The 72,089-nt window shown below is 39.6% G+C and overlaps 1 protein-coding gene and 1 non-coding gene across 4 annotated transcripts; both read right to left on the bottom strand.

The window, feature by feature from the left end:
- Positions 1 to 2,262: 2,262 nt before the first annotated feature.
- Positions 2,263 to 36,744, bottom strand: ASRGL1 (asparaginase and isoaspartyl peptidase 1). 3 transcript variants are annotated; one of them, XM_077115997.1, is made up of 7 exons: positions 36,644 to 36,744; positions 35,831 to 36,120; positions 15,269 to 15,411; positions 14,571 to 14,728; positions 6,879 to 6,997; positions 2,987 to 3,097; positions 2,263 to 2,570 (listed from the first exon to the last, which is right to left on the bottom strand). In XM_077115997.1, exons 2-7 carry the CDS (start codon positions 36,018 to 36,020, stop codon positions 2,365 to 2,367), a joined length of 927 nt encoding a protein of 308 aa, XP_076972112.1. In that variant the 5' UTR covers positions 36,021 to 36,120; positions 36,644 to 36,744; the 3' UTR covers positions 2,263 to 2,364. The 3 variants fall into 3 exon arrangements, with proteins under 3 accessions (XP_076972112.1, XP_076972111.1, XP_076972110.1); XM_077115996.1 differs by lacking the exon at positions 36,644 to 36,744 and adding an exon at positions 36,371 to 36,575; XM_077115995.1 differs by lacking the exon at positions 36,644 to 36,744 and adding an exon at positions 36,367 to 36,575.
- On the bottom strand, positions 28,909 to 29,099 carry LOC143647503 (U2 spliceosomal RNA). The gene has a single exon (XR_013158124.1). It is a non-coding gene; the product is annotated as a U2 spliceosomal RNA (small nuclear RNA).
- Positions 36,745 to 72,089: the final 35,345 nt, after the last annotated feature.

Consider the following 72,089-nt stretch of genomic DNA (forward strand, 5'->3'; position numbering starts at 1 on the left):
TTTTGATTCAGAGTTCAGATAAACACCTCCTTTGGGCTGTTGAACTGCCAGACAATAGTTTATAATTTGCTGCCCTCTTGTGGAACAGAAGTGATAAAAGACCATTCCCTTTCAGAAAATACCTTGTTCATTTGTTCCATAGATAGTTATGAACGAGGCCACTGGACACTCTGAGGGGCTACAGAGACAACTACACATTGTCTTTTTTTTTTTTTTTTTAAACATGGGCAGGCACTGGGAATCGAATCTGGGTCTCCAGCATAGCAGGAAAGAACTCTGCCACTGAGCCACTGCCCCACTGCTGCACTGCCCTGTCTCTTTATGGAATTCCCGGGCTGGCACAACCTGAGCCTCAACAGTCTTTGGTAACTAGAGTCACTTCACTTATGGATGAGATAAGTTTAAAGTCAGATCTGTTAACTGGCACCCCTTGTGGGCCTCCTGCCTCCTTACTTTTTCTTAATCTAGTTCATGATTATCTTCTCCTCCAAAGGGCCTCTTCCTTTCAACCCCTAACATGATTCTGCTCTGCCTCCGCACATAGTACTTATCTCTAAAGGGGGCAGTTATTACATATTAAGGTTTTCAAGGACAAACACAAAGACCCTCTCCTAGGCCTGCCCACAGTTTCTGTATTTGCCATGGGATCCTCAAACAGGGAGCAGTATTTCTATAATCCTATTTAATCTTCACAGTAACCTATTTCATAGATGAAAAAACTTGTAAAAGTTAAGTTGCCCAGGGTCAAACTTGCTTGTCCTCTTTAGCTCAGAGCATGGACGAGACCTAGGGAAGGCTGTGGGATGGGAACTAGACTTGTGAGACTGTATGTGGGGGTGAGTGTTGGAAACTGCAAGAAGACTGATTCATAAACTCGGTGATAACCCAAACGCTGGTTTGGTATCTTCCCTAAGCCATTCTTCTGAAAAACTCCTGAATACACTTCATGAGGCAGGATGCAGTATCATACCCACACACCACCCTTGCCACTGAAGGTCTCTTTGTCTGGGACACCTATCTGAATTGAGAGACCACGGGGAAAGCTTGCGTACATTCTGGTCTTTGTCAATAGTGACTCCTAACCACAGTTATTCTTTCAAGGTATTTTTATTAGTGGCAAATGGAATTTAAAGTTAAGCAATTTCTTTCCAGAGAGAAGGGTAGCCCTGACAGACTGAAAAAAACCAAAAACCAAAAAACAATATTTCTGCGATATGTCACAGTAGAAATAGCAATTCCAGTATAAAGAGAGAATAACAGGAATACTCTCCACCAAGGATATGACCTTCTTTACCATGCTGACCATACTGTACACACAGTAATTCAGCAGGAGGGGGAAATCCCAAGCTAAGAAACAGTATGAAAATGCAGCAAGGCCCAGTGTCATCTCCTCATCCACTGGCCCTTCCCCTGCCTTTAGAGAAGTCGGAGAGTTGGGAGCCTGGTCACTCACTGTATGAGGACTCAGAGGTGCTGAAATAGGCAGAGGTTGGTTCTTCTCAGGCGTGCTGGCCAGTGGGAGGGCTCCGTGTGGTGAAGGCGAGCAGAAAACCCTCGGGAACCTACAGAGCCTGCCAGGCTCCACCAGGACCTCTCTTCCCCAGATCAGGAAGCTCTGCGTTACCAATGAATGTTTTTCAAGCTTCTGGAAACATGTCTACATTAGTTTGAGAAGATTTGAACTTTTTAAGAAAAATCAGTTTATCCTCCCATAAACGGGGAACATCTCCCGTAAAGGATTTTCATTATTTAACCTGATAGTTATGACACTTACTTTACTGAAAATGAACTCTGTGACATTGTGAGGGTCAGCTTGGCTTTTCCCATTAGCTCTTCCGCTGCTGCTCCTGTCTTTCTTTCAAACCCTCTACTGGATCCTTTCCTTCCCACCCAGTCCCTTTCACTGGGTCTTCTTAGAAAGTCTGCAACCAAAAGAGCCCCAGGGAGCATTGGTCTCCCCTGGATCCCCGCACCTTTCAAGCAAGCCCACAGATTCTGTCCCTGCTCCAGGTCTCCCAATGCCAAAAAGCACTTCCTGCATTGAAGCAGTTTCTTCATTCAAGTCAAGATTGTGTCATTTCTTCATTCTGACCTAACACAATGAGGACCGTTAATAAGAAAGGCTCCCGAGTTTATCATCTTCACTGGTCTTATTTTGATATAAATAGAGGCATTTGTCTCACCACTTCAAAACCCACTCCTCAACCAATCATTCAGATAGACACTTACTGATCAAGGCAACAAAATGAGTGACAGACTGCATAATTTTTCCATTTCTAGATCTAATTGATTAAGCTAAGTCTCCACATGAGGAAACTGTACTTTACCTCCAAGCTAGCATCTAAAATACAATGTCCCATGGGCTTAGGGCAGGTCGGTGGTAGTAGTTTCGCCAACATCAATTCCAGAGTGCAGCTTGCCATTCTTTGCAGCTGCCCAGGGCATGGATGTTGAGGACCACTTTACTGCCCAGTCTCCTGTTTTGTTGACCAAGATGACACCACCTAAACCTTTAAGCCTTGATTTCATATAACCCAATGACAGGTCAGCAGCCTCTTCTAATGTCTTTCCTGAAAAAAAGAATAACATACATTATTGAAAGGAAAAAAAATCATTTATGAAAACCAAAACAAGTTAACGAGTTAAAGATTTTGGGAAATAACTTCTACTTGAATGCTTAAAAGGAGGAACCTACTCCAGAAAAGGCCCTTTTTGCACTGAGCCTAAGCAGACTGCCTTCTCTCCCACACCCAGCCTCAGTGTCTCTCTACTTCCTCTTTCCTCCTGAGATAGGAAAGACAAATAGTATTTTATTTTTAAATGCTCTCCTATTTCAGGTCCTAATAGAAAGTGGGAAAGAGTCAACATAAATAGTCTTACCCTGGAAAGCAACATCTGCAGCAAGTAAGAAAGGGTTTCATATGCTTCAAACAGCTTCTATTTACTTGCCTTAGTGAATTATGACCTTGTTCTATGTTCTGTGTACCTTGTTCTATGTGGAAGAGAGTGAGTCTGGCCAGATTTACTTTCAGGATGCTTTCTCCATGCCCCGTGGTTGAAATGGCTCCAATGAGATTGTCAGCATAACCTCCAGATCCTGCTCAAACAAAGAAAGTGATTGGTCCTAACTGAGCAGCAACAGTCAACAAATGCAAACACATATATCATGTCTAATGTTGCATCAATATTAAGTCCCCAAAAGTGCTCGAATGTAGACGAAGGTCAGATTAGCAGCCGGACTTTGTGGATGCGAAGCCGGATAAGCAGGTGCTGTAAGAATGCTTCCACACCAGGAGGGTGAAGGAAGGCTCAGAGGAGGGAGGTTCAAAAAAGCCAACCAGGATGGCTCCTCTGCCCCAAAGCATATTATCGGTCCCCACCTTGCTCAGCGAAGCCCTCCTTCTCCCCCACACCCCACACACCTAACAAAGGAAGGACACTATGACTGTATTGTATAGATCACTAGGAAAAATTACTACAGTAAAATAATTTTGGGAAAATGGATACCCTCAAAATTAAAAAAAAAATTATTTATTAATTAAAAAAATTAAGAACAAACAAAACCATTAACATTAACATATAATTCTGTTCTACATATATACTCAGTAATTCTCAATATCATCACATAGTTGCATATTCATCATTTCTTAGAACATTTGCATCAATTCATTAAAAGAAATAAAAAGACAACAGAAAAAGAAATAAAACAATAACAGAAAAAAAAGATTATACATACCATATCCCTTACCCCTCACTTTCATTTATCATTAGCATTTCAAATTAAATTTATTTTAACATTTGTTTCCCCTATTATTTATTTTTATTCCATATGTTCTACTCATTTCTTGACAAGGCAGATAAAAGGAGCATCAAAGACAAGGTTTTCACAACCACACACTCACACTGTGAAAGCTATATCATTATTCGATCATCCTTGAGAAACATGGCTACTGGAACACAGCTCTACATTTTCAGGCAGTTCCCTCCAGCCTCTCCATTACATCTTGAACAACAAGGTGATATCTACTTAATGCATAAGAATAACCTCCAGGACAACCTCTCAGCTCTGTTTGGAATCTCTCAGCCATTGACACTTTGTCTCATTTCACTCTTTCCCCTTTTGGTCGAAGGTTTTCTCAATTCCTTGATGCTGAATCTCAGCTCATTCTAGGGTTTTTCTCAATCCCTTGATGCTGAGTCTCAGCTCATTCTAGGATTTCTGTCCCACCTTGCCAGGAAGTCACTCCCCTGGGAGTCATGTCCCACGTAGAGAGGGGGAGGGTGGTGAGACTGCTTGTTGTGTTGGCTGGAGAGAGAGGCCACATCTGAGCAACAAAAGAGGCTCTCTTGGGGGTGACTCTTAGGCCTAAATTTTAAGTAGACTTGACCTATCCTTTGTGGGGTTAAGTTTCATATGAACAAACCCCAAGACTGGGGCTCAGCCTATAGCTTTGGTTGTCCACACTGCTTGTGAGAATATCAAGAATTCAACTTGGGGAGGTTGAATTTCTCCCCATTCTCACCACTCCCCGAAGGGGGCTTTGCAAATACTTTTCCACTCACTGATCAAATCACTCTGGGATTCATCGGGGCATCACTCTGGACAAACCAACAAAATCTCATGTCCTACCTGAAATTCCAAGTACTTATGGTGTTCAATCAAACTATCTACATAAGTTATATCAGGAAATGCACTAGTCAAAATATAAATTTTGTAACAAACATTTTTTGCTTTAGTCTCACACATACGGTGACATTTAAAAATATTAATTATCATCTATTTTCAGCACCCTGCAGTAATAACATTCCTTTGTTCTTTCTCATGCAAAAACATTTTTAAAATTTGTGCATTTTAGTCACTATTATACACTCTAGGCATTCCTAGATTATACCATCTCAATCTTTAACACCTATCTTTCTTTCTGATTCCATTTATGTCCCCAGCCCTCCTCCCTCTATCACTGTCACATGCAGCTTCATTCAGTGTTTTAAATTTGGGATACCCTCAAATTTAACAGCCATGCATCTTGTCCAACAATCTGGAGGACAGCACTGTTTGTTGAGGGTGGTTTAACAGGATCTGAGGGAACTATTCTGGGCTCCCTACTTATGTGGGGATCTGGCATTAAAGATACTCAGATAAGATTTCTTCCTTATTTTTGTTCAGGACCAAGCAACCTTATAACTGTCTTGTCATCATTATGTATTCCTGTATCTGTTAGCAGAGAGCTACCAGCCTGAGAGCACTTCAGCCTTGGCAAGTTTTGTCTTCACCCTGCCCTAGTTGACACAGGGTTATCCTATGGTTGACATTTGCCTTATTTATTGATGTTGGACATGGGGAAAGGGCTTATGTACTAAGATTTTGCACTGAATGTCACAAGGTCTCAAGGGTTCACAAACACGGATAACCTCTGGGTTCTGGTTTGGGAGGGAGTGAAACTCGGTTGTGAATGTGAACTATCGCAATGGGAGAAGGTATTTTTTCTTTCTTTTTTTACAAGCTTTTGCTGTGGGAGCAAGCTGAACAGTCCCCCTGCTGTCAATAAAGCTACTAGACCAGTCTTTGTCTTCTTTGCAGTGACCCTCAGACAAAAAAGGCCAAGTTCGCTGAAAGAATGGCCCTGGCAAGGGTGCCAGGATTGGATGGGCATCCACCCATATATATGCAATTCTCAAGATGACAACTGCATCATCTGAAGTGAACGCTGCTTCGTGCCTAGCATCACCACCTCCGGAGTGTCCATGCAGGGGGTTCACCTGCAGCCTGTTGAAGTGTTCCTAGCGAAAGGCTCATTGGAAAGGCCAAGCAGAGAGCTGGGATATGGCAAAGAGGGCTGAGTCCAGGCATTCTCAATGCTCATAATCAAGGACTTCTGAGAATGTAGGTTGTACCTCCTCTCTCTCTTTCAAGACCTCAGCATCTTAACTCAGCAGGTTGGAAATTAGTTTCTAGAATCTCACCCAGCGTGGCCCTGTAGCCTGGATGTAAGCTGGGCTTACAATGACTTGACATATTATGGCAGGATCTGTACTAAGGAGAAAAAAACTAGACTACTTCACATCTCCGAGGTAAGTGAAGTCATCAAAAAATAAGTTTAAATAAGTTTTGACTGTCTCCTCTGAGTTCATGACACAATAAAAGGTATCAAGAGTTGTCAACAATGTAATTAATTATTACTAAAGACTTGAGTAACAAATAATAAAGGGAGGGTAGGGTTAGTTTTCCCCTAAAAGTGTAAGCTGTTCTTTTGGACAGGCACTCTCAAACTTCAATCATCAGCAGGGGTTAGCGGGAATTCTCACAAGGAAAGTCTGTACAGGGTGAAACATATAAAGACATGTTGGCCCCCACCCACTGCCACTCACTCATCCCTGGAAATTACATCATGTGCTCCAATGTTAATATAAGTAAAACTTTAATCTGTAATATTTCAGTGGTAGAAGTATGTCACCTTGGGTATCCATTCATACTACTCAAGTCAACTGCAAATTTATATTCTCAGTTTCCTTAGATTATAAATTCAAATCTGTGCCTGGGAAGAGGTTTCATTTACTTAATCCTCTGGGAACAAGTAAGTCTACAGATCCTGAAAGAAAAGTTAAAGAAAAGCAAGAGGCACTGAGGGTAACCTGGGGGCAATTTTAGTATTGCTCATCTCCGAGTCCCTCAAGTTATCCTCAAAAGACATGCAATCTAGGAAACACAGAGTGTTTTAGCAGAAATGCCCCATTTGAGGCTGCAGCACCCTAAATGACCTGTTCCAACTCAACTGCCTCTCCCAAACTTCCAACTCCATTGCCCATCTGCCTGCGGGGGGGAGAAGCCACAGAGAATGAGAAGGACCCGATGATGGGGAAGGGTTCGCCAGTCCTACCTACACACGGTGAATCGCCAACTCGGCCAGCCATTTTATTAACAATGCCCCCTGTAGAGGTTGCGTAGGCGACATTTCCTTTGCAGTCCAAGGCAACAGCACCCACAGTTCCCAAGTTTCTGACAAAAATAAAAAAGTGACAGGTTTAAGAAGAACACTTATGTGAGTATCCATCCACGCAGCCTAATACCTAATACCCATGTCCCATATGTCATATGTTATGACAAACGGGATACACTTTAATTCTGACATTAAAGACTCGTGGAAAGGGCAAAGGCTTTTTATTCTACATGCTAGTTACACATAGATTGACAGATACTCCTTTTGACCTCACATCTGAGTACCATACATCCCATCTCAGCACCACCGTTTTCTCACTGTTTTAAACTATTTCATTCTTCCCATCTATAACAAGGGGATAAAACAATATACAGTGCATTTCAAACTTTAGTGTACATAAGAACTACCTGAATTCTGATTTGGTAGGTACATGGTAGGACCCAGGAACCTGCATTTTAACACCCTCCCAAGGTGATGATGATGCTTTCAGTCCATTGGTTACACTTTGCCTATTTCATAGAATTATTGGGATGATTGCATTAAACTTTCTCCTAACATTTTATTATGAATTTTCAAATACAAAAGTTGAAAAAAAGTGTACAATAATGCCCATATACCTACCACCTAGATTCTGTAATGAACTATATTTTGGGCACTGTTGCTGGGACACAGCAATAAACAGTAAACCAAATGGACAAAGTCCCTACTTCCACAGAGCTTGCATTTGGGGCAAAGGGTGGTGGTAACAGAGCAATAAATATTTTAGGTGGCAATAAAAACTAAGGAGAACAATGCAACATACAGGCAAAGTGAGTGAGTGATGGTGGGGAGATGCTGTTTTATAAGGGCCTCTCTGCAGGAAGTAAGCAGCAGACCATTGTTTGGCTCCTAGAGGAAAGGAATGAGTGGTAGGAAGGAGGTCAGTGGTAGGAAGGAGGTCAGGGGCCAGATTATGAAGGCTCTGAGCAGAGTGACCACATATCCTGGTTACCAAGGAGACCACATTTGTGCTTGCTGCCTCAGCTTAATTATTTATAGTGCTTTCTCTCTCACTCTCAAAAATATTCCCGTTTGGAGACTAAATCATATGATCACCCTATTTACAGGCCATGGTAAGGGCTTTTATTCCAGGTTCAAAAACAGGCAAAACTAATTTTTAGTGTTTGAAGTCAGGTGAGTGGTTATCAGGGGGAGGCTTGTCAATGGAAGGAAACATGAAGAGAAGCTTCTGGCAATTTCCTTTTTCTTTTCTCGATCTGGGTAGTGATTACATGGGTATGCTTACAATGAAAATTCACCAAGTTGTACATATATGATTTCAAGTATGCTATTCTTCACTAAAAGAATCTTTCTGGCTGTTGTATGCAGTTGACTAAGGGAGACAAGAGTGTGAACAGAGAGCAGTTAGGAGGCTTGAAGAGATGGTGATTTGCGTTAGGGTGGTTCCATTGGTGAGGGTGAGAAGTTGGCCAAAGTTGGAGTATTTTGAAGGTCGATTGGATGGGACTTGAGGATGGACTGGATGTAAGAAAAAGAGAAATCATGACTAAGGCTTTTGGTGTGAGCAACTGAAAGGATGCAGGAACCATCTGCTGAAATGCAGAAGACTATAGGAACAGGCTTTTGTTTTGTTGTTGGTGTGTGTGGCAAGGTGAGGTGGAGTGGGGAAATCAATAGTTCAGTTTTGGACATAAGCTTAGGGTACCTATTAGGCAATCAAATGGAGAGAATGAAGGACAAATGTAGTCTGAGCTTCAGTGGAGGTACCAGCTATACATAGAGAAATACGACATTTTATCCAGAAAAAACTGGCACCTTATTTTCCATCATACACAAAAATCAATTCCAGATGACTTAAATATAAAAACTAAAACAAAAATCCTTCAAGAAAATCTAGGTGAGTATATATTTTCAGATATCTTCTAAATTTCTAGTTTTACTCAAAAACTATAAAACAAAAGGTAAACATATTTAATTACAAGGAAATCAAAAACTTTTATATGGTAGAAATATCATAAACAAAGTAAAAAGCAGAATAAAAACAAGATTTAGGAAAAAATTTTTTTTCAACACAGAGGATAGCCCAAGCACTGAAGATTAAGTGGACAAAACAAGACAAAAAAATGACAAAATAGGCAAAAGAATAGAAAAGAATGATCCCAAACACATGCAAGATGCTCAAACTCAATAATAATCAGGCAATAGTAAAAGTAACAACGTCACCTTCACCTGAAAAATGGTGTATGAGGCACTATTCTCTGTTGCTGCTGGTGGCTGGCCCACCCCTTACATTTGCAAGGGAATGGAGGTCAGAATACAAATACAAATAGAATATGTACAAATACATATCATATATTTAATATTTAAAACTTATAAATATGTGCTATCTTCTTACCATGACAAGTATACTTTGATAGTTATTGTAAAGCTATAATTTGCTTATAATTGAAAGTTGACAAGCTATCAGCTTATTTTTGCTATTGCTGTGCATATCTAGATACTCTGATGATCAGCTAGTGATGGATTAGTAAAAAAAGAGACACACTTACAAATACAATTCATAAAGTAGTATATATTTGTTCATAAAATTAATTTTTCTTGTTTCATTTCAGTTAGAGTATAAATCATGTACTTGTAATCAAGATTTCCATATAATATGCATCCTATTGGCAAAATGCCAAATAATATAACTTTTCTCACGTAATTTTAGATCTTAGTTTTAATAATTTCAATTTGGAGAAGCTTCACTCTCCTGAGGCAGTAGCAACTGGAATGATCAATAAATTTCGTAAAGCAATACTCAGAGTTGGAAAAGAAGCCTGCTTTAAAAATTATCACATACAAACACTAAAATGGGGTTACATATGAATCTGCTATCACAGAAGATATTACAAAATATTTTTATTTGATTATATATATCACCATCACTTCTTGTAGTCATTTTCATAATCTCTTAAGCCGTATCTAGGTTCATGCAGAATATGTGAAGTTCTTTCAAATTTCAAGACTGGTATATTATAAGGAAAAGTGAAAATATAGGTATCCTGTTCAATTTTGTTGAAATCTCTTTTCAAATGATAATATACTTTGATTTATAATGAACAGAAATACAGAAATTAGTCTGGGGGATTATTTGCACATTAATCTTCTTTTTAAAAATCAGGAAAGTATTTTTGTTTACTTGCTCCAATTTCTTTATATTTTACTGGAATGTCATTTTGTTGCGTATATCATATGCAGTTTGTTCTTGTTTCTCAAACTTGAAAAAATATTTTTAAATCACTTTTAAAAGTGAAATAGTGAACGTAGATCTTTTTAAAGCTGTTGTTAAGATCATTAATAGAAATAGTTCATAGTAAATAATTGTGGATAGCATAAATTCAAAATTAATTTCATTTTCTGTTAAAATCCACGATTTGTTTTTTGAAGATCTTCTGTGGTTCTGCTTAACTCTTCTTATCTTAAATAAAATTTAATTACTTTAACAGCAGTTAGTTGGTATTCCATCATGTGTCTGAGAGTTGTTTACAAGATCAAATGTAAGTTTAACCATGATGTTCCAACTTCAGACATTTCTAGAAAATACTTAATCTCTCTGTTGTTCTGAAGCATCCCTATTGGCAGTTGAGATTACATTGCCTAGAAAAAATTCAGACTCTGAGCTATACATGTTACAGAGAATATTTCTGGATCTTCGGTCAAATTTCTTACTTACGTATTTTTTATTTACCAATCATAGTTCCATTACCACAGGCTAAATACCTAAAACTGAAAGTTCTTTTCAACTCTTCATTGTATTTTTGAAAGCAGGTGTGAAGCCAATGACTCACTCATTTATTTAGACTTGTTTTTCTTCTTTAAGTAGTGCAAAGACACATAAAATTTAGTTGTACAACTTTTCTTCTGACCATAGTACATTTTAGTTGGAGTGTTTTATTTTTAAAATTTGATGCATGGTTTCAAAATAACCCATTAAATTAAAATCTATCTAAGCTTGAATTCTTCATTCTAGATGGTGATCATTGTGTTCATTATTTTTTGTCCTAATTATATGTCTGGCATTCATTTTATCATCAGATTTTGAAATCACTTTTACTAAATCTAAAAATTTTCCATTGTTTTCTGTAAACATCGTGCTGATGGTGCCATGAAAAGCATCATCATTCTTGGCTTAAATACTGGACACATTACATTACCCTTTCAAGAACATTACACTTCCAATGTTTAATATTGTTGTCTTTTGCCAGTATTATCAATTATTCGTCATTTATTCAGTCTGTTTGTCCAATTCTAGTAACTGCATGTGTGATTTTTATGTTTCTGATTTTTGTGATCCACATTAAATCTTCCTTTAAAAGTAAAGAATAAAAAATTGAAGGGATTTCACCTGATCTGTTCAAGTTATGGATTTGGAGAGAATAATTTTCATTGTTTTGATAAGAAATTAAAATCTTCATTTCACTCAGAATCTGTAATGTCCTGTTTGTGAATTTTGTGTGGGCCAGCCTAGATAGAGACTGCTTACTTTTACTGTCTCCAGTTTTTAAAAATGCAAGCAGATCACTTCTTTGAAGACTTTTGCTTCTTTATTCTTTTCTGAGCTTCATTTTAGTATTCTTTTTCTATCAAAATCTTGACTTATTTTCATTTTCAGTGGTCTAAAGGATTAAAAAATAAAACGTAATTATATTCAGAGTCAACAAATGAAAATATATTTTCATCAAAAATAAAGATCATATCTTGAAAAATTGAAAAATAAATTTATTTTCAAATATATTTTTAAAGGTTTTTATCTAAAATTATTAACATTAAAAGTCAAAATACAAATTATAATTAATGAATATAAACTTTAAAATAAAAATTTAATTAAAAGCTGAAAATTCTAACATAATTTTGAAATGTAATCAAATCTTTAAAATATTTTAATAAAATCAAAATCATTCATAATTCTAGTATTCAATGCCCATTTAGTTGCCAACATAAAGAGTTGTTTCTTTATGCGTGTTTCTTCTAGATCTGAGCTCTCCAGTAGCTGTGGCTACTGAGCACTGGAAATGTAGGCAGTATGAACTGAGAGAAGCTGTTACTATAAAATACACAACAAACTTTGAAGATTGTTTGAAAAAATAATGTAAAGGCTCTCATAAATAATTTCTTATTATTGACTGCATGTTGAAATGATACTTCGTACATACTGGTTTAAATAAAATATATTATTTAGTATCAGCAGTTTTATTTTTTAAACATGGCTGCTAGAAAATCTGAAATTACATATGTAGCTCGTTTTATTTCTATTGGACAGTGCTGGTCTGGACTTACATATATACAAATTTAAGAGTAATAGGAATTGTTTAATACTGCCACATGCTCCTCAATTCCTACATGCAACTATAGGGGCTTGTATATGCCATGCTAATTATTCATGAACACCTCCAGAACTGAACTGTGTGACAGGCAGAGAAGCAAGAAAAAGGACACGTGGCAGCACTCCTGTGAGACAATACTTCATTATGCAAGAATCTACCTGGTAAGTTTATTAATTTGTCTTTTGCTCTTACCTATGTCTTTTCGCTGCTCAAATCTTCCCCATGCTCCAAAGCAGTAATTTCTGATTACATCTGAGGCACAACCCCCAAGTTTCTGGACTCAGGTGGTCTTCTGCTTCCAAGGTTTACAGCAAGAGATGTGGAGAAGCATTTCCCTGTGAGCCGAATTGTGTTAGTCACAAGTGTGGATGATTAGGGTTATGGGTCATGCTGTGCCAGTGCTGAATGCCAAATTCTGAGTGACACAGGTCTCCCTTTGTGCTCTGTGACAAATTAGTTGCTCCGTATATTTGTGATATAAGGGAACTCTAAAGTGTATGGCCCAAGCCACTCATGTAAGCTGAAAGCATTCACAGGTAGTGGAGATGTGTACTGTTACAGATTTTTTGTGGGAAAGCAAGCTGGCAATATTTATTAAAATTAGTACATGTACCCATTGATAAAGCAGTCCTCTTCCTGTGACTCTGGCTTAGAGATGCAAGGACATTCCAGGTAAGGCTGTCAACAGCCATCAACATTTGGCCAATCTTTGTTTTAAATTGTGAAATAGAATACAAATATTTAAAAAAAGCAATAAATTTCCAAGTACATTTTAACATGTTATAGAACAGATTTTAAAGTTTGGGATGGATTACAGTTCCATGATTTTTCATTTTTTTCTTGTAGCTGCTTGGGTGGATGCATGTTTTATTTCTCTTGGGTATACACCTAGGAGCGAAAGCAGGGCCACATGGCAACTCTAAATGCATTCATCTGTGCAACCGCCAGAAATCACGGTTTTCTGCGATCCTACATTCCCAGCAGCAGGGAACCAGGGCACCAACCTCTCCACAACCTCACCAACGTCATTTACTTTTTATTTACTATTTATTTTTAATTAGAGAATTACGGAGTTTTACAGAACTGAAACTACACTCCCTAATCCCCCATTCTTTTCCTCATTCTCACTGTTGTGGTAATTCTGCTGGAAGCTGCATGACCCCTTAGACATGGCTGTCTCTAGTTGTTACGGTCTGTGGTATATTTACTGCCTTGCACGGGAACTCCACTAGGGCCCCAACATTTGCTGCCTCCGCTCCCCCACCCCCTTTTCTCCTTTAAGGACATCGAACTCAGTGCAGTCCTTCCTACTGCGAAGGTGCTTCCTGGGGGTGCTTAATGGTAGAAACACCTCTTTCCTCTGCCTAAACAATTTCCATTTCTTATAGCGAGCTATTTAACTGTTCCCAAAACCTTCTTTGCAATGTCCTTTTAAATCCCACTGATGTGTCGCAGCGCACACCCCGAGTCTCCTCGCTGCTCAAGGTTGTGGGATCGTGCCTGCGGTGGCTGCGGCAGCACATTTGGCCAGTCTTGTAAAAGATTCTTAATCAGGGTACATATCAGAATTACCTGGGAAACGATTTCACAATACACATGTGTGGCCTCTCCATCTCAGATCTATTAAATTTGATTCTTTAGGGATGAGGCCCAGGCATGTGCATTTTGAAAAAGCTTTCCAGGTGATTCTAAGGTGTCACCTCTGGTTAAATATTAAAATTGTAAAAAGGATGCAGAGTTAGTAGACGGAATGCCATTATTAACTCCTGGCTCATATTCACATTTTGTTTTTCAAATTTACTTTAAATAAGGGGACTTTCATTTGGGATTTTGAAATCTGTAACACAGAAAACATTAATTCAGAATATTTGACAATTAGAACTTTTAAGAGGTATAATGATTGCTCTATGAAAAAAGGGTTTAAGTAAGTTCATAAGACAGACTAGATCACAGAAGACCTGACTGGTCTACTTAAGATAAACTGATGAAGAAGCATCCAGATGATTAATATGTTAACACAAGGAACTCTTCTATTAAATCATGCCTGAGAAGGAACTATTAGCTTAATTTGAGCTATTATTCATAGGAATAACAGAATTAAATTTAAGACTCACAAAAACAGTTTTTTCATTATTTAGTTTGAATTATTTTATACAAAACCCACAAATACTAAATGATGTTTAACTTTTATAAATTATATTCAGATATTTGTCTAACTTTTACACTTGACTAACTCCCACAAATGTGAGCCACAGATGATACTTACTTTTGACACTCTGATTTTTTAACACCTTTCTCAAGCTTCTCTTTTTCCAAGTGCTTTTTGCTTCTCTCTGTTACCAGTTGCTCTGCAGGAATCTCTGGAATCCCCATGGCAGCTGCAAATTTTGCTGCACCTTGGTCAGTCAGAAAGCAATGAGGTGTCTGAGCCAGAAAGAAAAGTAAACATGGTTGTTCAATTTTTTTTTTTCTTTTTTTAGCTGTTCCAACTGTGTGGAGATAATTACTTCTCTTAGGATGCAAAAGTTCAAAAATACAAATTCCACTGGCTGGTTTTCCGAATGATGAAGAAAGCCTGAGTTGAGTTTTTGTATTAAAAAAAAAGATGGAATATTATTAGGGATGAGACTTACATATGCTCTTACATTTATAGAACTTAATCCATTTTATTTAACACATCTATTAATCAGTTGGTCTGCTCAGGCTGTATGTGTTGTGCTGAAGAAGGTCAAAGAAAATATAGGAAGATAACATGAAAACAAAGTAATCACTGGTCAAGTGATTACTGATCAAGTTACACTCTGAATAGAGTAAAAATTCTGGTCTCTTTGTAAAGCTCAAATAATGGCCCTTCTGTTTTTTAATATTAGCTTAGGAGAACAACGATTTCATTTCCCTGCAATCACATCCCTGAAGTATAGCAGTAGCAATTCCTTAGGAAAAGGATTCTTCAGTCATGCATACCTTTTCCATAACAAGACGTGCAAGTTTAATAGGGTTTGCTATACAGCGGACTGCAGATACTGCTCCTGTGGACAGATCTTTTCCATCCATGATACTAGCATCCATTTCAACTTCACCATTTACATTTAACACAGATCCACAACCTAAAATGAGAAAGAATTTGAAAAGTAAGAATTAAGAATTTAAAACTGGCTTCAGAGTTTTCTCTAATCTGCCTCCTTTAATTTGTTCTCTACTCCACTCTTGGAGGTTCATTTTTAAAACACAAATTTGACCTGGCATCTGTCTGAGCTTCCTCCAAAATGCTTTCTCTTTTAAACCACTCCAGTAAACTATTCAAGGCCCACCTTGAATGGCTGGAGTCACATCTCCATTTAATCAAAAGGCCACACCCATAACTGGACACAGCACCTCCATGGTGGTAATCTAATCAAAATGTCACATCGATAACTAGGTGTGTCACATCTCCCTGGAAACAATCCAATCAAAGTTTCTACCCTAAACAGCAGGTCTGCCCCCAGAAGACTGAATTAGGAAAGAAAACATGGCTTTTCTTCGGTACATAACAATTTCAAATCAGCACATCCCACCTTCTGGACCCCCAAAAGATATGTTCTTTCTACATGCAAAATACATTCATTCCATCACAGTATTACAAGAGTCTTAAACCACTTTATATCAAGTCAATAACAGTATAAAATCTCATCAAAGTCAGTCACAGGCATGGTCTCTTCTTTTTTAACCCTTTTATTGTAAAGCATAACACATATATATATATAGCAAATAAATAAAAAAGCAAGTTTTCAAAACACTTTTCAACAAGTAGTTACAGGACTGTATTAGTCAGGGTTCTCTAGATAAACAGAATTATAAGGGAACACTTGCAAACATAAAATTTATACAAGTGTCTCACGTGACTGCAGGAATGCAGAGTCCAAATCCACAGGGCAGGCTGTGAAGCCGACGACTCCGATGGAGGGTCTGGATGAACTCCACAGGAGAGGCTCACCAGCTGAAGCAGGAATGGGGCCTGCCTCCTCTGAGTCCTCCTTAAAAGGCTTCCTGTGATTAGATTTAGCACCACTAATTGTAGAAGACACTCCCCTTTGGCTGATTACAAATGGAATCAGCTGTGGATGCAGCTGACGTGATCATGACCTAATCCTATGAAATGTCCTCATTGCAACAGACAGGCCAGTACTCGCCCAATCAGATAAACAGCTACCACAACTTGGCCGAGTTGACACATGTCCCTAACCATGACAAGGACACATTCTAGAGTTTTCCATGCACTAGCATGGTCTATTCTAAGGCAAAAAATTCTTTTCTGGCTAGTGACCCGTAAAACTCAGAACAAGTTATCTGCTTCCAATATTCAAAGGACGGACAGTTATATGTGCCCATTGCCATAGGGAGAAATTAAAAGGAAAACAGGGGTCACCTGAACCCAAACAGTTCCAAAGACCTGCAGGGTGAGCTCCATATTTCGAAGTCTGAGAGCCATTTGTATTCAGGGCTTTAGAAAGCAGTAGTCCAGCCTTTTCAACTGTCTATGAAGAGCCACTGCTCTCTGCAAATGCTGGGGAGAGGGTTGTAACACTGGGGAGCATGCAGGGACTATCTTTTTCTTGGGTCCACCCCCTCCAAGCAGCGGGGCAGCACCTGGGTTCTCTGCCATCTCTGGAGCACACAGTCAACCCCTCCAGAACAATGGGGGTGATTGAGGCTCCTCTCAATCACTGGTTTATGTGCTCCACTCTCTTCAAGGCCTGGAGTACTGAAATTCTTCCTGAACATAGAGGCGGAAGGCCTGCCCTCTGCTTCTGGGGACAACTTACCCTCTCCACATGCATGGATGTATTTGTTCTCCTGGCCCAAGATTCTTGGTTCTAGACTTTAGCTTCCATGGCTCTGCCTCTGAAGTCATTTTTCTTTCAATTTGTTTCCTTTCTGTCCCTTTTAGTTTAGAATTGCAAAAAATTTGTTGATTTTCCATGTAGCACACAGGGATCAAAGCCATCAGACAATAGGACTTTCTTTTTTTCTTTTTTTTTACATGGGCAGGCACTGGGAATCAAACCCAGGTCCTTGGGCATGGCAGGCAAGCACTCTTACCTGCTAAGTCACCGTGGCCTGCCCAGACAATAGGACTTTCTACAAATCCTTTCTAGATAACTCCATTTCCAATCCTGGCTTTTTCTGAAATGGCTGACTGGTTCCATTTTTGGTTAAATCCTCATGTTGGGTACTACCCACTGGAAGTCCAGAATTTTCCAGACCATCAATTTGTTTTCTTGTACCCAACAGTTCAGTTCTTAGCTTCCCTTCCTGCTGCATTTACCTATAAGCTGCAAGGAGAAACCAGGGTGCAATCTCCATATTTAATTTTGGAAAACCTTCAGCTAAGTATCCCAGCTCATGGGATACTGCCTTCCATCTAAAATCAGTAGTCCATTTTGCCAGATTCTTTTCCACTTTAAAACAAGGATTGCCTACTTCCAGTTTGCAATAGCACATGCATCATTTCTGTCTAAGGTGTTATCAGAAGTATTTTTAGAGTCCAAATTTCAACAGTTTCCTCAAAGTATTCCAGGCCTTCTCTATCAAACTTCTCAGAACTCTCCCAAAATCTTTCCCTTATTGATTTAAAAAACTGTCCAACATGTTTGGTATTTGAAACTGCAGCAGTACCCCAATTCTCTGGCACCAAAATCGATACTTGTTTGTTAAGCAGCTGGTATGCAAGATTCTAGAAATTGAATGGTTTTTAAAAGGGAACCTTATTAAGTTACAGGTCTACAGTTCTAAGGCCATAAAAATGTCCAAACTAAGGCATCCAGAGAAAGATACCTTGACTCAAGAAAGGTCAATGGGTCCAGAACACCTCTGTCAGCTGGGCAGGCATGGGGCTGGCATCTGCTGGGGTCTCTGGCTTCTGGTTTCAAACAGCTTCCCCGGGGGGCATGTTTTTCTTCATCTCTGAATGTCTGGGTCTCCTGTTGTCTCTCAAGCAACTGTTCTCCAAGTGTCTGAACTTCCTACAAAATGTTTCCTATTTTAAAGGACTCCAGTAAACTAATGAAGACTCACCATGGATGGGCTGAGTCACATCTCCACCTAATCAAAAGGCCACACCCACAGTTGGGTGCATCACATCTCCACGTAGGTAATCTAATCAAAAGGGCACACCCACAACTGGGTGTGGCACATATGTATGGAAACAAAATCCAGTTAAAGTTTCCACCCTAAACAATAGGTCTGCCTTCACAAGATTGAATTAGGAGAGGAAACATGGCTTTTCTGGAGTATATAACAATTTCAGATCAGCACAGCATCCCAAGAAGCCCTTGATGATCTAGCCTCTTTCCTGCTGTTCAGCTTCATCTCCTTTCCCAGGCCACATTCTACTGATTTAAGAGGTTTCCTTGAATCTGCCAGAAGTTCTCATTACTCTCTGTTCCATTTACCACTAGCACCCTTTCCCCAACTTTCTCTGCCTAGATAATATCCATTAATCTAGCTATGTTAACCTCTTTGTGCCTCTGCCTCCTCACAGGGAAAGAACATTTACTAATTTAAGTCTCACAACCATTGACGATGCAGATAATGTATGTTAAACACTTAGAATTGTACCTGGCATGTGTAGGCATGAAATAATATTAACTGCCCCAATTAACCAGGCAAAATGTATCAACTACCCCAATTATACCAATATAACAAATAGGGAAACGCAAAAAGCAATTTTTTCAATATCAAACATCTATTAGATGATGAACTAGGAATAAATCCAAGTCTGTGGATTAGGGAACTATTGAAGCTCAGATAATTGCCACTAAATTTTGATGCCTTAGTGGATTGCCAAATAAAATCTAATGACAGAAGAAGGTATCTTAGGGTTAAAGGAGAAAATTAAACTAGGAAATCTTATGAGACCGGGGGTGTAAGTGTAGTTCAGTGGTAGAATTCTCACCTGCCATGCAGGAGACCCGGGTTTGATTTCCCCGCCTGTGTACTTCTCTACCTCCCTCATCCCCCCCAAAATACAACAAATGGTGCTGCAATAACAGGATACTCACATGGAAAAAGATATGTGATTCCCACTATACAGCACACACACAAAAAATCTTATGAGACTGAAAATGTAAGTAATATTAATGTCTTAAAACTAGTTTTAATAATTATAAAGGCAGTGTAAGCTCTCTTGGGTGCTTTAATATTTTGCTTTAAGGGAATTATCCTCCATTTACTTGGCTAATGTGGAAACAAATGACTAAGAAAATCAAACCTGAGACTTTTACTTCATTTGGGTTATGACAATGCAAATTTACTTAGCTAAATTTGTGTTGCAGAAAGAAAGTCTGTATTATGGCTACAAGAATATTTTGATATTGTTTACTAACCTAGGACATAGTATATACTCATTTACTTGTTGAATGAATGCTATTAAAAGGGAAGCAAGTATAACAGAATTATGTTTACATGAAATGTGTGGGGCATGATAGAAGATACTAGGAAAGGAATATTGGTAAACATATGATTGGCTACCATAAATTTCATGGGTAAAAAAATAAATAAAAAGACTATCCCTATCCAACCCCAGGTATATCTGGTGTCAATGAGAAGTAACAGAAGTAACTCTTAAAAGGTTTAGAATTCAATTGAGAAGATAAAGAACACAAAATTATTCATGTTAGTGAAATGCTAAGGTTAAATTGTGTGGGATTCCAGTCAAGATGGAGTAACAGGGAGAGACTTACTCTCCTACCTTAAAACAACTATACAAAGATGCAGAAAATATATGAAATAGAGATTTTTCAGACAACAGGCTGCTCTAGACGGTGATCCCAGAGAGTGGGGAAACATAAGAGGGGATCCCTAAAATTGCCTCAGTTAATACCTGGACAGAGCTTATGGAAATGCAGTGCAGGCAAAGGAAACCGAAAAAAAAAAGGCTGGTAGGCTTCTCTAACTGAGGAGACAGAATTTGGGAACCAGGGTGACCGGAATTTGTGGGGCAGTGTTCTTGCAAGGAGACAGCTGCACAGAGAGAAGAGAGTTAGAAATAGAAAGCGTGAGTCAACTCTGAGGATACTGTAGAGTGTTCTCTTTGAGATTTCAGCTGAGTAATGATCAGCACATGAATGTGAGGTAAGAGGGAGAAACATCAGAAAAGAATCGGTGAAAACAATCTCTAGAGCTCCCACAGAGACAGGAATACTCCACATTCACAAAATCCAGAGTGAAACACTTTCTAACACATGGGGCAAAGGGTAGAGTACTGAAAAGGGTAAAATCAGACCTAGACTAACAGCTGCTCCAGTGCAACCTAACAAAGCTTAAAGACATGCCTCAAAAGGATCAAACTGCTTTCAAGGAACTTAACTATTTCTCAGAATAAAACTCAAGAATATTTAAAGGATTACAAAATATCTAGCCCCTTTCAAGGTAAAATTCAAAATGTTTAGTATTCAATAAGAAATTATCAGATGGAGCACATTATGAATGCAACTGACAGCACTGAAATATAAATCTGAACATGATTAAAAGAGGAAATGTTAGCTTGCATATATGGTAAGAGAACAACAATTAAAAAAAAAATCCATGGAACTACAATAGACAAACAGCAGACCCTATGTAAAACCACGAACTATAGTTAATACAACTATAAAAATGTGCTTTCACCAATTTTAACAAAAGTTCCACACTAATGCAAGGTGTTGGTGGTGGGACGGTATATGGGAATCTTGTATTTTATGCATGATTGCTCTGTAAACACAGAACTTCTCTAATAAAGAAAAAAAAAAAAAAAGAAAAGGAAAGAAATTACCAGGCATGCAGAGGAACAGGAAAATATGGCCCACATTGAGTTGGAAAAAAAATATCAATAGCAAAAGACCCCTAAATGACACAAATGCTAGAATTAGTAGACAAGGGCATTAAAACAACTGTTCTTAACTGTATATCTACATGTTTCAGAGTGTGGAGAGAAACATAAGCATGTAAAGTAGATATAGAAGATGTAAAAAGGATCCAACAGAATTTCTAGAGAAGTAAAAAAAGTCTGAAATGAAAAATAAAATAAAACATATACTAGATAGGATTAACAGCAGATTATACTGTGCAGCAGAAAAAAAATTAATGAACCTGAACCACCCAAATTGAAAAACAGAAAAAGACTGAAAACAATTGAACAGAGCATCCACAAGCTCAAGAACAATTTCAAATAGCTTAATATATGTGTAATTGGAGGTTCCAAAGGAGAGGAGAGTGAGTGGGACAAAAAGTATTTAAGGAAATAAAAAACATTTTTTCAAATGTGATGAAAACTGTAAATGCACAGACCTGAGATGCGTGACGAGCTCCAAGCCTCCCCCAGAATGAAGAAAACTAAACCCAGGCATATCATGATCAACTGCTTAGCCAGATAAAGAGAAAATCTTAAAAGCAGCCAGAATAAAAGGATTCATTAGGTAATTAGGTGGTGAGGGAAAAGATAAGAATTATGGCAGATTTCTTGTTGGAAACAGTGCAAGCCAGAAGACAGCAGAGCAATATCTTTAAAACCTCACAAGGAAAAGAAACGAAACCTATCAAGTTAGAACCGTATATTCAGCAAAAATCTTTCAAAAACGAAGGCAGAATACATGTAATTAATCGGCTGTATTCTTAAGTTAGAAACAACAAAGCACATTGTGGGTTCTGCTGTGACTGTTAAACCCTCTAATTTTACAACATAATCCAACAATGCAATTCTAGATATTCTCCATCTTTAAAGAGAGTTACTATAAATATTAGGATTGTCAAAGTTAAAAATTATTAATTTATTAATAATTAAATAATTAAATAATACATTAATATTAAAAATTAATCTACCAATTTTGAAAAGCATGGAATTATCTTTTAGGAGATGGAAATTTGTTTTGGTCTGGTTTATGGGAGAAGCATATTTCCAGTTTCTGCAATTTTTATTCCAATATTTTAATGAAGGTAACTTATTTTAGTTCAGCAACAAATTCTAATCAAGTGGATATAGAGAGAAATGGATAGGGAGAAATGTGAGAGGACAAATATATTCAGATGTTCAGTGGAGAGTTTAAGTGATGAATAAAATGTCATTCGTGGCACAATTCTTTGAACTTCCTACTTACTTAAAATTTGTCATAATAAAATGTCAAAGGGCAAATTCCAATCAAGTTAATCAATATGATCTTCCTTGTGCATCAGTTTTCAGGAGTCTGTTGATGTGCAGATGTCATCGATTTAATTTTTTAATTAAGAGTTATGGATGACCAAAACCTGAGAGAATTTGTCTTGCAGTCTATGGAAATAAAACTTAGTGCTATTCAGACAGTATAAGAACAGGGAAATGGATCATTGGAACAGAAAAGAGGGGCCAGAAATAAACCCGAGTAGGTACTGGGCTAAGAAGGCTTTCATTAAAAGGGAAGAAAGATCACCAATCAATACCTAACTTCAAACCTAAAGAAACTAGAAAAGGAAGAACAAAATAAACCCAAAGTTGGCAAGAGGAAAAAAAACAGAAACAGTAAAAATTAGAGCAGAGATAAATGAAACAGAGAACAGACAATCAATAGAGACCATCAACAAAACCAAAAGTTGTTTTTTTGAAAAGATCAATAAAGCAAAAAAAGAAACAAACAAACAAACAAAAACTTAATGCTATTAAAAAAAAAAATGAAGGTAAAACAACCCCCTTTTCGGGGATATAAAAGCTGAAAGAATTCATAGATAGATGTGCAATATAAGAAATGCTAAAAGAAATCCTCCAGGCAGAATGAAAATGACAAAGATAGCAATTAGACTCCATACAAAGGAATGAAAAGCACTAGAAATGGTAAATATACGGATTTTTAAAAAACCTTTAAAATATAACTTCAAAGCAAAAATAATAATGTACTATGGAGTTTGTAACATACACACAAGTAAAATGTACCACAACAAGACCACAAAGACTAGGAAAACGGAAACTGAAAAATGCTGACATAAGGTTTTACACTGTACATGAAGTATGAAGTAATATCACTTGAAGGTAGATTGTGATAAATTACAGATGTATACTATAAACCTTGAAGCAACCAACAAAAAGAAAAGAGGTCTAGCTACTAGGCCAAAAAAAAAAAAAAAAAGAGATAAGATGGAATCATAAACAATATTCAGCTATTACAGAGGAAGGCAGAAAAACAGGGGGGAAAAGAACAAAGAACAGATGGGACAAATAAAAAACAAATAGCAAGGTGACAGGTTTAAATGCAACCATATATATATATATTTTTTGCATGGGCAAGCACTGGGTATCGAACCTGGTCTTTGGCATGGCAGGTGAGAACTCTGCCTGTTGAGGCACCATGGCCCGCCCAATGCAACCATATTGATAATTACATGTAAAGTAAATAGTCTAAACATTCCAATTAATAAGATTATCAAACTGTACAAAAAATAAATCCCAACTACATGCTGCCTATAAGAAATCCACAATAAATATAAAGATACAAATAGGCTAAAAGTAAACAAATGGAAAAAAAATACACGCCAAAATAAATAAATAACTGAAAGCTGGACAGCTACATAACATCAAAGTATACTTCAGAACAAGGAACATTAAAATAATAAATAAAGACATTAAATAATGATAAAGGGGTCAATTCACCTAGAGACATAATCCTAATGTATATATACCTAACAACTGAATGCTTTTTTTCTTTTTTTCACATGGGCAGTTTCTGGGAATCAAATCAATTCTATTCAAACTCATCAAGAAAATCAGGAGAGGAGGAGGGAACGCTTGTCAATTCATCATGTGAAGCCAGCATTGCTCTTATACCAAAACCAGACAGAAATTATAGAAAATAAAAACTACAGACCAGTATACCTCAACATAGATGATAAATCCTCAAGAAAATACTAGCAAATCAAACCCAGCAAGATATAAAAAGATAATACATCATGACAAAGTGGTGTAATCCCAGAATTACCAGCCAAGCCTGGTTCTACATTTGAAAATCAATCACCAACTTACCATACCAACAGACAAAAGATAAAAAGCCACATATGGAAAAAGCATCTGACAAAATTCAACATCCATAGATGATTAAAAATTTCTCAGCAAACTAGAATAAGGGTTTATCCTCAAACTGATTGTGGTAATTAGATTCAGTTGTCAACTTGGCCACGTGAAGACACCTAGTTCTGTTGCTGTGGACATGAGCCAATGGTATGAGAACCTCATCTGCTGCTGATTACATCTGCAGTTGGCTAGGAGGCGGGCCTGCTGCAATGAATGATGTTTGACTTAACTGGTTGGTGCTTAAATGAGAGAGCGCAATGTAGCACAGCCCAAGTAGCTCAGCATACCTCATCTTGGCACTCGCAGCTCAGCCCAGGCCTTTGGAGATGCAGAAAGGATCGCCCTGGGGAAAGATGTTGAAACCCAGAGGCCTGGAGAGAAGGCCAGCAGAGATCGCTTTGTGCCTTCCCACGTTAATAAAGAACCTCAGTCAAAAGTTAGCTGCCTTTCCTCTGAAGAACCATATGTAACTAAATAAATCCCCTTTTATTGAAAGCCAATCCGTCTCTGGTGTGTTGCATTCCAGCAGCTAGCAAACTAGAACACTGATAAAGGGCATCTAAAAATAATGCCACTAATCTCACACTTAATGGTGAAAGACTGAGTACTTCCCCCTAAGATTGGTAAACAGGCAAGAACACCTTCTCTCACTACTTCTATTCAACATAATATTGGATGAGTTAGTCAATGCAATAAGGCAAGGAAAATAAACAAAAAGACATACAGACTGGAAAGGAAGAAATAAAACCATCTCTACTTGCAGATGACTTGGTTATCTGCAGAGAAAATCCCAAAGAATCTACAAGAATGCTACTGGAATAAGTGAATTTAAGGTCATAGGAGTCAAAGTCAATATATAAAAATCCAGAGTATTCCTTTCCCAGGCAGCCTCAGCAGTAATGAGGTGTTCCATCTCTCATTTTCTGGTGTCAAAAGATGCTGAATTGGGAGTCTTGGTCTTCCACCCGCACCGGGAAGTAACAAGGTAGGCACCTGCTTCCTCCGTTGGTACAGTGTTAGAGAAGGGCTGCTCAAACAGAAGATTTAAATAAGATCCAGAGTTTTTGTGTTAATTTCATGTGTCAACTGGCTAAGTCATAGTGTAGAGTTGTTTGGTCACTAAGCACTGCCTGATTATTACAGTGAGGGTATTTCATAGACAGATTTAAATTAGTAGTCAGTTGACTTCTGTTCTAGTTTGCTAGCTTTCTCTCTAGGCTTCTTGTTTCATGAAGTTCAGCTAGGGGTGCATTCCTTCTTCATCTCCAAAGGCCTCTGGCTGGAGGGCTCTGTCTCTCTCATTCTTGTCATTCTGAAGCTTTCCCCAAAATGCTTCCTCTTTTCAAGGATTCCAGTAAACTAATTAAGACCCACCTTGAACGGGTGGAGTCACACTGCCCTCCAATCTAAGGTTGATACCCATAATTGGATGAGTTACATCTCCATGGAGATAATTTAATCAAGTTTCCAGCCTATAGTACAAAACAGGGATTAAAAGAAAAGCTGCCTCCACAAGATGGATTAGGACTAAAACATGGGTTTCTAGAGTACATAAATCCTTTCAAACCAACACGACTGCAATTATGGCTGATTACATCTATAGTCAACAAAGGAGATTGTCTTCAACAAGGAAAGAGGTCTCATCAATCAACTGAAGACATTAAAGGGAGAACTGATGATTTCCGCAGTCAGGAAGCAGAATTTCCATTACTGCTTCAGCCAGCCAGCTTCTCCTGGAGAATTCATCACTGTAGTTCCCAATTTGTAGTCTGCCTGCCAGAAATTGTACTTGTAATTCCCATGGTTGCATGAGACAACTTGTGTATTAAATCTCTTTTATTTAAATATCTATATATCTTGTTGGTTCTGTTTTCTGGAAAACCCTAATAAAGTCTTTTCACACAACACCCAAAATGTCCACAATACAATTGAAAATCCCTTGTTATACTAAGAATAAGGAAAATCTCAACCAGAATGAGAAAAGAAAATCAACAGATGCCAACACTGAGATGACACAGATGTTGGAATTATCTGACAATGATTTAAAATCAACCATCATAAAAATGCTTTGGTAAGTTAAGGAGGTTGAAACGAATGGAAAACAAAAAAAAGAAAAAAAGAAATCCTCAGCAAAGAAATGTAAGATAAAAAGATAAACCTAATATATGTGTAATTAGAGGTTCCAAAGGAGAGGAGAGTGAGTGGGATGAAAAGTATTTAAGGAAATAAAAAATATTTTTTCAAATGTGATGAAAACTGTAAGTGCACAGATCTGAGATGCTGACAAACTTCAAGCCTCCCCTCAAAATGAAGAAAACTATACCAGGCACATCATGATCAAACTGCTTAGCACTAAAGGTAGCGAGAAAATCTTAAAGGCAGACGGAATAAAAGGATTCATCAGGTAGTCAGGGGGTGAGGGAAAAGGTAAGAATTATGGCAGGCTTCTTGTTGGACCATGGGAAATGAGGTATAACGCCTGTTTTGGTTTGATAGAGCCGCCAGAATGAAATATACCAGAAATGAGCTGGCTTTTACAATGAGGATTTATTAACTTACAATTTACAGTTTTTAGGCCGTGAAAATGTCCCAACCCAAGGCAACAACAGGACAATACCTGGACTCTGAAGACAGGCTGCCAGCATCCAGGATACCTCTGTCACATGGGAAGGCACACGGCCAGTGTCTGCTGGTCCTTCTCTCCCGTTTCACTGCTTTCAGCTTCTGGCTTCCCCTATTTTCTGTGGGTCCTCTCATAGCTTCTCCAGGGTCTTTTCTCTAACTTCTCTATGAACTTCTCTTAATTTCACCTCTTAGCTTGTGTTTTATCCTCTTATAAAGGACTTCAGTACGTGGATTAAGATCCACCTTGAATGAGGTGGGTTACATCTCAACTGAAATAACCTAATCAAAAGGTCCCCCTACAATAGGTCGATACCCACGGGAATGGATTAAAAGAATATGTCCTTTTCTGGGGTACATAAGAGTTTTTCAAACTACCACAATGCCTTCTGGCTGTTCATGGCCTACTACCTGGCTCCCTCATACAGTAATACTATCTGGGAAGGACTGATGGCTTGGTGACGTATGTCCATGACTTTGGTGAGTACCGTCCAAGCTTCCTACCCCACTGGCAATCCTGTAGTTTGGAATCCTCCCTAGGAGCTGCAAATGGCCAGCCTTAGTATGGTAAGAGGGGAAATTCTGTGGTTTTTAGTGCCCCCCCTAAATGGGAAGGACTGACGTCAAGTGACACCAACACTGAGCAACACTGGCTATATAATAAAAGTTTTATCTAGGTTCCAACAGTAGGAACCCTCAAGTCCTACTGCAGGAAACATCCCTGTCCCGAGCCATGACTTGCAAGTGAGACAGCTAAGGCTAAGAGTGCTAGATCTCTTTACTTAGACTACAGCAGCTGAGAGACTGCTGTGGGAGACTCCAACCACTGTGTCTGTGGCTGGTGCAGGTGGGTCTGCCCTAGGTTGAGAGGGATCCCCTTCATGGGAAGCAAAATGGCAGCCTATAAGCAATGGTGTTACAAGGTATCTTTGTGTGTGTGCTGTCTCTGCTATCGTTGCACTCTGTCCCCTGATCCCATGGTGTATACAGGATCTAAGCCCTGGTGTAAGGTGGCTAAGGAACTAATGGTCAGATAAGAAGGGGCCAGAGCATATGTGCCAGCACCCCCTCAGATTCTAGGGGAAATTTCTAAGTCATTTAAGAAATGTTAGAGTCCCATGCAACGTGCAGGGGCCCCACTCAGTAATGCTGCCTATCAGCATGCCAAAGTCTTGGTATGCCTTCCTGTGCCCACTGACTACGCCTGATGATACCACTACCATCGTGCTACTACAAACAAACCCCAACCCCAATGAGGTCAACGTGGATACCTAAAGAGGGAGACATGGCTGTGTATGAGTCTGGTCAGAAGGAACCACAAATCTTTTCCATCACCAGGTGTAAGGCTAAGCAGGGCCCCAAATTGGAAACTAAAACTAAAAAATTTACTTGATTGGAGATTCAACTTATACTTAAAGACTTTATTCAAGGGGACAAGGAGAAAGGGGCAGATTGGTTGCTGAGAGTCTTAAATATGGGGCCTGAGTTACCACTCTCATCCCCTCAAATTAAGCAATTGGTTGGTATCACTGAAGAATCTAAGACCTCACCAAATTGACTTAAATATCTATGGAATATAAAAAAAAGACACACCCATCCATAGTCGGTATTACTGCCAAGGTGATGTCCACTGGAAAACAATTAATGAGGCCTGACTGTCACTTAGAAAGACTGAGATGCTGCAACGGGCATAGCATTTTTTGAGCATTCAGACAAAAAAGAACTTGGAGTTAATTAATTAATTTTTTTTTAAGGACGTGACAGTAGAAAGAAAAGAAAGAAAGAAAGAAAGAGACGAAGAAGAAACGACAGTACTAGCAACTCAGGGGGAAAAACATGAAGAGAGCTGCAGACATCTTGGTCTGGTAAAGAAAAGAAGCAAAGGAGGAGAGTAAGGAAAAATCAAATCTGTCAGTTCACACTGCAATTGAGGAGGGGGTGCACCATTCCTGGAAGTACTGCAATACCAGGTCGATGCGTGGAGTGGACAGAGCAAGCTCCTATTCCATCTCCCTACTCCAAAAATCCATTTAATATATTGTCCTTGAATAGAGGACGTATCAGATATTAAACTGATAAGAACAGATACTACACTTGATCTTAGCCAAAAGGCCGAGAAGCGATGGGAGTTAATTTTTGAGGAGGGCCCTTTAACACTGATGGGAAATTTTTTTACAGAAAGCACAGGCCTCCCAAATTACTGTGTAGCCTTGTTCAACTTTATTGGCATGACCCATTCTCTCCGGAAAGCTATGGATGATGGTTGCCAGTCACTTAAAGAAATGGCCTCCTTTTTCCCTCCAATGAGTGCCCATTAACCAAACAAGGCACAATATCCACACTGGCAAGCACTAGACATTGAGAAAGGCCTGAAGAAAAGTATTATGCAATTTCTTGGAAAGGGAGAAACAAGACTAAGTCTAGCTGACATGACACAAGTAGCAGTGCCAGAAGTTGGTCCTCGCCAACTTGTGCACAGTCAGTGTTCACCCTGGCTCTGAGTTTTACTATTTTTGCTGGGTGCATGGGTCATAGGCTTATACACCAACCCACAAGGCTTCACCATGCAGGCCTAGGAATGCTCAAACAATACTCGGCTGATCCTAAAACTGTACTCAGTGACGACAAAGAAGGCTGCTGGCTGCCGCTCCTCAACCTCCTTCATCTAACATGCCACCAAGCATGGCTGATGTCCCAAAGCCATGTAACTTATATATCAAATGGGTTCACTGGCACCAATGCATAAATGATTCTTGACCAACGCATAACCTAAGTAAGATTCTGTTATAGCTCCAATGGCCTCATGAGTATAATCAAATAAAGGCTTCAGAGCTAACTGTCCTCTACCCCAGCCTGCCAGATTTCCTATTCTAAGACAAGAGTTCAGATGAATTACAAAGAGGGCCTAGATTTTAGTTTCTCAAGCTGCTGGAATGCAGTATACCAGAAATGGAACGACTTTTACAAAGGCACAAATTTATAGTTTTAAGGTCATGAAAATGTCCAAATTAAGGCAACAGCAAGAGGTTACCTTTACTCAAGAATGGCTGATGCTGTTGGGAACCCCTCTGTTAGCTGAAAAGGCATCTGGTTGGTGTCTGCCGGGGTCTCTGGCTTCTGGACACTTCTGTCAGCTAGGAGGACACATGGCGATGTCTGCTAGCTTTCTCTCCTCATTTCATAAGTCTTCCCTGGGGGCATTTTCCATTTGCATCTCCAGAGATCTCTGGCTATGTGGGCTCTGTGCCCACTGAAGCTTTTTTCAAAATGTTTCCCTCTTAAAGGACTCCAGTAAGCAATCCCACCTTGAACAGTGGAAACACATCTCCATGGAAACCAACTAATCAAAAGTTACCACCCAAAATTCAGTGGGTCACATCTCCATGGAAACAATAAAACAGATTTCATCCAGCAATACTGAATGAGGATTAAAGAACATGGCTTTTCTGGGTTACATGACAGTTTCCAATTGGCACAGCCTACAAATACTTAATACCCTATTGGCATATAACTGTGGGCCACACATATTCTCCCTGTGGAGAGAAGTGCTGGGGGCTACACGAGAGCATACAGCTAAAACCTTTGCTAGGTGCATCCTAGACGACCCCCTAAGTGTCATGGATCTCTGATCACAACTGTTTTACAAAAACCTGCAGAGATATCATGAGTAGAGCTGCCCAATGTGATTAAACCCCCCTGACAATAGTCCTCCTCCTTTTTAGATCACTACTGGGAGAGATACCTACCCTTAGGTTGGCCCTGGGTGATCAACGTCTTGCCTCAGATGATGTCACCCCGGCCTATGAATTCACTGCTGGAGACAACACTTTACAAGACCACTGCTGAGGGTCACCCACCACTGCTCCTGTCACCTCAACAAACCAGAGCTACACCTATGCTCGAGCCAGCTGATGATCCCAGATGCTGCCTTGAGAAATGGGAAGGAAAAATGAGAAATGCTACGTGGCTAAAATGATGTGGGCCTCTCTTCTGTCGGTGGCGCCCTCCACAGTTACAAAGCAGCTGAATATTCAGCCAACCTCTTTTGGCACAACCTTCTAACATCTAGAGACCCATATATATATATATATATATATTTTTTTTTTATTAATTAAAAAAAGAATTAACAAAACAATTAGAAATCATTCCAATCTACATGTACAATCAGTAATTCTTAATAACATCACATAGTTGCATATTCATCATTTCTTAGTACATTTGCATCGATTTAGAAAAAGAAATAAAAAGACAACAGAATAAGAATTAAAACAATAATAGAAAGAAAAAAAAAACAAAAAAAACAAAAACAAAAAACCTATACCTCACATGCAGCTTCATTCAGTGTTTTAACATAATTGCATTACAATTGGGTAGTATTGTGCTGTCCATTTCTGAGTTTTTATATCCAGTCCCGTTGTACAGTCTGTATCCCTTCATCTCCAATTATCCCTTTTCTTCTTTTTTTTTTTTTTTAATTAACGGAAAAAAAGAAATTAACCCAACATTTAGAGATCATACCATTCTACACATGCAATCATTAATTCTTAACATCATCACATAGATGCATGATCATCATTTCTTAGTACATTTGCATTGGTTTAGAAGAACTAGCAACATAACCGAAAAAGATATAGAATGTTAATATAGAGAAAAAAATAAAAGTATTAATAGTAAAATCAAAACAAAACAAAACAAAACAAAACAAAACAAAAACCTATAGCTCAGATGCAGCTTCATTCAGTGTTTTAACATGATTACTTTACAATTAGGTATTATTGTGCTGTCCATTTTTGAGTTTTTGTATCTAGTCCTGTTGCACAGTCTGTATCCCTTCAGCTTCAATTACCCATTGTCTTACCCTGTTTCTAACTCCTGCTGAACTCTGCATATATATTTTTTTTAATTAAAAAAAATTTTAATTGTGAAATATAATAAATATTCAAAAAAAGCAATAAATGTCAAAGCACACTGTAACAATTAGCTATAGAACAGATTTCAGAGTTTGGTATGGGTTATAGTTGTAGAATTTTGGGTTTCTCCTAGCTGCTCCAAGACACTGGAGATGAAAAGAAATATCAATATAATGACTCAGCAGTCATACTCATTTGTTAAATCCTATCTTTTCTGTTATAACTCCACCTTCTCCTTTGATCTTTCTTCCAATCTTAATGGGTATTTGTGCTATGTCCATTCTAACTTTTTCATTTTCAAAAGGGCTATTGATAATATGGGACAGGGGGATGGAACTAGTCGATGTTCTGGAGAGCTGGCCCCTCTGGGTTTCAGGACTTACCTGGACTAGGAACCCATCGGGAGGTTGTAGGTTTCTGGAAAGTAACCATAGTTCACAGAACCTTTGTAGACTCTCATAAGGAGTCCTAGGTTCTTTAGATTTAACAAGAATGGTTTTGGTTAGGGTTTGGCAAGCCATGGTAAATAGTGGTATCTAGCTGAAACTTACATATGAGTAGTCTCCAGAATAACTTTTTGACTCTATTTGAACTCTCTCAGCCACTGATACCTTATTTTGTTACGATTCTTTTCCCCCTTTTGTTCAGGAAAACATTGTTGATCCCATGGTTAGAGGCCCACATTTTTGCTCTCATTTTGTCCTGATCTCTCATCCCTCTGCATACTAATATGGGCTCATTCAAAAACAAATAGGTTCCTTAGCTTAGGTAATCCTGGATGATCTTCTAGTTTTAGACTACCTCTTGGCAAAAATATGGGGTGTCTGTGCTATAAGAAGCACCCTAAGGAGGAAGGGCCCACGGTTAGCCAGTCTGTGATTTTAGCCAGGTAATATTTTCATGGTTGGACTTCTACAAAATTATGAATTTCTGCCTTTTGAACAACACTGTTAAGAGAGAGAAAAAGACTGGGATAAAATATCTGCAAATCACATATCTAAAGATAGATCTAGAATAAAGTACACTTAGAACTCAATTATAAGTAAAAAATGATCAATTAAAGAAATGGACAAAAGACTTGCATAGATACTTTACCAAAGAAGAAATGAGTATGGTAAAAACACCTAAAAAGATGCTAAACATCATTAGAGAAATGCAAATTTACACCACAGTGAGATTTCACAAATACCTATTAGAATGGTCAAAATAAAAAAATACCAAAAATACCAAGTGGTAGTAAAGATGTAGAGCAACTGAAACTTTCATACATTTGCTGGTGGGAGTGGAAAATAGTACAGTCACTTCAAAAATCAGTTTGGCAGTTTCTAATAAAATTAAATATATACTTTCCATATGATCTAGCAATTCTACTCCTAGGTATTTAACCAAGAGAAATAAAAAGTTTGGTTTGCACAAAAGCCGTTATGCAAATGCTTACAGTGGTTTTAATTAAATTGGTTCAAAACTGGAACCAACCCAGATGCCCTTTCTATATTCATACAATGGAATACTACTCAATAACAAAAAGGGATGAACTACTGATGCCAGTGTTGACATCGATGACCCTCAAATGTATCATGTTAAGTGAAAGAATCCAGACTCAAAAGGCCATGTACAATATGATTCCATTTATGACATTCTGGAAGAGGCAAAATTCAGATCACTAGTTGCCAGGGACTAGAGATAAATGGAGGGGATTCAAGAAATATGGCAGAATTTTTGAGTAATGAGATGGTTTTCCATCTTGATTGTAGTGGTGGTTACATGACCATGTGTGTTTTTCTCAGTCATGGAACTGCACACTATAAAGGGAGAATTCTGCTATATGTAAATTATACTTTTAAAATAATTAGAATAAAAAAAATTTGTTAAAATTGTGTGGTATTAGGCTGGTGGATCCTAAACCTGGGCAGTACTTCAGAATCACCTGACAATCTTTAACATAAGTAAACAACAACCCAAACCAAAACAAAAAAGCAATTCCTGGACCTACCACAGACTGATGCCTTACAGATGTTACATTACAAAGAGTTCAGAAAAGGGGTGGATAAATGAACAATTCTGTAATCTAAAAGACTCTTTGATACTTTACAAAATTGAAATGTAGAGAGAGAGAGTAAATAACAACTATTTAAACTTCTCTGTAAAGATTGCTCCAGTAAAAGCAAAGGAACATTATCTTGTTGCCAGTCTGAGAAAGTCTTTAAAGAATATATCTAGCATTCAAACCTAAAAGTTCAATTTTTTATAGTGTTAGTATCTAACAAATAAACTACTTTAAAATAAACTAAGAAATATGGTGCCAGCTTTAAATGCAGAGTAAAATCTATATTGAAATGTTAGTAGACTGTTCACACAAACGCTTCAACCGTGTCATGAATGCTAGTTAACCCCACCTAATACACTAACTATTGGGTGTCAGCTACTTGTATTAGGCTCCCAAGCAGTCATTCTAGTGATTACAGCAGAAGGTGCTGGGAATGCTTGTTTGCTTGCTGGGAAAGGCAAACAGAGCTCAAGGCAGACAGGATGCTGTTAAAAGTCTCATCTTTTCCTTCTAAATCTTTGATTTCTTTTTTTTTTCCAGCCCTATTTCCCGCCCGGTCCCGTATGATGAGTAGCATACATCTGGTAAATTAGAGAGGAGATGCTTAGAAGGAAGTCCTTTGGGTACAGATCAAAGATATTAAAACTACCTGTTTCAGTTTCCTATGTTGTACTTTTCCAATCTATGCAGATCTCTGGTCGGCTTAGTTTAGACAGTGGGAGATCAGAATGAATTGCTCCAAATGAAGGTACTGAGTGAGTAAGTGAGGGGGCTGGGGTGGGAGGTGGGGTGTTAGACAAGGGGTTTCTGATTGGTACAAATTCCCAAGGAAACAGTGGGCTGCTCTCCCTGCTAGCAAGGTTAGTCCTGATCTGGTAAATTCTAGTGCAATAGTCATAAAAATACAGTTATGCCTCACCCTAAGGTCAAGCAGACTTAGGAAAGTTTGCATAACTATTAAAGAGTGCTTAGTAGAGTCAAGGGGACAGAACAAATATCAGTAAATATTTGATGACTAATTGGTTAAGATTACCTGAAATTCTTTACACTGACAGATTTGGGGGGTGGGGGTGGGGTGATAATTCCAGTAAGTTTTTTGACCCCTAGTTCTTAGGTTTTTTATTTTAAAATAAAGAGAAGTGCTCAGTAAGTTAACCTTCTTGTCCCTCAGTTTCCTCAAATGAGAAAAGAGTGTTATAACTGTAGGTAATCTATTGGACTTGACTGCAGATAAACGATTTTCATGTAAATCATGAAAAATTCTTAGACTACTGCCTCTAAATAGTAGACACTCATACAGCCTAATGATGATGCTTTTCTAAAAAAAATTAAAAGCGTGGATCAAATGAAAGAAGTCAAACACGAAGAACCCACTCTGTATTATTATTCCATTTATATCTGGAATTCTAGAACATGCAAATGAATCCATAGAAATAGAAAGCAATTGGTGAATGCCTATTGGGGGGATGGAGAGTAGAATAACTGCAAAGTAACACCAAGGACTCTTTGGAGGTGATGGAAATGTTTTAAATCTTGTTCGTGGTGTTGGTTACACCGGTGTGCACCTTTTGCGAAACTTAAAAGTTTATGGTGTTTTAAAGCGGTCTACTACCACTCCACCCCGCCACCCGCAAAAGGATGAAATGAAAACCTGTATTGGTATCTAAATTTAAGGAACCACTTTAATGAATTCATGGATTTATAAATCCTCATAGCAAGTTGGTCAACTAGCAAAAAGGAAAAAAAAAAAACAAAAACGATTAAATATGTTTCCCTTTAGAATAATTTTCCGACAAGGCAGAATGGATTCACTGACACTTGAGGACGGTCCTATTTATCCCAGCCGAGACGTTTAACCCGGTTTGGACCCATTTTTACCAGCGGCAGCGCAAACTTACCTGCGTTGAACTCGGGATCATTCTCGAGAGCGACCACAGCTCCTTCCACCGCATCCACTGCGCTGCCTCCCTCCTGGAGGATGCGGTAACCCACCGTGGCAGCCTGGGCGATGCCCTGGCGCACTCGCTCCTTCCGGTCCTTGGAGATACAGCTGGCGCCGCCTCCGTGGACCACCACCACCGGATTCATGTCTACTGTGACCACGCGCCGTGCAAGAAAAACGCCTGGGGAATTAACTTGGGGGCGAGGTCCAGCGTCGACTCCGGGAGGTTGACGGTCAAGCAATTTCCTGCGATCGAGGAAGGGAACTTTGCACGAAAAGTCCGGGGCGCCCTCCGAGCCCGCCCCGGGACTGGGGCACCTGTCGGCGACTGGGGGTGAGAGGGTGCTCCCAGACCCAGAGCCCGCGCCAACCCCCAACCCCTCACAGCCTGCCCGCCCGGCCTCAGTTTCCCCGCGGACTTGCCCCTCATCCCCCCCAACTCCCATCGAAGGGCCCGGGGAGGCCCGAGGGCTGGCTCTCCTCAGGGCCCACCTGCCTCGAATCCCCGGCCCGGAGGAAGGGTGATTCCTGCTTGCCAATTTTTGTTTTTTCCCCAGCCCCCGATCTCCGACGGCTTCCTCCTGCTCGGACAGGGCGGTCGGCTGACCGAGGGCTCCGCGGCTGGCTGGAGCCGCCCGGCCGGACTCCGCACCCGCCCCAGCCCCTCCGCCAGGCGGGCCCTGGCAACCGCTCCGCCCGCAACCGCTCCGCCGGCGGAGGTTCGCGCGCCTGCGCACGAGGGCCCGGCTGCCGCGCCGCCGAGAATTACCGTAAAGCCCCGTCGCCCCGCCGCGGCGCACGCTCTCTTACTGGTCCCGGAGGCTGCGCTCCCGGCGCCCAGAACGACTGCAGCGCTGGCCGGCCTGCCCACGGGAGCTTCTTGGCGGGGTGCGAGGGATCCTCTCTCTCCTTATGAGGTCGGAGGCTTAGGCGTGGGGTTGAGGGTGGGGCAGGGTGGGGCCGGTGGGCGTTTGGTGTGGCAAGATTTTGTATTGCAAGTATTTTGTATTGCCCCACAGCACGTACTGTACTGTGCCGGGGATGCAAATGGGAAAGCACCACAGCATGTACTGTGCTCTCTGCAGTCTTGCTAGTTATTTCCGCTCAAATGTTTTCCGTTCGTTGTCTCTTTTCTTGACCTTTGTGAAGGACAGAAAGAGAAACTGTAAAAATGTCAATAATTGGTCCGGGTCTGTGCCTGGCGTGCACTGAAAGTGAAAAGCCCTAGTTTCCCTCCATCCTCTCCACGCCTCAGGATCCGAGCTCTAAATTCTTACACTTAGAAGCTCTTTTTATTTTTATGTGAACACCTTTCCTCCTCTTTGTTCCTGAGTGGTCCCTAAAGGCTCTGACCTCTCAGGTGAGCGGACGGAATACCTGTATTGGGCTCAGATCTATCCTAGATTTCCCTTACCGAGTTGGTTACCAAGACATCCTTCTAGAAGTCAAGGTGGAGGGAAAGAGTTTACATTTTTACCTGGTAAAAGGAAGTAATGTAAAGTAATGTAAGGTAATAGATTGGTGGCATGGACTGGAGATACCTTACTAGACTTTTTGAATTATGATTTTATTTCCTTTATAAATTTGTTTTAAACTTTTTATTGCCTAGATGAGCTAATGTCTAAGATAAAGATTCACTTGGTCCAACAAATGCCACTCACCCCCCAAACACACACACTTAAGATACCAGCAACAACATAGCTGATTCCTTCCAGAGAAACTGAATATGCAAGTGGACAATGGCCAGATCTTATATAAAAACAGAAGCTGAAGTGAAACGTCTGCTACAACCAGTCCAGGAAGCCAAACCGCAACGTGGGTAGCAGTTGGCTCAGAATGCAATAGCAGTTGGTCCAACAGCTAGCTATTTGACCCAAGCAGGGCAAATTATAGAACTTCTCTAGAACTGAAGTGTGGGCATTAGAATGCAGAAGTTCTGTCTACTGCAGTTGCTAAAGAGGGAGGATCTCAATTTGAAATGTTGGTGGTTATATATTCCACCACGTGGAGAGCTGGTCAGCAGAATGAAGTTGTGTAGTAAAGAATTAACCTTACTCAAACAGACGTGGCCTTTCTCCTTAGCTCCTGGGAGGTGATGTCTAAACCCTTGGCATGTTCTGCCTGATAAGTGTCTTCATTTACCTCAGGACCCTAGGCTGCACTGGATGGTCTAGCAATGTAAATTATAGTGGGGGCTCTGGTCCATGGGATATCAATGTGACCTCCTGAGGGGCTGGAAACTAAAGTTAGCTGTGCAGATGGTCAACCATGTCTCTGTGACCAGTCCCAGTAAACACGTTGAATGCCAAGGCTTGAGTGAGCCTCAGGTTGGAAATACTCCGTTTGTATTACCACACATTATTGCTGGGAGAAGTTTGCACTGTCCTCAATTCCACGGGGAGAGGACAACTGGCAGCTCTGTGTTTGGAACGCTCCTGGACTCTGGCCCTTGCACTTCTTCCTTTGACTGATTTTAATTTGTATCATTTCTCTGTACTAAATCATGACTATGAAGGTTACAATGTCCAGTAAGTTCTGTGATTCTTTCTAGTGAATTATCAAACTTGAGGGTGGTATTGGTGCCCCCCCCCCCAACTTGCAATTTCTATCAGAAGTAAGGGTGGTCTTGGACACTACTCTTGCCCTTTGTAGGAGCCAATGGAGGGAAATAGAGATGACAAATAAGGGGGGACTCCTTGTGTTGAATCCCTTAGACTCTGGTTCTTACGACTTTCCTTTTGAGTCTGTGGGCTTACTGTGGTAGTTTGAAGTTGTTATGTACCCCCAAAAAGGCCACGTTCTTTTTTTTAAAATATTTGTATTGACAAAACAAAACAACATACAAACATGAACATTCTTAACATATGAACGTTTCATACTTGGTGTACAATCAGTGGCTCACAATATCACCTGATAGCTGTATATTCATCACCATGATCATTTCTTAGGACATTTGCATTATCCCAGAAAAAGAAATAAAAAGATAAAAGAAAAAACTCATACAGACCATACCTCTTACCCTTCCCTCTCCTTGACCGCTAGTATTTCCATCCACCCAATATATTTTAACCTTTGTTCCCCCTATTTTTTCTATATCCCTTACCACTCCCTTTCATTGTTCACTAGTATTTCAATCTATTCAGTTTATTTTAACATTTAACATATAACATCCCCTATTATTTATTTTTTAACCATATTTTTAACTCATCTGTCCATACCATAGATAAAAGGAGCATCAACACAAGGTTTTCACAATCACATAGTCACACTGCAAAAGCTATATTGTTATATAATCGTCTTCAAGAAACATGGCTACTGGAACACAGCTCTACAGTTTCAGGCACTTCCCTCTAGCCACCTGAATACACCTTAAACTAAAAAGGGGATATCTGTATAATGCATAAGAATAACCTCCAGGATAACCTCTTGATTCTGTTTGAAATCTCAGCCACTGACACTTTATTTTGTCTCATTTCTCTCTCCTTTCGGTTGAGAAGGTTTTCTCAATGCCTTGATTTTGAGTCCCAGCTCATTTTAGGATTTCTGTCCCATGTTGCCAGGGAGGTTTACACTCTTGGGAATCATGTCTCACGTAGAGAGGGGGAAGAGCAGTGACTTTGCTTGCCATGTTCGCTGAGAGAGAGATAGGCCACATGTGAGCAACAAAAGAGGTTCTCTGAGGGTGACTCTTAGGCATAATTTTAAGTAGGCTTAGCCTATCCTCCGTGGGAATGTTTCATAGAAATGACCCCCAAGATTGAGGGCTCAGCCTATTGATTTGGTTGTCCATACTGCTTGTAAGAATATCAGGAATTCTCCAGATGGGAAAGTTAAATTTTCCCCCTTTCTCTCCATTCCTCCAAGGGAACTTTGCAAATATTTCTTTATTCACTGTTAAAATCACTCTGAGATTTATTGGGGCATCACACTAACATGAACAATCCTACAAATTTTCATTCTGTATTCAAGGTTCCATGTACTTATGGTGTTCAATTAAACAATCCATATAAGTTAAATTAGGAAATGCATTAGTCAAAATATAAATTTTGTACCAAATAAACATTTCTTGCTTTAGTCTCATGCAGAAGTTGAATTTAAAAATATGAATGAGTATCTATTTTTAACACCCTGCAATACTGACATTCCTTTGTTCTTCCTCATGCAATAACATTTTTTAATTTGTACATTTAGTCACTATTATTGTACACTGTAGGCATTCCCTGATTATACCCTCTCAGTCTTTATCATCTATTTTTCCTTCTGGTTTCATATGTGCCCCCAGCCCTCCACCCTCTACCCTTCTCACATTCAGCTTCATTCAGCGTACTTACATTATTGTGCTACAATCAGGTAATATTGTGCTATCCATTTCTGAATTTTTACAATCAGTCCTGTTGCACAATCTGTGTCCCTTCAGCTCCAGTTACCCAATCTCTACCCTATTTCTATTTTCCTCATAACCCCTGTTCTTAACTGAAATTCTCCAAGTTCACTCATTAATGTTAGTTCATATCAATGAGACCATACAGTATTTGTCTTTTTGTTTCTGACTAATCTCACTCAGCCTAATGTTCTTAAGGTCCATCCATGTTGTTACATACTTCATAACTTTATTCTGTCTTACAGCTACACAATATTCCATCGTATGTATGTACCACAGCTTGTTTAGCCACTCGTCTACTGATGGTCATTTGGGCTGTTTCCATCTCTTGGCAATTATGAATAATGCTGCTATAAACATTGGTGTGCAAATGTCTGCTTGTGTCCTTGCCCTCATGTCCTCTGAACAGATACCTAGCAATGGTATTGCTGGATCATATGGCAATTCTATACTTAGCTTCCTAAGGAACCACCAAACTGCCTTCCATAGCAGTTGTACCATTCTACATTCCCACCAACAGTGGGTAAGTGTGCTTCTTTCTCCACATCCTCTCCAGCACTTGTCATTTTCTATTTTATTGATAATGGCTATTCTGGTGGGTGTGAGATGATATCTCTTGGTGGTTTTGATTTGCATTTCTCTAATAGCCAGGGAAGTTGAGCATCTTTTCATGTGCCTTTTTTTTTTTTTTACCCATTTTAAAAATTGGATTGTTTGTCTTTTTGTTGTTGAGTTGGTCATACTTTTTACATATTCTGTATACTAGACCCTTATCTGTCGTTTCCAAATATTGTCTCCCATTGTGTAGGCTGACATTACTTTCTTGACAACGTTCTCTGATACACAGAAGCATTTAATTTTGAGGAGTTCCCATTTATCTATTTCGCTCTTCAGTGCTCATGCTTTGAATGTAAGATCTAGGAAACCACCTTCTATTACAAGTTTTATAAGATAGTTCCCTACATTTTCTTCTAAAAGTTTTATGGTCTTAGATCCATTTTGAGTTAATTTTTCTATAGGGTGTGAGATATGGGTCCTCTTTCATTCTTTTGCATGTGGATATCCAGTTCTTTAGGCACCATTCATTGAAGGGACTGTTCTGTCCCAGGTGATTTGGCTTGACTGCCTTATCAAAGATAAATTGTCCATAGATGAGAGAGTCTATATTTGAACACTCTATTTGATTCCATTGGTCAGTATATTTATCTTTATGCCATACCCTGCTGGTTTTTCTTATTTTTTTCGTATGGGCAGGCACCGGAAATCGAACCTGAGTCTCTGGCACAGCAGGCGAGAACTCTGCCACTGTGCTACCATTGCTCGCACAGTAGCGTGCTATTTTGACCACTGTAGCTTCATAATATGCCTTAAAGTCAGGTAGTGTAAGACCTCCTGCTTCATTTTTCTTTCTCAGGATATTTTTAGCTATTGGGGACACCTTGCCCTTTCAGATAAATTTGGTTATTGGTTTTTCTATTTCTGCAAAGAAAGTTTTTGGGATTTTAGTTGGTATTGCATTGAATCTGTAAATCAATTTAGGTAGAATTGACATCTTAACTATATTTAGTCTTCCAATCCATGAAAACTGTGTGCCCTTCTATTTATTTGTCTTTTTTTAAAAAGCAGTTCCTTGTAGTTTTCTTTGTAAAGGTCTTTTGTATCTTTAGTTAAATTTATTTCTAAAAAATTTATTCTTTTGGTTGCAATTGTAAATGGATTTTTTTTCTTGATTTTCCCCTTTGATTGCTCATTACCAGTGTATAGAAACACTACAGATTTTTGAGTGTTCTCTTGTAACCTGCTACTTTGCTGTACTCATTATTAGCTTAGTAGTTTTGCTGTGGATTTTTAATTTTTTTGACACGAGGGTATCATATCATCTGCAAACAGTGAGAGTTTTACTTCTCCCTTTCCAATTGTGAAGCCTTGTATTTCTTTTTCTTGTCAGATTGCTCTGGCTAGAACTTCTAACACAATGTTGAATAACAATGGTGATAGTGGACATCCTTGTCTTTTTCCTGATCTTAGGGGGGAAAGCTTTCTGTTTTTTCCCATTGAGGATGATGTTAGCTGTGGGTTTTTCATCTATTCCCTTTATCATGTTGAGAAAGTTCCCTTCTATTCCTATCCTTTGAAGTATTTTCAACAAGAAAGGATGTTGAATTTTGTCAAATGCCTTTTCTGCATCAGTTGAGATGATCATGTGGTTTTCTGCTTTGATTTGTTGATAGGTGTATTACATTAATTTATTTTCTTATGTTGAACCATTCTTGCATATCTGGGATGAATTCTACTTGGTCATGGTGTATAATTCTTTTAATGTGCTGCTTGATTTGATTTGCAGGAATTTTGTTGAGGATTTTTGCATCTATATTCATTGGAGAGATTGGTCTGTAATTTTCTTTTCTTGTTTTGTCTGGCTTTGGTATGAGGGTGATGTTGGCTTCATAGAATGAGTTAGGTAGCCCTCCCTCCTCTTCAAGTGTTTGAAGAGTTTGAGAGGATTGGTACTAATTCTTTCTTGAATGTTTGACAGAATTCACATGTGAAGCCATCTGGTCCTGGACTTTTCTTTTTGGGAGCTTCTCAATGACTAATCCAATTTCTTTACTTGTGATTAATTTGTTGAGGTCGTCTATTTCTTCTCGAGTCAATTTTGGTTGTTCATGCCTTTCTAGGAAGTTGTGCATTTCATATACATTGTCTAGTTTATTAGCATAAAGTTGTTCATAGTATCCTCTCATTACCTCCTTTATTTCTGCAGGGTCAGTGATTATGTCTCTTCTTCCATTTCTGATTTTATTTATTTGCATCCTCTCTCTTCTTCTTTTTGTCAACCTCACTAAGAGTCCATCAGTCTTATTGATTTTCTCACAGAACCAACTTCTGGTTTTGTTGATTTTCTCACTCTCAATTTCATTTATTTCTGCTCTAATCTTCGTTATTTATTTCCTTTTGCTTGCTTTGGGGTTAGCTTGCTGTTCTTTCTCTCATTCTTCCAAGTGGACAGTTAATTCCTCGATCTTTGTTCTTTCTTCTTTTTTTGATATAGGCATTAGGGCAATAAATTTCCCTCTTAACACTGCCTTTGCTGCATCCCATAAATTTTGATATGTTGTGTTTTAATTTTCCTCAAGATATTTACTAATTTCTCTTGTAATTTCTTCCTTGACCCACTGGTTGTTTAAGAGTGTTTTGTTGAGCCTCCATATACTTGTGAATTTTCTGGCCCTCTGCCTGCTATTGATTTCCAGCTTCATTCCTTTGTGATCCGAGAAAGTGTTTTCTATGATTTCAATCTTTGTAAATTTATTGAGACTTGCGTTGTGACCCAGCATATGGTCTATTCTTGTGAATGATCCATGAGTACTTGAGAAAAAAGTGTATCCTGCTGTTGTGGAGTGTATTGTTCTATAAATGTCTGTTAGGTATATTTCATTTATTGTATTATTCAAATTTTCTGTTTCCTTATTGATCCTCTGTCTAGATGTTCTGTCCGTTGATGAGAGGAGGGAATTGAAGTGTGCAACTATTATGGCAGATGTGTCTACTTCTCTTTTCAGTGTTTGCCTCCTGTATTTTGGAGCACTCTGGCTCAGTGCTTAAATATTTACGATTGTTATGTCTTCTTGTTGAATTGTTCCTTTTATTTAAAATAGTGTCTTTCTTTGTCTCTTTCAATTGTTTTACGTTTGAAGTCTAATTTGCTGGATATTGGTATAGCTACTCCTGCTCTTTTCTGATTATTGTTTGCATGAAATATCTTTTCTCTACCTTTAACTTTCAACTTATATTTGTCCTTGGGTCTAAAATGCATCTCCTGTAGACAGCATAAAGATGGGTCCTGTTTTTTAATCCATTCTGCCAGTCTATGACTTTTGATTGGGGAGTTTAATCCATTAGCATTTAGTGTTATTACTGTAAAGGCAGTACTTTCTTCTACCATTTTGCTTTTTGGATTTTATACATCATATCTAATTTTTCCCTCTTTTTACCTTTGCTGATAGTCTTCCTTTCTACACTCTTCTCCATACCTCTCTCTTCTGTCTTTTTGTATCTGTCTCTAGTGCTCCCTTTAGTATTTCTTGCAGAGCTGGTCTCTTGGTCACAAATTCTCTCAGTGATTTTTTGTCTGAAAATGTTTTAACTTCCCCCTCATTTTTGAAGGACAATTTTTCTGGATATAGAATTCTTGTTGGCAGTTTTTCTCTTTTCGAATCTTAAATATAACATAATACTGTCTTCTCACCTCCATGGTTTCTGCTGTGAAATCTAACATATTTTAGAAATTCTAACATATGTTAGAAATCTAACAATAAGACTTTTTTGGGCTTCCCCTATATTAATGGATTGCTTTTCTCTTGCTGCTTTCAAAGCTCTCTCTTTCTCCTTGATAGCTGACATTCTGATTAGTAAGTGTTTTGGAGTACATCTATTTGGATCTATTCTGTTTGAAGTCGCTGCACTTCTTGGATCTGTAATTTTAAGTCTTTCATTACAGCTGGGAAATTTTCAGTGAAAATTTCTTTCATTAGTTTTTCTCCTGCTTTTCCCTTCTCTTCTCCTTGTTGGACACCCACAACACATATATTTGTGCGCTTCATGTTGTCATTCACTTCCCTGAGTCTCTGTTCATACTTTCCCATTCTTTTCCCTGTATTTTCTTTTGCTTGTCGGATTTCAGATGTCCCATCCTCCAGTTCACTAATCCTTTTTCTGCCTCTTGAAATCTAACATTGCAGGTTTCTATTGTTTTTTTTTTCATCTCTTCTACTGTGCCTTTCATTCCCATAAGTTCTGTGATTTGTTTTTTCAGAATTCCAATTTCTTCTTTTTGTTCATTTCTTGCCTTCTTTATATCCTCCCTCAATTCACTGATTTGATTTTTGATGAGATTTTTCATGTCTGTTCGAACAGCCTTAATTAATTGTTTCAACTCCTGTATCTCATTTGAATTGTTGGTTTGTTACTTTGGGCCATATCTTGAATTTTCCTAGTATGACTCATTATTTTTTGCTGGCATCTATGCATTTAATTTCCTTAATTAGTTTATTCTGGAGATTGTTTTTACTCTTTACCTAGGATTTTCTTGCTGGATGGGTTTGTTCTCTGTTTTTGACATTCCATTCAGCTTATTCTAGACCTCTAGCTTAGGTTTGTTTAATGGCTCAGAATTTTTCAGTTCTTGTTTCTTGCCTTGCCTGTATGGAGCCTTTTTTTCCCCTTGGAAGGGTCTACTTAGATATTATAGACCCCAGTCAGATTTCCGCCGACAAGACTGCCTTTCTCTTAGGAGGAAAGAGTTACCTGCATCAGTTTTCCCTGAGGGTGAGACCCAGCAGGCTGACAGACTTTCCTATAAAGCTTCTGAACTCTGTGTTTTTCCTGTCCTTCCCAGTAGGTGGCGCTTGTCTGCCTGTGGATCCCACCAGCATAAAGTGATGCAGTACCTTTAACTTCAGCAGACTCCACCTGCTGGGGGCGTGGTTGAGTCAGAGGAGAAGTTGTAGGCTGACTTTAATCACTTCACTTTTCCAGACCCTGGGGTCTGAATTCCTTGAGGGAGGGATTCCACCTGAGGTGGGCACCACCCCTCTCCTGGGGAAGGCACAGGCTCCAGGGAATTACCTCCTTTCACCTGACCAACCTCTTTCTTTCTCAGACAAGCTTAATTCTGCACTTGCCAGGGGCAGTTGAAGCCTTGGAAGTCTTGCAGTTAAGCAGTAGAAACAAAGAAAAAAAAAAAAAACTTTTTCAGAGCAGGACCCTGTTCCTTTGGTTTGTTAATCAAGAGCTTAAGTTGGTACGTTGCTCTATGTATGTCCAGGTCCTATGTGCCCCCTCTTTTTTTTTTTTCAGGTCCAGACCTTTTCAAGTATTTTATGCTGTCTGATCCAAAATACCTCTGTTTTTTTTTTTTTTTTTTTTTTTTTTTTTTTTTTTGTCAACCCTGCCCCTCCCGTGCTGGACAAAAACTAGTAACTTTAGCTTTTATTCGAGGTTTATCTGAGTTGGGGGCCTAGTTTTTTTTTGTTTGTTCTTTTATTAATTAAAAAAAATTTTTTTTAAATTATACCAAAAACCGCCAAACAAACGCAAACATTCGTAACTTTTGATCACTCCGTTCTACATATATAATCAGTAATCCACAATATCATCACATAGTTGCATATTCATCATCATGATCATTTCTTGGAACATTTGCACCTATTCAGAAAAAGAAATAAAAAGAAAACAGAAAAAAAATTCATACATACCATACTCCCCACCCCTCCCCCTCACTGTTCACCAGCATTTCACTCTAAATCTATTTTAACAATTTGTTCCCCCTATTATTCATCTTTATTCCGTATGTTTTACTTGTTTGTTGATAAGATAGATAAAAGGAGCATCAGACACAAGGTTTTCACAATCACACAGTCACACTGTGAAAGCTATATCATTATTCAATCATCTTCAAGAAACATGGCTACTGGAACACAGCTCTACATTTTCAGGCAGTTCCCTCCAGCCTCTCCATTACATCTTGACTAACAAGGTGATATCTACTTAATGTGTAAGAACAACCTCCAGAATAACCTCTCGACTCTGTTTGGAATCTCTCAGCCATTGACACTTTATTTTGTCTCATTTCACTCTTCCCCCTTTTGGTCGAGAAGTTTTTCTCAATCCCCTGATGCTGAGTCTCAGTTCATTCTAGGGTTTTTATCAATCCCTTGATGCTGAGTCTCAGCTCATTCTAGGATTTCTGTCCATGTTGCCAGGAAGGTCCACACCCCTGGGAGTCATGTCCCACGTAGACAGGGGGAGGGTGGTGAGCTCGCTTGTTGTGTTGGCAGAGAGAGAGGCCACATCTGAGCAACAAAAGAGGTACTCTTGGGGGTGACTCTTAGGCCTAATTTTAAGTAGGCTTGACCTATCCTTTGTGGGGTTAAGTTTCATATGAACAAACCCCAAGATTGGAGGCTCAGCCTATAGCTTTTATTGTCCGCACTGCTTGTAAGAATATCAAGAATTCAACTTGGGGGAGTTGAATTTTCTGGGGGCTATTTTTAGTAGTCAGAATTTGTTAATTAATTCCACAATTGGAGTTTGGTTGAGCTCAACCCCTGCTGTTAGTAAAATCCCCTCTGGGAACCAGCCTGTGGGGGAACGGTGCCGGCCTCCATGGCTTGGGGGACGCACAGTTCTAGGTGGTATCACAGCTGGTCCAGCTTGTTCAGACTGGTATATGCTGTGTGTCTGGTCACTGTTGTGGCCCCAGAAGTTGTTCTGTATGTTCCTGGTTATTTAGTAGCTGCTCTGGAGGACGAACCAAATTCCACACCCCACTAAGCCACATCATGGAACCCAGGGTCCATCAGCCTTTCTTGAGTGAAGGTAACCTCTTGTTGGTGCCTTAATTTGGACATTTTTATAGCCTTTCTTTAATTGGGACACTTTTGTGGGCTTTCAAACTGTAAACTTGCAACTTGATAAATTCCCCTTTTTAAAAGCCATCCCATTTCTGGTATATTGCATTCCAGCAGCCTGCAAACTTGAACAACCCATCTATCTAATTTTCTTTCATTGCTTGTGCTTTGGGTGAAAAGTCTAAGAAATCATAACCTGATACAAAATCCTGAAGATGCTTCACTATTTTTTTTGTAGAAGTTGTGTAGTCAGGATTCTCATATTTATGTCCATTTTGTGCTAATTTTTGAATATGGTATGAGTTAGGTTTGCACCTTCATTCTTTTGCATATGCACACCCAGTTCCCCAGCATCATTTGTTGATTATTCTTTCCAAATTGAGTAGACTTGGACCCCTTATAAAAACTAAATTGGTTATAAATGTGGGTTTGATATCTGAGCTCCCAACTCAATTCCATTAGTTATTGTGCCAGTACCATGCTGTTTTGATTACTGCAGCTCTGTAAGTTTTAGGATTTGAAGGTGTGAGTCCTCCAACTTTGTTCTTCTTTTTTCAAGATGACTTTAGCTATTCTGGGCTCCTGATCCTCCCATATAAATTTGATGCTTGGGTTTTCCATTTCTGCAAAGAAGGCTGTTGGAATTTTTATTGCAATTGCATTGAATCTGTAAAGCACTTTGGGTAGAATTGACATGCTATTGACTAATAATATATAGTCTTCCAATCCAAGAACACAGAAATGTCCTTACATTTATTTAGGTCTTCTTTGAGATGTTTTAGCAATGTTTTGTAGTTTTCTGTGTTCAAGACCCGTGGATTCTTGATGTTTCAGTTGGTAAGCTGCCAGAAGGCAATATACCAAAAACAGAACGGCTTTTTAAAAGGGGAGTTTGTTAAGTTGCTAGTTTACAGTTCTAAGAATATGAAAATGTCCAAATCAAAGCAAAGTTATAAAAATGCCCAATCTAAGGCATCCAGGGAAAGATACCTTGGTTCAAGAAGGCCAAGGATGTTCAGGGTTTCTCTCTCAGCTGGAAAGGTACATGGCGAGATCTGCTAGCTTTCTCTTCAGTGCCTTCTCTGGGGCTTGTCTGTTCTGTTGGCTCTGCTGGTTCTGGTGGTTCTCATGGTTCTGAGCTTTTTTCAAAATGGGATCTTCTTAGAGGGCTCCAGTAAGCAACCCCACCTTGAATGGGTGGAGACGCATCTCCATGGAAACCATCCAATCAAAAGTTACCATCCCAACTGAGTGGCTCACATCTCCAAGGAAATAATAAAAATGATCCTGCCCAGCAATATTTAATAAGAACTAAAGGACATGGCTTTTCTGGGGGTATGTAATAGCTTCAAACCAGTGCACTTGGTTAGATTTTATCCTAGATATTTGATTCTTTCAGTTGCTATTGTAAATGGAATGTTGTTCTTGATTTCTTCTTCAGAATGTTCATTATATTTTGTATTAGCTAGGGTTCTCTATAGAGACAGAATCAGCAGGAAATATCTGTAGATATAAAATTTATAGAAGTGTCTCATGTAACTGTGAGGACATAGAGTCAAGGTCTGCAGGGCAGGCTGCAAGCCAGTAATGCCAATGAAGGTCCAACAATGGACTCCACAGGAGAGGCTCACTGGCTGAAGCAGGAAGAGAGACGGTCTCTTCTGAATTCTCCTTAAAAGCCTTCCAGGGATTAGAGTAAGCATAATCATTGCAGAAGATACTCCCCTTAGCTGATTACAAATGCAATCAACTGTGGATACAGCTAATGTAATCATGATTTAAGTCCATGAAATGTCCTCATAGCAACAGATAGGCCAGCACTTGCTTGGCCAGACAAATGGGCACCACCACCAGGCCAAGTTGACACATGAACCTGACCATGATATATCTATTAGCTCCAGTAACTTTGCATGAATTTTTCAGGATTTTCTGTATATTGGATCATGACATCTGCAAATAGGGTAAGTTTTTTTTTTTTTTAGCATTTCAAACAATTTATTTTAACATTAATTCCCCCTATTATTTATTTTTATTCCATATGTTCTACTCGTCTGTTGACATGGTAGATAAAAGGAGCATCAGACACAAGGTTTTTACAATCACATAGTCACATTGTGAAAGCTATGTCATTATTCAATCATCATCAAGAAACATGGCTACTGGAACACAGCTCTACATTTTCAGGCAGTTCCCTCCAGCCTCTCCATTACATCTTGAATAACAAGATGATATCTACTTAATGCATAAGAATAACCTCCAGGATAACCTCTCGACTCTGTTTGGAATCTCTCAGCCATTGACACTTTGTCTCATTTCACTTTTGCCCCTTTTAGTCGAGAACGTTTTTCTCAAATAAATCGGGTAAATTTTACTTCATTTTTTCCAATTTCTGTGCACTGTATTTCTTTCTGTTGCCTAATTGCTCTGTTTAGAACTTACAGAACAATGTTGAACAGCAGTGGTGAGAGTGGGCACCGTGTCTTTTTCCTTATATTAGAGGGAAAGAAATCATTCAGTCATTCATAGTTAAGTATTATGTCAGCTCTGGGTTTTTCTCAGATCCCCTTTATCATGTTGAGGAAATTTCCTTCAATTCTTTGTTTTCTAAGAATCATTTTTTTTTAAATCAAGAAAGTGTCCTGGACTTTTTCAAATGCCTTTTCTGCATCAATTGAGATGGGTATGTGTTTTTTTCCTCTTCATTCAGTTAACGTGGTGTATTACATTAATTGATTTTCCTACATTGAACCACACTTGCTTACCTGGGATAAATACCATTTGATCAAGGAGTATAGCTCTTTTAATGTGCTGTTGAATTTGGTATACTAGTGCTCTGTTAAGTTTATGCATCTATACCCATAAGGAATATTGGTCTGTGATTTTACTTTCTTGTGGCATTGTTATCTGGCTTTGAAATTAGGGTGATATTAGCCTTATGAATGAGTTAAGAAGTTTTTGGAAAAGTTTGCGCATAATTGGTTTTAATTCTTATTGAATGTTTGGTAAACTTCTCCTGTGAAGCAGTCTGGTCCTGTGTTTTCCTTTGCTGGGAGGTTTTTGATTAGTAACTCAATCTCTTTACTAGTTTTGGTATATTGAGATCTTCTGTTTCTTCTTGACTCACTCTAGGTAATTTGTGTGTTTCTAGGAATTGGTCCATTTCATCTAGTTTATCTAATTTGTTGACATATAGTTGTCCCTAGTTCCTCTTACAGTCCTTTTTATTTCTGTGGGGTCAGCAGTAATGTCCACTTTTTCATTTCTTATATCAGTTATTTGTTCTATATGTTTGTTGGGTCTAGTTGGTTTAAACTATCATTCAAGTCTTATATTTCCTTATTGACCTCCTTATAGATGTTATATACATTATTGAAAGATGTGTATTAAAGTCTCCTGCTATCAATTTCTCCCTTCATATCTGTCAATATTTGCTCCATATATTTGGGGCTCTGAGGCTAGGTACAGATATGTTTATTATTGTCTTGATTTCTTGTTGAATCGACCCTTTATCAATACATAATGACTATTTCAGTTTGCTAAAGTTGCTGGAATACAATATACCAGAAATGGATTAGCTTTTGTAAAGGGGATTTATTAGGTTACAAATATTCAGTTCTAAGGCTGTGAAAATGTCCCGACTAAGGCATGCAGAGAAAGATACTGTGCTGGTTTGAATCTGTGGTGGACCCCAGAAAAGCTATGTCCTTTAATCCTCATTCAATATTGTTGGCTTACAGCATTCTTATTGTCCCCATGGATATGTGACCTACCCAATTGTGGTCGGTAACTTTTGATTAGATGGCTTCCATGGAGTTGTATCTCTACCCATTCAAGGTGGGATTGCTTGCTGGAGCCCTTTAAGAGGGAACCATTTTGGAAAAAGCTATAGAGCCCACACAGCCAGTAACCTTTAAAGATGAAGAAGAAAAGTGCCCTTGGGGGAGCTTCATGAAACAAGAAGCGGGAGAGAAAGCTAGCAGACGCCAACATGTTCATCATGTGCCTTTCCAATTGAGAGAGAAACCCTGAACATCATCACCCTTCTTGAACCAAGGTATCTTTCCCTGGATGCCTTAGATTGGACATTTCTATAGCCTTGCTTTAGTTGGGACATTTTCACAGACCTTAGAACTGTGGACTTGCAACTTAATAAATTCCCCCCTTTAAAAGCCGTTCTGTTTCTGGTGTATTGCATTCCAGCAGCTAGCAAACTAGAACAGATACCTTGACTCTGAAGTAAAGGCTGATATCATCTGGAGCACCTTTGTCATTTGGGAAGGCACATGGTGATGTCTGCTGCCCTTCTCTCCTGGCTTCTGGTTTCAAATGGTTCTGATTTCAGTGGCTTTCTCTCTAGGCATCTGTGTGTCTTTCCTTAGCTTCTCTGAGGCAACTTGGGATTTCATCTCCAAAATGAGCTTAGCATCTGCAAACGTTTGTAACATGGTTCCATCTCTCTGCTCTCTGTCAGCTCTAAATACTTTCTCTTTCTGTGAGTTCTTTTAAGGACTCCCGTAAACGAATTAAAACCATCCTCAAATGGACTAGGTCACAACTCAATGGAAACAATCTAAACAAAATGTCCCACCCTGAACAATCAGTCTGTTCCCACAAGATTATATTAGGATTAAAAGAACATGGCTTTTCTGGGGTACATAACAGTTTCAAACCAGCACAATGACCTTTGTCTGTCATCACAGTTTGTTACTTAATGTCTGATTTGCCAGGTTTTGGTATAAGTATCCTAGCTCTCTTTGGATTATGACTTGCTTGGTATATTTTTTCCATCCCTTCAAAATTTTTTTTGCATAAGGTAAATTTTTTTTATGATCATTCCATTCTACATATATAATCAGTAATTCACAATATCATCACATAGTTGCATATTCATCATCATGATCATGTCTTAGAACATTTGCATCAATTCAGAAAAAGAAATAAAAAGACAACAGAAAAAAATCCATACATATCATACCCCTTACCCCTCCCTTTCATTGAGCACTAGCATTTCAATCTAAATTTATTTTAACATTTCTTTCTTCTATTATTTATTTTTATTCCTTTTGTTTTATTCGTCTGTTGATAAGATAGATAAAAGGAGCATCAGACACAAGGCTTTCGTCTCTTCAATTTTAACATACTTGTGTCTTTGAATTTAAGATGAGTCTCTTGTAAACAGCATAGTTGATTCATGATTTTCTATCCATTCTGCCACTCTCTGCCTTTTTACTGGAGAGTTTAATTTATTATCTTTAATGATATAACTACCGATATTATTACATTATTAGTAACTCTTGATAATGCAGGACTTATGTGATTTTGCTATTTAGTCTTTGTAAGTTTATGCTTTTTTTTTTGACCCTTAAAGTAGAGAAGTTTTGTTGCATACCAAAAAATAGTATTGTATTTGCCCTTTAGCATTGTTTGTAGAACAGGTCTAGTGGTAATGAGCTTTCTCAACTTTTGTTTATCTGGAAATATATCTTTCTCTCATTTTAAAAAATATTTTTATTGTGAAATCTTCACACACACAGCCCATACATGGTATACAATCAGTGACTCACAATATCATCATATAGTTGTGTATTCATCGCCATGATCACTTTTAGAACATTTTCATCACTCCAGAAAAAGAAAAAGCTCATACATCCTATACCCCTTACCCCTCCTTCTCATTGACCACTAGTATTTCAATCTGCCCAATTTTTTGCCCTTTATTCCTCTTTATTATTTATCTATGTTTTTATCTTTATTATTATTATTTTTTACTCATCTGTCCATACCCTGGATAAAACGAGCATCAGACACAGTTTTCCCAATTACACAGTCACATTGCAAGAATCAAGGCTACTGGAACACAGCTCAAAAGTTTCAGATACTTTCCTCCAGCTACTCCGATACACCATAAACTAAAAAGGGATATCTATATCATGTGTAAGAATAATCTCCAGGATAACCTCTTGACTCTGAAATCTCTCAGCCATTGAAACTTATTTTTTTAATTTCTCTCTTCCCCCTTTTGGTCAAGGAAGCTTTCTCAATCCTGGCTCATTTCAGGAGTTCTACCCCACATTTCCAAGGAGATTTACACCCCTAAGAGTCATGGCCCTCGTTGGGGACTGGGGAGAGGGTAGTAGACTTCACCTGCCAAGTTGGCTTAGAGAGAGAGGCCACATCTGAGCAACAAAGGAGGTTCTCTGGGGGTGACTGTTAGGCATAATTATAAGTAGGCTTAGCTTCTTATAATAGGCTTAGCATGAATAAGTTTCATGGGGCAAACTCCTAGATCAAGGACTCAGCCTATTGAATTTCAGTCCCCACTGCTTATGAGAATATCAAGAATTCCCCAGATGGGGAAGTTGAATGTTTCCTCCTTTCTCCCCAGTTCCCCAAGGGGTCTTTGCAAGTACTTTTTTATTCTCTGCCCAAATTACTCTGGGATATATCAGGGCATCACCCTAACCTGTACAAACCAACAAGATCTCATGCCCTTTTCAAATTCCATGTAATTACAGTGGTCGTAAGTACATGGCATGTACGAAACCGGTCATCCAAGCTAAATTAGGTAATGTGCTCCCCAAAATATAAGTTTTGCACTAAATAAACACCTCTCCCTTTGGTCTCACACAGAAGTTGAAGTTTTAAAATATGGATGATATCATCCTTTACCCTGTATTCTGATTTACCTTAGTCCTATCCAGGTCAGCTTCATTTATATCTCTAGTTGAAGTCTGGTCATTTTTTCAATTAAAAAATTGTCTTCCTCATATTTGAAAGTAAGTCTTGCTGGATAGAAAATTCTCAGTTGGAAATCTAAGCACTGTAAGTGTTTCAAATCACTGTCTTCTAGCGTCCATGTTTTCTGATGCAAAATCAACATTTAATCTAATTGTGATTCCCTTTTACATGACGCATTGCTTTTCTCCTGCAGCATTAGGAACCCTCTTCTTGTCCTTCATATTTCAGTTTTAGTTCTCCGTGTCTGGGCATATATTTATCTTAATATTCATCCTGCTTGGTGTTCATTGGGCTTTTTGGATGTGCATTCACATATCTTTTCAAAAGTTTGGGAAGTTTTCTACCACTATTTCTTTGATTGTTCCTCTGCCCCTCTTTCTCTTTTTTTCTCCTTCTAGGACTACCATATTGCATATGTTGGTTTGCTTGATAGAATCTCACATGTCTTTTAGGTAATTTTCATTTTTGTAAATCTTTATCCTTTCTTCTTCTCAGTATGAATCATGTCAATTGTCTGGTTTTTGAGTTCACTGATTCTTTCTTTTGCCAGCTCCAATCTTCTCCTGAAACCTTCCTGGGAATTTTTCATTTCAATTATTGTGGTCTTCAACTCCAGTTTGGTTCCTTTTAAAAATTTCTCTTTATTGAGAGTCTCATATTGTCAACTCTTGTTTTCATGATATCCTTTAGTTCTTTCTCTGTGTTTCCCTTCATCTCCTTGAGCATGTTGAAGATAATTAAAAAAAACTTTCTCTGATAGATCCATAGTCTGGTCTTCCTCGTTGATGTTTTATGAATTTTTATCTTCTTCTTTCAGGTAGCCATCATTTCCTGTTTTCCTTTTTTTTGTCTTGTAATTTTTTTTGCACCCTGTATATTTTAATATTTAAAAACGTTAACTCTGAAATTTAGTTTGTGCTGTCTGTTTCTTGTGTTTGAATACAGCTTGTGATATGTTATAGATTTTCTTGAAGACCAAGAGCTAACACAACTAAAGAAACCAATGCACATGCAAAAAATGCCTTTCACAGTCTTTGCAAATTGGCTTTGCATTGGCTAATACTCTCCATTGTAGTTCAGCCTTCTGACCAAGAAGATCAGCCCAAGGAGAATGGAAAGTGTTGAGTCCTCCCTATGTTTTCTGAGCCTGTGTCTTCTGGGTCGTGTTTGCTAGTGGCCTTAGGAGTTTCCCTGTTTACATGAATTTGAATACCCTTCTACTCCCTTGGAAACAGACCTTCTTCCTTTCCTGGGTGCTCCAACAGATAAGCCTTTGTTCCAGGCCACCTGACTCCACTGTTTTTTACACCACTTTCACTGTCCCAAGCTGCTTTTTTCTGAAAGGCAAATTCTGGGGGGAATGTTCATGAACTGGAGATGAGTTCCCTAGGTCACTCTTTCTCAGCCAGAAGGAGGCTTGAGACCTACAAAGAGAGAGCCACTGGCTTCACACTACTCAGAGGTGGGGCTGAGTGAGGGACTAGCAAGGGTGCCAGGAGCTTCTCTGATGTATTCTCTTGATTCAGTACTTGCTCAGGAAATGTAGCCCTTTGACTGTTTTACATGTTTTTGAGGAAGGGTACTGTCTTTAGACCTCTGTTCTACTTTTGTCTAAGATGGGTTCAAACAATGGTCACCCTCTGAGCCAGGTGACCTGAAGTAGCTGTTCTAGTTTGCTAGCTGCCAGAATGCAAAATACCAGAAACAGAATGGCTTTTAAAAAGGGGAATTTACTAAGTTGCTAGTTTACAGTTCTAAGGCCAAGAAAATGTCCCAATTAAAACAAGTCCATAGAAGTGTCCAATCAAAGACATCCATCCAGGGAAAGATACCTTGGTTCAAGAAGGCTGATGAAGTTCAGGGTTTCTCTCTCAAGGGAGAAGGCACATGGCGAACACAGTCAGGGCTTCCCTCTCAGTCGAAGGGCACACGGCGAACACGATGTCATCTGCTAGCTTTCTCTCCTGGCTTCCTGTTTCATGAAGCTCCCTGGGAGGCATTTTCCTTCTTCACCTCTAAAGGTCGCTGGCTCGTGGACTCTCTGCTTCATGGTGCTGCAGAATTCTCTACTTTCTCCAAATCTCTCATTCTCCAAAATGTTTCTTCTTTTATAGGACTCCAGAAACTTCTCAAGACTCCACCCAAATGGGTGGAGACATGTCATCACCTAATCCAGTTTAACAACCACTCTTGATTAAATCACATCTCCAGGGAGATGATGTGATTACAGTTTCAAACATACAATACTGACTAGGGATTAGAAGAAACAGCTGGTTTTACAAAATGGGATTAGGATTAAAAGATGGCTTTTCTAGGGTTCATACATCATTTCAAACTAGTATAGTAGCTGATCAAAAGTTGTGAGATTCTTTTGATCTTTTTGTTCAGTGATTGGACCACACCCCTCTGGATACTGGGTAATTAAGTCTTATACCCCACACTGGTATAAGCAAAGTGCCTACTGATATCTGCTGTGAGGCTAGGGGATGAGTGATGACAGCCACTGCATAGAGAGTGAAATTCACTAGTATTTACCACTCTTCTCTGGATACTGCACAGTGTTCTACCAAACTCCAGAGTTTCAGCACAGTTAATTCAGTTCCTCCCTGTTTAATTGTTGTTCTGGTGGAGAGAATGATTCTCAGAACTTCCTACTCTGCCATCTCCCCACAATCCTCTCTCTCCTATTGTTTTTCTTTTTTTCAGTGAAGACCAGTTTATCACACTTTATGTCCTTTCACTATAAAAGGGGCACTATGATAACACTCAGTCATCACACAAAAATAAAAGCACATGAAAACAGTGAGTATGGCTCATAATTTCTGATTTCCAGAAGCTAATATTGTGCTTTAGGTAGTACTCGAGATAGGTACTTTTTTATTCTTTTCTCCTTTGAGGGAGATGGACAGACACAAAATAGGAAACGTCTACTGTTTTAAAATCTGTGTTTCCTTATTTGGCCCTTCCCCAGTAACTAGAACACTTCATGTATGCCAGAGACCCACACTGAGAGCTCAGGTTGGCCCTACACCCAGCCTGGGAGGCAAGGGGGAGGATGTCATGAGCTCTCCCTTACCATTTTTAAGTTCCCCCTTTTTTTGTGATTCAGCACTTGCCCCATTACTGTGACCTTTTACCTGTTTCTGGAGATCTGAAGAGGATGGCTGGTTTTGCAGAGATTCTATGGGGGAAAAGAACGTTGGAGTGTCTTATTGCATCATCTTGATCTACTGGAAGTAAAAAACCATGACAGTTTTTCAAAAATGATTATCACTTCTGCAGTACCCTTTTGGGGGTCTCTGTATCCAAGGATGTGATTGGTTTAGGCCAGTATTGAATTTGTTTTGGGCACCATAGAGTTCTTTTAGCGATTTGGTGTTCCACTTGAATTATACATAGATCACCTTTCACCTGACCAAGGGCTAACCTCATCCCTTCCTCCACCCCAGGTATCTGTCCGCATAACTTCTGGAAATATGATGAACTTTCACTGCTATAACCTTGACTGCTGCCCACCCTGAGCCCAGATTGTTTTGAGAAAAGAGCGCATACCCTGATCTTTTTCCAAAACGACACACAAGCCCCTGGCATTCAGCCCCATTTGTCCCCCAGCCCTATACAATCTGCAGAGCAGTTGCCATAGGTATGGATATACTAAGAGTGAACTTCTTGCCACCTTGCTGTCCATTGCAAGGTAGCCACTAGCTCTCTGTAGTTAGGTAAATGCTTAAGGACTGATCACCCTGTGTTTCATGCCTCTTCGGAATCTCAACAGGTTCCATTGTGAGGTGGTTTGGGGCAGTCCTAACTGGGTCTCCCCCTATTTCTTCTTTTGGGGTGAGTCCTGTTGCTGGTTCACATTCTGGGATGAGGCAGGTAAGAGCTGCTGGGCACTGAAGTCCACAAGATTCAGAGAGTACGAGATGGAAGGTCACATCACCTGTGTTTACTAAGTCCTCATGTTTTGAGGTTTGTCTGTTGCAGCAGCTATTGTGAATTATCCTAAAACAAGTGTATATATAATTCATAAAGCATAACGATAAAATAAACATTCATGCAACTACCAGCCAGCTAAAGAAATTAAACATTCACCTCAAGTTCCCCTCCCCCATCATTATCTCCCTTCCTTCTTCTGGAGGTAACAAGTATTTTTCTTACAAGAAGTAGCATTTTTGAAACTGAGGGGAAATTCTACCCCAGCTCACATGGTGAAGGCAAAGCATCGAGTTACTCCCTAGCCTAGAGCAATGCTTACCCCTGGGATCATGAATGTTTTGCTGAATTATGTTACTACAACTATCTCTGAAATGAACCTGGGCATTTTTTAGCTCCCTGTGTTTCAGTTTCCTCCTAGGCAATCTACAGCGTATGGTGCTCCCTGGGTTGATGGGGTTGGCACAGAAAGAAAAATCTTCCCTTCTCGTGGCTTTCCCAGTGTGTCCAAGTAGAAATCTGATGGCATGGATCCCATAACATTCCCCTGCTGGGCACAGACAGGGCACACTCAGGCATATACCACTGAAGGGGGGCAGGAGTGCCAGACCATTCTTGCTTTTGACAGCTGCAGTCAAGCTAATAAACTCACAGTATTCCATTGCACCTAGAATCAAATATAATCCCCTTTCCTAGTCCTCAAGGCTCTCTGTGGCCCAGATCCTGCCCACCTCTCTGATCTCACCCTAAGCCCCTACCTCTCTGGTCTCTTATCTGCCAAGCTTGGCTTCATCTCAGGACCTTTGCATATGGCACTCCTTTAATCTGAAATGCTTTCCTGCCAGATCTTTTCATGGCTGCTTCCTTCTCATTATTCTGGTTTATAAGCCCACCTTGCTTTCTCAGAGAAGCCCTCCTCCTCCTTGATGAAGCAGCTTACCAGGTTCTTTCTCATGACCTGATTACATCCTCTGCAAAGTGTTTGTCAACACTTACTCTTTAATTGTATTCATTTACATGTGTATTTGGGCCCAGACCAAGCTCCTCTAGAGCACAGGAGGAGGCCGTTGCTAGACTGTAAAATATACCAGGCACAGAAGTGGACATTGGTTTATTGGGACTTAATGGACAGGAGAGATTTTTCAGGCAGTGGCCAGATTGAAGATTTGGGCTCCACCAAGGAACAGAGATGCACAAGACAATATATGATTTCAGAACAAAGAACGTTCCATGGAGTATGAGGATATCGAGTCTCCAGCATTATCATTAAAGGGACCTAAAACCTGATGTTTTACTAAGGTCAGTGTTTAAGACTAAGATACAGTCAACCATTGTTTTACATCTGTAATTACATTCTTCCCCTTTTGGGGAGATTGTTGACTTTCTCGATCTTTATCTTTGACTAAAGCAGGTCTGTTAAGGGTGTTTAGGAGGGGTTCCGGGCATCAGCCTGCCACAGTGTGTCTCTCCCTCCCACCATTAGATTGGTCTTTGAAGGCAGCAGTTCTCTCTGCCTCATCAGCTACTTGCTCAGTCTGAAATGTGCCTGTCACCCAGGAGCGGCTCAGTAAATAGTTGTTAATTGACTTACTGACTGATCGCCTGACTCCAGAAACAGGGAAGTTCTGTTGGTCATGCTTGAAAGTCTCTTGTTGTTGGATCTGGACTGAAGCTGCTGAGGCTATGATCCCTGGGCTTCCCAAAGGACCTTTCTTTGTTTGGCCTAGAGACTGAGCTGGGCTTCACTTCTGTTTCAGTTTTTAGATCTCAACTTCCTCACTGCCAAGGTTAGGGGAGGCCTTGTGGCAGAGCCTTGCATCTTCTGTCATGCGGCCTTGTCAAGTCCTTCTTTGTCTTCACACATTTTCTCAAGCCTGAACTGAGTCCTGAAGGAGAAACCCTTTATTCCATCTAAAACTTCTAGACTGTCCCAGGAATCAGGAATAGCAGGGCTCTACTTTCTCTCCTGGAAAGATCTGACTTTGGAGTCTTGGGATCCCGGTGGGTTTCTTGGCAAAACCAGCCCTAATCGCTGAAAGATGTACAGCCAGGAACTTCTTGTTGCCAAAGGTCTGTTTCCATGGTACCTTTCCATTAATAAGCCACAGTTCAATGCTTTACTTTTAGGGGGACATTCAAGCAGCCTGAAGCTTTGAATTGGGAGAGGAAATAAGCACTGGGTATCACCTGCAGGGAATGGAGCCCTTTCTGAGAGACCACAGAGGTCAGGGGCCAGAAGAGAGCAGCAACTGGTATTATCTTATTTTCTGACGACCTTGGCTAAAGCAGTCCTCTACTTGGTTATTGTTACTTGTGAAATTTCCCCTGGAAAGCTACAAAGGCTCTCTCAACACTGGAATATTTTACCCAAAGGGCACTCTAGCAACATCTTCCTTCCACTGCTCCATACAGTTGAATATGTGTGTAATGCCCAAGGTGTAGCTTCTCCACAGCTACTTTGAATCCAACCTGCATTCTCCATCAACAGGGGGGCCTCTCGGGGGTACAGATTGACAGTGCAAGCCCAGGGAAAAATTCAGTAACAGTGTAAGGCCAAGACCATGGAAAGGAAACCTGCTGTTGCCAAAAAGATTCTATCCCATGCTCTTAACTAGGGAAACTTCAGTTTATCCTGTTACAAATGTAATTCACCTAAGTCATTTTTTTTTTTTCTTTGAGAAAAGAAATTAAGGTTTCTGATTGATAAGAAAATCTTACTGTATCACTGCTTTTCCTCCCCTTGCATGGAGGGTCCAAAGACAACTGTTCAAATGGTAAGATTTGGCTCAAAATGTAGCATAAATCAAAGCACACCTTTGTATGGGCCAGCAATACATAGTCAGGAATATGTAATGATTCATTAAACTGACCTCCCCAGGAAGAAGCTGAGTAAATTAACTGAGTCATTAATAGTCCTAGGAGACCTTAGGAGGAAATAAGGGACCAAGAGATGTGGGTCCCCTTCTCCTCTACTGTGCATCAACCCTGAAAGGAAGGGGTTCATGAGCATCATAGTGTAGTGGGGGAAGTGTTGGGGGGCACGAGCTCCAGTGTTGTCCTGGGGTTGCACAGTCAGCATTTAGAGCCAACCTAGATCTCCCTGTGCAGCTGAGCCAAGGTCTAAGGCAATGGGTCTCAGACTTTAGAGAGCATCAAAACCACCTGCAAGGTTTTTTAAAACCAGGTTGCTGGGTACACGGCTGGCTGAGTGGTAGAATGCTCGCCTTCCATGTGGGAGACCTGGGTTTGAGTCCTGGATCATGCACCTAAAAACAACAATAACAAAAAACACCAGATTGCTTCTTGGCCAAAAGGAGGGAAAGAAAGGAAGCAAAATAAAATTTCAGTGGCTAAGAGATTTCAAATAGAGCCGAGAGGTCATTCTAGAGGTTATTCTTATGCATTATATAGCTATCCCTTTTTAGTTTCTAGTGTATTAGAATAGCTAGAAGGCAATACCTGAAACTGTTGAACTGTAATCCAGTAGCCTTGATTCATGAAGATGGCTGTATAACTATATAGCTTTTATGGTGTGACTGTGTGATTGTGAAAACCTTGTGACTGACACTCCCTTTAGCCAGTGTATGGACAGAGGAGCAAGGAAATAAAGTAAAAAAAAAAAAGGAGCGTGTTATAAGGGGAAAAAAATATGACCAGAGTGATAAGATGTCACCCCACACACACACTAAAATAACAACAACAAACCGCCCCAATTCCTGAATGCCCTGGCCCAGGATGTGAATGAATAGGTCTGGGGTGGGGCCTTAAAATGTGCATTTCTAAAGCATCCCCAGGTGATACTTCTGTTGCTGGCTGGGGACTACACTGGTCTAGAAGGATCTATTAGTATCCTGTCCTTTGTTAACACATCCAGACTGAGATTCATGAAATCAAGAATAGGAGAATGGAAATTTCAGAAATGTGTGCCACTTTTAGTTTTCTTCTTTTCTTGTAAGTGCTCAATGAATGATGAATGAGCTTCCTTTATTTCTGAAGCGCCCTGAATGTTCAAGTGTTGAATTCATTTGCTCTGTGTAGGTGGGCTGGGAGAACTGAAACAGGCTCCAAATGATTAAAATTAGTTCCAGCAGTAATTTTGAAACAGTGACATCAGTTCTCAACGAAGAGGCAGCTGTTCCAAAACACGTCTATTATATAGGCTTCTTGCCAAATCACCCAGCCCATGTCTTTCCTATGGAAATTCCAGTGCTGATTGTGGCTTTTGGTAATTTGTGTGTCTATGACTAGACCTTGAGCATCTTAGGGACAAGAGTTGCATGCAGCATTTCCATTTGTGTTGCAAGCATGGCGTAGAAGGATTTTATGAATGTCTTTTGGACAGAAGAAAAATAGTGAAGGAATCCAAAAAATCAAATTCTCTGAAGTTTGGGGCAACTATTCTTGGGAGGATGGTACCTGGATTGATCTGAGTATTTGTGAGCTGGTCAGTGGACAGAACCACTGTTTAACTCTCATTTCCAACCCCCATCGCCTTACTTTATCCTGCTTGGTTGACCATGGGACTGAGACTCTGTGAACTACACTTCTGCCTTCCCAGTTGCCTCTTTGTAGGCTCTGACAATAGAAGGCTCTAGAAGGAGATTTCAAGGCTAGAGGTGGAAAGAGAAACTTGCTGACTGCTTCTTGTCTATTTGTGTTTTCTGAGGGTGTCATCCCAGCAACACATTTTCATCACAGTAGCTGCAGTTCCTTCTCGTAGCAACAGTTGAATCTTTTTGCAGTTTTTCCAACATTACAGCACCAGCTTTGTTGCATCCTTGTCCAAGCTCATAGACATGATTCCAACCAAAGCACTCTTCTTAAGGTTCTAGGTCCCTTGCCAAGGGGAACCTCCTATAAGTTTCTAAGTTATTCCATTGTTCTCTATATGTCAGTAATATAGACTTTATACCTAGTTAATAGTGCTTTGTATTGAATTCTCTGTTCAAGGTTACCGGTGTAGTTTCTGTTTCCTGACTTGACCATGACCAATACCATGTAAACGATGTGAATTTCATAACAAGGAATAGGGAAGAATGGGTTCCTTCTTGTACATGTCTCAGAGAGATCCACTGGGCGTGGCTTTTTCTCAGAGTTAGGCATACACTCATCTGACCTGATGAGAACAAGAAATAGAAGAGGAAAGGAGAGACAGAGTCATCACTGGTTAGCCCAGTAATTCCTTGTGGATGGCTTTAAGTTGATATTCAGCCAATGTTTTCTGAAACTGTCACATGCTGGTCATCTTTTATGGGGCATGGGGGCTGGGAGTCACCCTGAACAGGACATATATTAGAAGGAACAGCCTTCTAGCTGCGCTGCACCTAAGTAGGAAAATGAGCAGGGGCAGAAGGTAAGAGCTGAAGTGAGCATGAGGCAAAGACTAGACAGACAGCTTATGGGCTTTGCCTCTCTCATCAGAGGGGTTCTGAGTCTGGAACCCAGCCCTCAGTCCCCTTTCTAAGTTGGAAGAGATGGAAGACACAGACAGGACATTTTTTAAATTGACATACCAAAACAACATACAAACACGAACATTCTTAACATGCAAGCATTCCATATATGGTGTACAATCAGTGGCTCACAAGATCATCACGTAGTAGTATATTCATTACCAAGATCATTTTCTAGAACATTTGCATTGCTCCAGAAAAAGCAATAGAAAGAAAAAACTCATACATGACATACCCCTTACTCCTCCCTCTCATTGACCGCTAGTATTTCCATCTACCTGATATATTTTAACCTTTGTCCCCCCTATTTTTTTCTATACCCCTTACCACTCCCTTTCACTGATCACTAGTATTTTGATTTACTCAATTTATTTTAACATTTGTTCCCCCTATTATTTATTTATTTAATTAAAAATTTATTTTGTATTATCAAACCAAAACAACATACAAACACGAACATTCTTAACATACAAACATTCCGTGTATGGCTCACAATATCATCAATAGTAGTATATTCATCAACATGATCATTTTTTTAAACATTTGCATCACTCCAGAAAAAGAAATAAAAAGAAAAAAGAAAAACTCACGCATACCATACTCCTTACCCCTACCGCTCATTGACCACTGGTATTTCCATCTATTCAATAGATTTTAACCTTTGTTCCCCCTATTTTTTCTATACCCCTTACCACTCTCTTTCATTATTCACTAGTATTTCAATCTACTCAATTTATTTTAACATTTGTTCCCCCTATTATTTATTTATATTTAAGCCATATGTTTTACTCCTCTGTCCATACCATAGATAGAAGGAGCATCAGACACAGGTTTTCACAATCACACAGTCACATTGTGAAAGCTATATCATTATACAATCATCTTCAGGAAATATGGCTACTGGAACACAGATCAACAGTTTCAGGCACTTCCCTCCAGCCTCTCTAATACGCCTTAAACTAAAAAGATGATATCTATATAATGCATAAGAATAACCTCCAGAATAACCTCTTGACTCTGTTTGGGATCTCTCAGCCACTGACATTTTATTTTGTCTCATTTCTCCCTTCCCCCTTTTAGGCAAGAAGGTTTTCTCAATCTCTTGATGCTGAGTTCCAGCTCATTCTAGGATTTCTGTCCCACATTGCCAGGAAGGTCCACACCCCTGGGAGTCATGTCCCACGTAGAGAAGGAGAGGTCAGTGAGTTTGCTTGTTGTATTGGCTGAGAGAGATAGGCCACATCTGGGCAACAAAAGAGGTTCTCTGGGGGTGACTCTTAGGCCTAATTTTAAGTAGACTTAGCCTATCCTTTGTGGGACTATGAACAAACCCCAAGATTGAGGGCTCGGCCTATTGCTTTCATTGTCCCCCACTGCCTGTGAGAATATCAGGAATTCTCCAAATGGGGAAGATGAATTTTCCCCCTTTCTCACCATAGGCAGAATTTTGCATCTCTGTTCAGAAGGATGTGGCCACGACTTCTGCCCCTCCTTCATTCCATTCCTCCTCTATCTACCTGTCACCCTCTCTTTCCTTTTGTCAGATCTCAGTTCAAATGATACCTGCAGCATAAAGCTTTTTTGCCCCTCACTGGCAGACTAAAGCAGACTTCTTCCTGCACTTCGTCTATGCTTCTACTCTGTGTACCAAAGTGAAGCTTCTGGGTGTGATCACACTGCCTGCATTTGCTACTGCAGGCATGTTCCAGTTGAAGCAGGGCCACAACAGCTTCTGCTGCCCTTGTGAGCTCTTGTGGGAAATGCCCTCTAGGAAGTTCGAGAAAAAGGGAGGAGGAGAGAGCAAGCACTGGGAAGGGAAGCAAGCAAGAATTTGGTCTTCATGGGGCTGCAGAAACTTCACAGGGTGAGACTGTTGTTCTGTCTTTGGGATACACAAAGAATGACCTTCATTCTTAAGCTTCCTAGGATGTCCCCAGGGTTAGAGAAGCTGCGTTATACCTGGTCTGAAACCAAGCCACTTGCTGTGTATGGTTGGTGGGCCTGTAGTTCTCATGAGCAATGTAAAATAAGTAAATAAATATGCAAGCACATACATAAAATTATAACACTTGTAATAAATATATAATATTTATTAATAGCTATACATTTCTAACTCCAACCACATGCTACTCCTCATACTTTTTTGTTGGAAAAAGGAAATGAGCTTATTTATTAGAGTTGTATAGTGGGAACATGTGGCCTTTTTTTTTCATGGGCAGGCACAAGGGAATTGAACCTGGGTCTCCAGCATGGCAGGCGAGAACTCTACTTGCTGAACCACCATGGCCCACCCAACATGTGGCCTTTTAAAGGAAGCCACTTCTACTAGTCACACCACTGCTTAGTATATACTTTTATAATTATCTGATGGGCAAAGCTTTCTTTCAATAATGCATACCCAAACGTGTAAACCTTAAAACTTGATCATCTCATAGACACATGCAAAACAATGACTGCAACAAATGACCCAGCTGCTTAGGTGTTTCTGCTCTAGAATTCCATTTTTTTTTTTTTTAAGAAATAGAAAGTTGAAAAGGTAAGCTAAATCTCAAGAGAACCATTTTGGATACAGGAAGAAGAGGCACTGAAATCCAGGTGCAATGACGAACGCTTGGAGCTTGCTCTTCTCTTCCTGGCTTGATCTTGTCTCCACTTGCCTGGAGACCTAGTGGGGAATCAGCCCCACAGAGACTCAGCAGGACCATTCAAGGTGTACTTGAGGGGTAGGACTCTTCTTTTTTGTATGCTGTGGGACAGGGTCACATTTCATAATTTTTCCATGTGAGTATCTCGTTATTGCAGCACCATTTGTTGAACTTTTGTTTGTTTGTTTTGTTTATTTGTTTGTTTTTTGGTAAGTGCATGGACTGGGAATTGAACCTGGGTCTCCCGCATGGCAGACGAGAATTCTAGGTGGGGTTCTTTGTGTTTTTTTCCCACTTAAACATTTTTTTTTTTTTAGTTTTTATTTTATGTTATTTTTTTAAATGCAAAAGAACCCACGTAACAAATGCAAACATCCCTCTTTTGATCATTCCGTTCTACATATATAATCAGTAATTCACAACATCATCACACAGTTGCATATTCATCATCATGATCATTTCTTAGAACATTAGCATCAATTCAGAAAAATAAATAAAAAAACAACAGAAAAAAATTCATGCATACCATACCTCCACCCCTCCCCCTCATCAATCACTAGCATTTCACTCTAAATTTATTTTAACATTTGTTCCCCCTATTATTTATTTTTATTCCATATGTTCTACTCATCTGTTGACAAGGTAGATAAAAGAAGCATCAGACACAAGGTTTTCACAATCACACAGTCACATTGTGAAAGCTATATCATCATACAATCATCTTCAAGAAACATGGCTACTGGAACACAGCTCTACATTTTCAGGCAGTTCCCTCCAGCCTCTCCATTACATCTTGAATAACAAGGTGATATCTACTTAATGCATAAGAATAACCTCCAGGATAACCTCTCGACTCTGTTTGGAATCTCTCAGCCGTTGACACCTTTATTTTGTCTCATTTCTCTCTTCCCCCTTTTGGTCTAGAAGTTTTTCTCAATCCCTTGATGCTGAATCTCAGTTCATTCTAGGATTTCTGTCCCACGTTGCCAGGAAGGTCCACACCCCTGGGAGTCATGTCCCACATAGACAGGGAGAGGGTGGTGAGTTTGCTTGTTGTGTTGGCTGGAGAGCAAGGCCACATCTCAGCAACAAAAGAGGTTCTCTTGGGGCTGATTCTTAGGCCTAATTTTAAGTGGGCTTGACCTATCCTTTGCGGGGTTAAGTTTCATATGAACAAACCCCAAGACTGGGGGCTCCACACTGCTTGTGAGAATATCAAGAATTCAACTTGGGGAAGTTGAATTATCCCCTGTTCTCATCATTCCCTGAAGGGGACTTTGCAAATACTTTTCCACTCACTGATCAAATCACTCTGGGATTCATCGGGGCATCACTCTGGACAAACCAACAAAATCTCATGTCCTACCCAAGGTTCCATGTACTTATGGTGTTCAATTAAGCTGTCTACATAAGTTATATGAGGAAATGCACTAGTCAAAATATAAATTTTATACCAAATAAACATTTTTTGCTTTAATGTCACACATAAGTTGAAATTTTAAAATATTGATTTAGGTGGGGCTCTTTTTAAATTGTTCCTAGGAACACTCTGTAGGTATCCCACCATGTTTGCTTCTGGGGTTTTGTAAAACAAACCACCCTTGCCCTTCAGAAGCTTTGTAGTGCTGGAGGCAGACAGGCTGGCTGGCAGATTGGGGCTGAGTGTTGCTGCCACTTAAGCAGTGGCTTGAAACAGGATAACACACCAGAGAAGAAGGTTCTGGACACACTCATCATGCTATTATGTAATTGTGTAGCTGTGTCTGCCCTAAAGTGAAAACTTATTGTTGAGGTCGGTATCATGGATTTTTTTTTTTTTTTTTGTGAGGAAGAATAAATTTGATCTGGTGCAGGGATATATTTAAGCTCAGGGTAGCATCACCTGATGATGGCATCACTAGAAAATGCTTCAGGAGCACATAATTTCTCCAAATTGTACTGGGCAAAGAAGATGGCTCCTCGGGATGGCCTGCCTCATCCAGGATATTTGCCACATTCCCTTGAGGGACAGCTCTGCGTTTTGAGAATGCCTAATCACCTTTGCTATGATAATAAGTCCCTTTTTGTCTTCATTGTCTTAGCCATAGTGTGGGACACCCTTCCCCACCCTTAATCCCAGCCCTCATCCCAATGCAGCAGAAATGAGCTCCACCATCATGGCAATTGCAGTGTTTTTATTGAAAGGAGCTGAGAAAGGACAGTGTTCAGCTTAAGAGTCGGCAAGCTGGGTTCAGGCAAATACAGGGCTTCTGGCCACGAGGAGAGGAATGTGTTTCACACTCAGGTGAAGCCCAGGTGTGCAGTGGGGATGTTCTGAGCACAGGTGTCCTAAGGCTGGACTTTGCTGGGGCTTTAACAGTCTTGTCTGAGGTTTTGCTGGAACCAACATAGAGAAAAAATGACTCAGGCAAGAATACAACATGGCAGTAAGCTCAGACCCTGTTAGGAACATGGACCAAGGGCTCAGCCCTGTAGGTCCATCAAACCCTTTCTCAGGGACATCACTGTTTGTAGAGCAGCTCCCATGAAGTCTTACATGCTGTGAATGCCACTCAGGCATTGCATTCACCCCAGGGGGTGGATTCTGATCCTCCTCCCCGACTTTACTGCGGAGAGAGACTTTCTCAAAACCCTAGAGAGAGAAAAGCAGAATTTGAATCTGCATCTCTCTCTGACCCCAAGGCATTGCTCTGAATCAACTTTCCTACTAACCCCTCCAGAGAAAAGACAACCTTCATGATGTGAGAAGCACAAATATGGTATGGAAATATGATGCAATAGAAATTAGAAAGCTTCAGCCTTCTCAATCATAAATGACATACAAGATCATAGAAGCATAAAGTAGATTAGAAGTTACCAGGAGCTGGGGGAAGGAAAGGAGAAATGGGGTGTTATTGCTTAATGAGTGCACAGAGGTTCTGTTTGGGGCCATGAAAACATCTCGGTAATGGATGATAGTAAAGATAATGCAACAGCATCACTGTAATTAATACCACTGAAATGCACACTTAAAAATGATGAAAATGGAAAATTCTGTGTTCTATATACATTACGATCATCATCATCATCATAAAAGAATAATGGTGTGGAAAGGGAGCTGAAGCCTTCCTGTGGGTGATGCAGGGGTAGAAAAGGAGCTGAAAGACTTTCAGGGCCAAGCAAAGGTCCTTGTTCCTTTTGCTAAGTGGCCCCTTACACTTAAGCTTTGAGAATTTGGGATTGGTATCTGCATCACCATGTGAAAACACTGGGTGCCTCATTTGCATGCCTAGAGCCCTCACTCTCAATCATTTAAGTGCAGGAGGTGACACCCTCCACTTCTGGGTCTCTGGGCTTCTCCCTCCAGGCCAGAGCCCTGACTGAAGATGGTCCTGTGTGAGAGGAGAACCCTGGAAGCAGCAGAGAGGGGCTCACCATTAGTGTAACCAGTGCTCTTATCTTCTCAGCTGGCATGGTATCCACCTCATTTTTGAGCTTCTCAATGGCCCCCATGAACAGTGGAGAGGGTCCATAAAGAGAGGCGATATTTAGGAAGTCAGAAACTGAGCCCTCAAAGAAAAGTTTGAAATACTCATCCATCTCGTTGCAAGCAAGTGCTAGAGGAGAGAAGCAGATGCATTAATGTGGTTTCTGTTATACAAAATATGTCCTAGGGGTAGGCCATGGTGGCTCAGTGACAAAGTTCTTGTCTGCTATCCATGCTGGAGACCCAAGTTCATTTCCTGGTGCCTGGCCAGGCAAAATATATATATTTACCCTAAAATGCAGAGAGAAGTTCATGATCCACTCTTTTTTGCTTTTTTTTTTTTTTTAACATGGGCAAGCACCGGGAATCGAACCCAGGTCTCTGGCATGGCAGGCGAGAACTCTGCCACTGAGCCACCGTGGCCCGCCCTCATGATCCACTCTTGATTGAAAAAAAAAAAAAAGACAACAGGCCACACATCTGCATGCACACAGCATGATCCCACTTTAGCAGCAAATGATTTATATTTATTTGTATCTGCATATAAGGGTGCATTTGGATGGAAAAAAACCCTACAAAACCATGAAATTTTTATTCCCCAACTTATTCTCTTTACTTTGTTTTTGAGAGACTCAACATCTTCTTATCTATCTCTTCTGTTTTTTCCAAACATTTTAAAGAGAGAAATTTAGCGTTGCATAGGACCAAATTCCTGTACCAAACCTTCTGAGAACACATGTGTTGTCACCGAACCTTCTGGGTAGGAGTCACAGATGTCCTCCTGATGGCTACAGGTGGTTGGACCTGTGACATCAGGAGGCTGGTGGTCACTTCTGCCTCCCCTCTGGGAATCACCTTGGGAGAAAACAGCCCACTCTGGGTGGGTGAGGGGAGGACAGCGCCCAAGGTGGTGAAGTTTAATGCAGCATGGGAGGCACTGAGAATACCTGGCAACTGGTGTTAGACCCAGGACTCAGAGTCGAAGCCCATCTTAGCCAGGAATATATCCACTGTATGGCAGATGTGCCCTGTCCAACCCTAACCTTGTCATCATCCTTGGCTCTGTGCCCTTTCCTTTACCTCTCGTTACCCAAATTCCTCATGTGCTATACTGATCAAGTGGTAGCTTCCTCTTAGGTGCACTATGAGTACCATATCATATAATCAATATGGAAAAGCCTGATACATCTATAAATCATTATAAAAACATTTACAAAAAAATGACTTTTTTTCCCCGTGCTTATTGTGGCAAGCAGAATAATGGGCCCCACAGAGATGTCCATCCTGCAATGCCTAGAGGCTGTGGATATGTTAGCTTAAATGGCAAAAAGGAATGAAGGCTGCTAATCAGCTGACCTAAAAATAGGAAGATTCTCCTGGATTATCTGGATAGGTTCAACGTAAATTGTAAGGGACCTTAAAGGTGGAAGAAGGAGAGAGAAGAGAGAACCAGAGAGATGGTGACTGAGAAAGAATTGACCTGGTGTTGCTACCTTTGAAGAAAGAAGAGGGCTATGAGCCAAGGAAAGCAAACAGCCTGTAGAGGTCGCAAAAGGTAAGGAAAGGTATTTTTCCCCTAGCACCTCCAGAAAGAAATGCACCTGCCCACACCTTCGTTTTAGCCCAGTGAGACCTTCTCATGTGCCGAACTGTAAGATAATAATTTATGTTGTGTTAAACCACTAAGTTTGTGGAAATTTGTCGCAACAACAATAGAAAACAAATACACTTATTATTATGATGAATGCACTTATTGTTACTAACCTTTACTGTTTTGGGCATTGTGCTGGACATGTCACGTATCTTGGTTATGTGACATGTCCTCTCAAAAACCCAGTGAGGTAGGTATTATTGCCTTAATTTTACATTGAGAAAGCTGAAGTTTATGGACACCATGAACTGTCTAAATTTACAGTAGGTAAAAACCACCTTCATTTAACATACTTCGGTCTTCTTAAAGAATGCTAGTGATGACATTTGTTGCTTTAAGTATTAAGACAAGTCTAGTAACAGTAACAGTATCCCCAAAATGTGATTGTTAGATAATTAGATATAAGAAATTCTGTGTCTAAAATTGGTTAACCAATGGAAAATCTTAGATCTATTTCCTCCACGTCAACAACTGACCTAATACCATTTCCCTAGAAGTGAAAAACTGCACATTGTGTCCTCTAGATGGAACTCATC

This window comes from Tamandua tetradactyla, chromosome 9 (assembly GCF_023851605.1).
Source record: "Tamandua tetradactyla isolate mTamTet1 chromosome 9, mTamTet1.pri, whole genome shotgun sequence".
In the NCBI taxonomy this organism is placed as follows: domain Eukaryota; kingdom Metazoa; phylum Chordata; class Mammalia; order Pilosa; family Myrmecophagidae; genus Tamandua; species Tamandua tetradactyla.

What these genes read in the sequence shown, in the direction of transcription:
- ASRGL1 (XM_077115997.1), bottom strand. Translation starts at nt 36,020, where the DNA reads ATGAATCCGGTGGTGGTGGTCCACGGAGGCGGCGCCAGCTGTATCTCC. An exon ending in CACGTCTTGTTATGGAAAAG is followed by an intron (nt 14,729 to 15,268) that starts GTATGCATGACT and finishes TTTCTGGCTCAG; the next exon opens with ACACCTCATTGCTTTCTGAC. An exon ending in TGGCGATTCACCGTGTGTAG is followed by an intron (nt 3,098 to 6,878) that starts GTAGGACTGGCG and finishes TTGTTTGAGCAG; the next exon opens with GATCTGGAGGTTATGCTGAC.